General features: G+C 48.1%; 1 protein-coding gene across 1 annotated transcript; it reads right to left on the reverse strand.

Annotated features, from left to right (window-relative positions):
- Nucleotides 1–566: 566 nt before the first annotated feature.
- LOC140388466 (troponin C, slow skeletal and cardiac muscles) lies at nt 567–30,136 on the reverse strand. The gene is made up of 6 exons (XM_072472652.1): nt 30,027–30,136; nt 15,831–15,861; nt 15,593–15,739; nt 12,473–12,587; nt 6,066–6,202; nt 567–4,146 (listed from the first exon to the last, which is right to left on the reverse strand). Exons 1-6 carry the CDS (start codon nt 30,048–30,050, stop codon nt 4,115–4,117), a joined length of 486 nt encoding a protein of 161 aa, XP_072328753.1. The 5' UTR covers nt 30,051–30,136; the 3' UTR covers nt 567–4,114.
- Between the last annotated feature and the right edge of the window lie 27,225 nt (nt 30,137–57,361).

Below are 57,361 nucleotides of genomic sequence, written 5' to 3' on the forward strand. Positions count from 1 at the left end.
TGAGGGTGGTAGGATCCAGGGTCAAACCGGGCTGGGGGCTCGCAATATTTGGGGTTGCTGGGGAGCCGGGAGTGCAGGAGGTGAAAGAGGCCGGTATTCTGGCAGTTGCGTCCCTGGTAGCCCGGCGAAGGATTCTTCTTCAGTGGAAGGATGCGAGGCCGCCAAGCGTGGAATCCTGGATCAACGATATGGCGGGGTTTATTAAATTGGAGAGGGTGAAATTTGCCTTAAGGGGATTGGTGCAAGGGTTTTTCAGGCGGTGGCAACCGTTCTTGGACTTCCTGGCAGAACGGTAGATAATGGTCAGCAGCAGCAACCCAGGGAGGGGGGAGGGGGGTTCTATTTTATTTTTGTTTGTCTATACTGGGGGATCTGAGGGGGTGTATATATTTGCTATGTGTTAATTTGGGGTGTTAATGTATTATTTATGTATAGGGGAGGGGGGCACGGGGTTGTTTTGTTTTGTATTTATTTCTCTTGGGTTCCTTTTACATTTTGTTGTTGATATTTTGTGAAAACTTTTAATAAAAATTATTTTTAAAAAAAGAAAACAAAGTGAAGCACTATTGAATGAACTAATGAAAATGCAAACGTTTAATGATTATTTTTCATTAAATGTAACAATATATCTTGGAAAAAATAGTATACTGTTCAAATGACCTGAAAATCGCTTGCTACCCTTTAAGGGTTGCTTGTGGAACCCTTGGATTCCGAGTAAAACACTGCCGTAGATAAATGTGTAGAATGGGATACAAACTATATTGCTTATTATCTTTCTATTTTGTATAATTTGTAGCAAATCAATATTTTGTTTAGTGTTACTGGCAAATAAGTCATTCAACGTTTTAACTCTCCAAAGACTAAAACATGGTTGAAATTCTGCAGTAAAATAATATCCCTGTAGGAACAGCTATACATTTGAACCCTATCCTTCCTGCCTAAGGCTGACTATATATATCCCAACAATGGCTTAACCGGACTTCAGTTCAGGCCTTCGGTGACTGTGTGGGGTTTGCATGTTCTCTCTGTGTCTGCGTGGATTTCCTCCTCGTGCTCCAGTTTCCTCTAAGTCCAAAGATGTTTATGTTAGGTGTATTCGCCATGCTCAATGCGCAGGGTTAAGGGGATAGGGCATGAAGTGGACCTAGGTAGGGTGCTCTTTTGGAGGGTCGGTGCAGACTTAATGGGCCGAATGGCCTCTTTCTGCACTGTAGGGATTCTATCAGGATAAGATTCTCCAACGTACAGCCCAAACATATTTGAAGAAGCATAATCTCTTCCACATGAAGCACATTTATTCCCAGCAAACATTTTCATAAGTTTAAAGCAAAATGAATTTTACCGCTATACTATTTCCTGTTATTCAAACTTTATCAAGGTCTAATTTGTTTTATCTGTCATTAAAACCTTAAAAACACAATTAATTCAGCATGCAATGGATTGGTTTCTAAAATGGAATATATAGAATCATAGAATTTACAGTGCAGAAGGCCGCCATTCGGCCCCTCGAGTCTGCACGGGCCCTTGGAAAGAGTACCTTACTTAAACCCACACCTCCACCCTATCCCTGTACCCCAGCAACCCCACCTAACCTTTGGACACTAAGGGGCAATTTAGCATAGCCAATCCACCCAACCTGCACATTTGGACTGTGAGAAAGTGCAAACAACAGTCACCCGAGGCCGAATTGAACATGGAACCCTGGAGCTGTGAGGCAGCCATGCTAACCACTATGCCACAAGTTTCATTTTTTTTTAAAAATTCCAATTAAGGGGCAATTTAGCTTAATCCACCTACCCTGCACATCTTTTAGGTTGTGAGGGTGACCCATGTAGACACTGGGAGAATGTGCAAACTCCACACAAACTGCGACTCGTGTCTGGGATCGAACCGGGTCCTCGGTGCCATGCTTTTAAACGTGTAATTACATTTCCAAATAATTCCATCAGAGGCATTGTTTGCTTTCTTGTTCTCTTAGACGTTTACTTTCCAGTACAAATAGTCATTCTACACTTCCTCCCCCATCTTAACCTCTCCAGTTCTGTTTCTGTTGTCTATTCTAACTTCGCTGATTTCTGTCAGGCAACCTTGTGGTTTACTTCATCCACATGTCACTCCTTGTGTGAGTCTAGATTGCATGTCAAAAGGCTATTCAACCATGTCCAAATCACCTATCATCTTTATTGTTGCGCTGCCTCATATTTTGGCTCCAGGCTCCACAATTCTCATTCCTGTGTTTAGGATCTCTCCTTCACAATCACAGTGACTTCCTTGATCTAGCCCCCAAATTTGTTGCTGTTGCTACAGGAATACTGCTGCGTTCATGGCCACTCTTTCCATTCTCTGGTTTCATCAATTTTCAGTCCATTGCAGAAACCTGCCCACTATTCAAAGCTTTCTTACATTGTGACTAATTGCCGAGATGAAAACAAATAGGATAGAAAGCATTCATTTGACATTCTGACGTCCACATAGTCCTAAAGGAAGACCAACATGTATAGAGAGCTGGGATGGGCTTGAAACTTCAAGCAGTTCTAACAGCTTGGACAGAAGAGGAAGTGGAGCTGTAACTTTTGACAAAATCATTTAATTTGCCTCAATACTAACATTTGTGCAGGCATAAATGCTGGAAAATCCACAGTATATGATTAGTCCTAATTCGGGAATCTGAGAAGCAATTTGGATTAATTCAACGATTCACCAGGGTAGCACAGCAGTTAGCACAGTTGCTTCACAGTTCCAGGGTCCCAGGTTCGATTCCCAGCTTGGGTCACTGTCTGTGCGGAGTCTGCACCTTCTCCCCATGTGTACGTGGGGTTTCCTCCGAGTGCTCCGGTTTCCTCCCACACTTCAAAGATTTTGCAGGTTAGGTGGATTGACCATGCTAAATTGCCTTTAGTGCCCAAAAAGGTTAGGTGGGATTACTGGGTTACGGGGATAGAGTTGAGGTGTGGGCTTAAGTAGGGTGCTCTTTCCAAGAGCCGGTGCAGACTAGATAGGCCGAATGGCCTCCTTCTGCACTGTAAATTCTATGCCGGTGTTGGACTGGGGTGGGCACAGTAAGCAGTCTTACAACACCAGGTTAAAGTCCAAGAGATTTATTTGGAATCACTAGCTTTCAGAACGCAGCTCGGAAGGAGCTGCGCTCCAAAAGCTAGAGATTCCAAACAAACCTGTTGGACTTTAACCTGATATTACAAGACTTCTTACCTTATCTGATACAAATTGTACAGTTTGTGCCATATGTGTGGACTTTCATTCAGATACAGTTTATTTTGCTTGTACCTTATTGCTGTAGCATAAAATTCATTACTGTGAGATTTCTTTGTGATATATCGGTACTAAGTGAGCCCAATTATTTAGCGAAGTACCTGATCTGTTTGAGAATACAGGGTTTTTTAATTATCTGGTATAATTTCCTTTGCAGTCTGAAAGTTGGCTAATCTGAGGCTGTTTTATTGATCCTATGAATATTCCTTTCTGCACTTTTATTTAATGCTGGGAACTGAATTGGCATCTCTGTACTCGGTCAAGCCCCTCTCTTATGCTGAAATAGAATAGGTAGTATGTATTAATTTTCAACTATTATAAATGTTTTGTGGCTGTGAGATCAGATAACTGATTATTGATCATTGTCCCCTTTATTAATTATATCCCCAAACTTTAACCAATGAAATCCCAGAGGTCTATGTGAATTAAACCAGTCAATTACAGAACCATTCTGTAATGTTTTTGAGTGATCATTTCATTGAATTCTTGTTGGTTCAAATGTTTGGTTGCTGCAATTATAGAAAAGGAATTAGAATAACCTCTGACCTTGGAGTACTGGCTGAGTGGAGTTAGTTTGTCGAGCACCTACCTAATGCAATATTGGTTAAAATTTTATTGACCTTCAGCAGCTGCATCATTTTCTAATTTTAAAACATTACATTAAATATCTAATTGTATACAGTAATGAAAAAATCCGTAAGTATTTGAATGACAGAGAAATCTTGGACTTGAGAGTAGTTTCAATCAGTTGTTCCAAAGCTAGTTTGTGTACTGCTTGGTAACAGGCGAAAGAAGAGTCACAACAATGTAAGTAACTGGATTCTTGGCATCAGTCTTATAAAATTTACTCAACACCTTTCATGAATTCCAGGAATTCTGTAATAGAACAGATCACATTATAAGAACACAATATTAAAATAAATGTTCTTAAATATTAAAAAAAACTTAAATATCTAACAATATTAATAAGTGAGTTTTCATCAACGTATTTAAAATACACTTTTGAGTAAAGCACTCCTGAAAGGTGGTAAATGTGCATGGTGACACTTGTGACAATATGACAGTACTTAATTACTGTCAACAATTTGGGATGCCAGCAATTTGAGCTCTGACCTGTTGCCCCTATCCTGTTATATATTCAGCTGTTGTTTTACTGTGATCGGCCCACAGATTTATTTGTCTGTCAGAGAAGGCTGACTTGGCAGTAATCTTCTATTGCTAGATCTGTTATGTTTGCGCCGCCTTATTTGCAAAAAGACCCTACTTACTGTTTCCAACAGCCCTCCGCCACCCACAGTCACCTTATGAATGTCATGATGAGCTGCAAAACTCACCATAAAATCTGAGTGCATTGCTATGATCAAAGATGGGCAGGTTAGGTGGGATTGTCCATAGATTGGGTGGGATTAAATGTTCTACACATTGAAATCCACTGTTTTGTGCTTGGCTAACTTGTCAATAATTTAAATCCAAGATGGCTTTGGTAAAGGCATGATGTACACTAGCTTGAACACTATGGAGCGGTATCAAGATTGGCACAGGCCTCTGTCGGCACAGCAAAGCTGATTTCAAGCGATAGTTCTGGTACTGCTCACTTCTAAAACTAACAAGACCAATCACAGTCCACAGCTGTAATACGACAGCATATGTCGGGTATATCGGGTAATTAGTTAGTCCAGTGCGAAGGTCAAAGAAGGGAATGCAATCGGCTTTTTAATAAGATAGAACATTCGATGAAAGATGACTATATTCAAAATTCATACAAAAGGGATTTGTGTCAAGAGAAACAGATGAGAAGCAGGAAGCACGTTATTAAAAGCAGATTGAGAGACCGAAGAGGCAGGTTATGGGATTACATTTAGAAATGAATTAAGAAATAAATAGAATAAATGGATAATTGAGGATTGGCATGAGAAAGTGACAGAAAGAACTGGCCAATATATTGGAGATAGATGGGACAAGGGGATAATGTGGAAGAGAGTAATGGAAGAGCAGTAAGTGGGACAAGAGAAGTGAGGAGGATTATAGTTTATCATGGGATTGTTTTGGGGATTACAGGAAACCAATGAAAGAGAAAAGGGTATAAAATAAGGACAATATTACACATCCATGGATCCACCTACACAGGAGAGAAAGAAGGCAGCACAAATATCATAGATTATCATAGAATTTACAGTGCAGAAGGAGGCCATTCGGCCCATCGAGTCTGCATCGGCTCTTTGAAAGAGCACCCTACCTAAGTCCATGCCTCCACCCTATCCCCATAACCCAGTAACCCCACCCAACACTAAGGGCAATTTTGGACACTAAGGGCAATTTAGCATGGCCAATCCACCTAACCTGCACATCTTTGGACTGTGGGAGGAAACCGGAGCCCCCGGAGGAAACCCACGCACACACGGGGAGAACGTGCAGACTCCACACAGACAGTGACCCAAGCCGGGAATCGAACCTGGGACCCTGGAGCTGTGAAGCAATTGTGCTAACCACCATGCTACCGTGCTGCCCCAAATATCATGGGGTCTGATAAAAGATCATGCAAGGCTGGGGTTCAGCACAGTTTTTTTAATATATTTTAATTTAACCATTGTTGGCATCTGCTAGAAAATCAGAGCCATGGAGTGTCTCGGGATGCCGTGAGAGAACACAAATGAGAGCCAGATAAATGGATCATGCTGCCGCTTCAAAAACTTTGGAACGCTCAAAAGTAATATTTTTGAAAGTTGTTGTTTAAGAATTGCTAAATAAAAAAAGACTCTGTGCTGCAAAGCATATTCAGTGACTATGTAACTTACCGTCATAATCGATTTTTCCATCACTGTTTTTGTCACCATCTCTCATAAGCTCTTCAATGTCATCATCGGTGATACATTCACCTGTTTCTTCCAACATTGTTCTTAATTCAAAGAGGTCAATGTAACCATCAGCATTTCTGTTAAAGTACAGGTAGATGATAAAGTTAAAATGGGGACACAGATGGATTGATCAAGCATTGTACCTCAATAAGATTTGCAACTTTAATGAAGCTGGTCCTATCATATAATTTTACATTAACCTTACCAAATCTTCTAACATGATAAATTACTTCTCAAATCAGCAAAACAATTGCAGCCAGTATGTTAGCCTTCACCATCAATTGTCATATGAGTGTCCCTTTAAGAAAGGTTTTTGTCTTATCACATGGCTTCAGCAATGTCATTGTCTGGGTGGAGCTGGGCTATGGCTCTGTGAGCTGTTTTTTGTTTTTGTTTTCACATTTGGCTGCTGTGGACTCAGAGCAGAGAACAGAAGCGTTTTGGCCTGTCTCCCAATTTTCATTTTAAAGAGTTGTTCCAAAAAAAAACCCATTGATTATAGCTACCTGCTGTTTTGCTAACTTAAAAGATATAGTTTGCTTTCTGGAAGGGGTTAAACCTGCTGATGAGACAGGGTCAGAAACTCAAGAAAAGCCAGTCGTTTTCAAGTGAATGCTGAGTGTTGGGCCATGTCCTTAAAAAGGGGGTTTTGGTTTATGGCATTTGGTTTTTGAATTGGAACAGTTAAGGGAGAATTCATAAAGGGTTATACATAGATTACTGCAGCTGTGTGGGGTCTTTGTGTTTGTAATTGATAAAATTCTTGCTGTTAGGTTATATATAAACGTTAACTAAGTTCTTAGTATAAAGTGCCATGTGAGAGTACCTTTAAGAAATGGGTGTTTATAAATGGGTATGTATATAAATATCTGTAGTGAGAGTACCTTTAAGAAAAGGATGTTTATTACTGCAGTGGTGTCAGAGAGTGGGTGGAGCTGGGCTGTCGGTCAGCTTTTTACTTTTGTTTTAGGCTGTTTGCTGCAGGGTGTGTTTTAGTTTCGTTTTCAGAGCTGGATAGCTGCAGTCACAGCTACAAAGTGTACTGGAGACCCTCTCTGTAATCTAAAGACTGTAAATCGATCCTGGTGATTTAAAACTAATAACAGTAGTGACTTTAACCTGGTGTGCTTCTGGTAAAAGGTGTTTTAAGTCTTATGGATGTTAAAAGGAAAGCTTAAAGGATTACTTAGTGTTGTATTCTTTGGGGGTTGTATTTGAATTAATGGTTGCGCAGATGTTCACTGTATGTTTTAAAAAGGTTAACTGGAGTTCATAGAATAAACATTATTTTGCTTTAAAAGATACTTTTCCGTTTCTGCTGTACCACACCTGTAGAGTGGGCCGTGTGCTCCCCATACCACAATCTAGTAAAAGTCGTGGGTCAGGTGAACTCCATGATACACGTTGGGGCTCTCTAAACCCTGGCCCATAACAAATTGGGGGCTTGAGGGGGATAAAAGTCTACCTATTGGATTGGCTTAGTGAACTTAAAGACAGTGAGGGGTGAGCATATTGTGGTTGCTTTTCAGATGTGGTATTTCAGTTTAAATAGGGAGTGTGTTGTGGACAATGGCTCTTTCAGGGGCTCTGAAGTTTTTGGGGGTGGAGACGTTCACACGCAGTACCTTACGGACAGAGACTAAGCAGACTGTTAGATTTGGCAAAAACATTGCAGTTAACATTACCTGACAAAATGTGAAAAGATGAGGTAATTATGGCGGTGGCTAAGCATTTAAAGTTGCCTGAGATACAGTCTGGCTCATTAGAAATGGCAAACATCCAGTTGCAGATTAAGCAACTTGAACATGAAAAAGAATTTTCATGAAAAAGAATTAAAGCAGCTTGAATATGCAATTAGAGAAAAAGAGAAAGGGAGATACAGATCAGGGGAAAAGAAAAAGAGAAAGAAGAAAGAAACAAAGAAAGAGATAGAGAGGAAAAGGAAAGAGATAGAGAGGAAAGGGAAAAAGAGAGAGAGTTTGAACTTCAGAAAATGGCTATGAAACATAACAGTCAGTTAAATTTGGCAGACGTAAAGGGAAACGTACAGTTGGAGGATAGTGATAAGGATAGTGAGAAAGAGCATCATAGCCGAAGGCTTGGTGGGAATCTATTTAAATATGTCCAAGCATTGCCAATGTTTGATGAGAAGGAGGTAGAAGCCTTTTTCATTTAATTTGAGAAGGTAGCCAAACAAATGAAATGGCCACAGGACATGTGGGTATTACTGATTCAAGCAAAGCTGATAGGTAGGTAGGGCTAGTGAAGTGTTTGCATCGCTACCGGAGGAGGTATCTGGGACGTATGAGGAGGTGAAAAAAATCCATCTTAGATGTATATGAACTGGTGCCTGAAGCTTACAGACAAAGTTTAGAAATTTAAGGAAAGACTTTGGTCAAACATACATGGAGTTTGAAAGGATCAAACGGAGTAATTTTGATAGGTGGATAAGGGCTTTGAAAATAGACCAAATGTATGAACCTCTCAGAGAAATTATACTTTTGGAGGAGTTTAAAAATTCATTTCCTGATGTAGTGAGAATTCATGTGGAAGAGCAGAGGGTTAAAACTGCGAGATTAGCAGCAGAAATGGCAGATGATTATGAATTAGTTCATAAATCAAAGCTTGGTTTCCGACATCAGTTTCAGCCTGTGAGGGATAGAAACTGGGGACATGAGAAATACACAAGTGGTAAAGGTAAAGGTGATCTGATGGGAGATAATAAGGAGAGTGTACCTCAAATTAAAAAAGAAATCCAGGAAAAGAAATGAAAAGTTTGAAATGTTCTCACTGTAATAAACTAGGCCATGTAAAGTCACAGTGTTGGTGGTTGAAGAAAAACACTGGGACGGCTGATGTGGTAAAACAGGATAAGATAGTGGGGCTTGTTAAAGTGGTAAAGGAAAGCCCAAGTGAAGCAAAGGAGGTGCAAAAGATTGTACAGCCTGATCAAGAGGGGATTGATAAGAAGGTGCCAGATCTCTTTAAAGAACTTACTTGTGTGGGTAAAGTTTACAGGAGGAGCAGGTAAACAAGTCACAATTTTAAGAGATACGGGAGCTAGTCAATCTTAAATGGTAAGAAATGAGGAGTTATGTAGTCTGGGAAGAATGTTGCCAGCAAAGGTGGCATGAGTGGATTTGGTCGAACATTTGTGCAAAGGTTTTGTAGCGTGACTGCTCCACTGATGGACTTGCTGAAGAAAGGTCGAAAATTTCAGTGGACAGCGGACTTTCAACAGGCATTTGATGGCCTGAAAGCTGTGATAACCAATGCTCCGGTGTTGGAGAATTACAAGGGACTCTGCTATCAGATTGAACTAAAGTATCTGTCTTTAAAGAGAAATGCATAGAGAAATGGACGGATCGTGCCAAGAACTTCTTGTTCAAAGAGACTGTCAATCGAGAAGGATTCCAGTTGGAGGAAGAAGAAAAAAAATGGACTATATTATTATACCCGTTTGCGGGTGTTGTTTTTTTTTAAAACAAAAAAGTATATTTACTGTGTGCATTTCTTAAAGGATAGTGAAAAGGTGAAAAATGAAACCATCTTGAAGTTGATGGGTTTTTTTTCTTGGGGGGAGGTGTCATGTGAGAGTACCTTTAAAAAATGGGTGTTTATTACTGCAATGATGTCAGAGAGTGGGTGGAGCTGGGCTGTCTGTCAGCTTTTTACTTTCGTTTTAGGCTGTTTGCTGCAGGGTGTGTTTTAGTTTCGTTTACAGAGCTGGATAGCTGCAGTCACAGCCAGAAGGTGGATTAGAGTCTCTCTCTGTAATCTAAAGACTGTAAACCGATCCTGGTGATGTAAAACTAATAACAGTAGTGACTTTAACCTGATGTGCTTCTGGTAAAAGGTGTTTTAAGTCTTATGGATGTTAAAAGGAAAGCTTAAAGGATTACTTAGTGTTGTATTCTTTGGGGGTTGTATTTGAATTAATGGTTGCCAAGATGTTCACTGTATGTTTTAAAAAGGTTAACTTGAGTTCATAGAATAAACATTGTTTTGCTTTAAAAAATACTTTTCCATTTCTGCTGTACCACACCTGTAGAGTGGGCCGTGTGCTCCCCAAACCACAATCTAGTAAAAGTTGTGGGTCAGGTGAACTCCATGATACTCTTTGGGGTTCTCTAAACCCTGGCCCATAACAAATGCTAATTTTGATTAAAGTGTCTAGGAAGACTGTTGAATAATACCTGAAGGGAGGCTCTTGTGCTCATCCTAGCCAAATTCAACATAAAAAGTTATAGGTCAGGTGAACTCCATAATACACTTTGGAGTTTTTAAACCCTGGCCCATAACGCAATAAGGAAATTAAAACTTCAATTAAATCAATTTGAGCCTCTTTCATTGCATATCCTTTTGTCACTTGCAACTTTTGGTAAAGGGATAGAATATTTAAATTCCATTGCCTTTGATAAGTTCCTGGGCTGAGCATTATTCCCACACTCTTTTGATTTTACTCATTAAATTGTGAAATGGATTCAATGACAATATTCAGGTCATCATACTTATTGCCCCCATTGAGGGTGTTGTGGATTAACATTGAGTTTGTTACAAATACGTTTGATAGATTTAATAGGGTTGTTCTCTTTAATGCAGTAAATAAGGGCAAACTCTTTCCAGTGGCAGAAGGATCAATGACTAAAGGGCACAGATTTAAAGTAATTAGCAAAGGGCCCATTTTTGTATGTGGCAAAGTTATGATCAAGGATGCACGAACTGGAAGAATAGCTGAAGCAGATTGAGTAATAACTTTCAAAATTGTCTTCTGTGGTTCGGAGAAAAATCTTCTCATAACAGTTTTCTGGATTATCTCATTTATCTCAGAGCAAACTAGGCTCCAGGCAATAATAACACTTTCAAGTAAATGCAGAAATGCTTATGAAGCATTATTTCACATTTATTGTTGGAATTGATGAGAAGACTTTGGCAATCACTCCTTGGGAAGGCTCTTAAGATATTTTGTAGCAATAGCTTTGAACAAAATATATTTCCTCACAACTGATGGTTGAAATTATGGTCCATTCACGCTGCACATTTTATATCTCATTCTTGATTGAGTATTCCAGTATCTGAAGCATTCCCGATTGCTAATTCTGTCTTCCTATAATAATAATAATCTTTATTGTCACAAGTAGGCTTACATTAACACTGCAATGAAGTTACTGTGAAAAGCTCCTACTCGCCACATTCCGGTGCCTGTTCGGGTACACTGAGGGAGAATTCAGAATGTCCAAATTACCTAACAGCATGTCTTTCAGGACTTGTGGGAGGAAACCGGAGTACCCGGAGGAAATCCAAACAGACACAGGGAGAACGTGCAGACTCCGCACAGACAGTGACCCAAGTCGGGAATCAAACCTGGGATCCTGGAGCTGTGAAACAACAGTGCTACCCACTGTGCGACCATGCTGCCCTATCTAACAGATAGGTCTGGATTTGTTTGGCACCAATCATTCATTAAACTTGCACTTGACCATTACATTTTTAATGGGTTTTTGCACTGGATATTCTATTTGCTCTCTGCCAAGGGACTCTACAGGGTACCTGGGGACCTGTGTGAACAGAGGAAGCATCTATGCAACTCCTTAACCAATCAGATTGAAGAACATTAATGGACAGGACAGTGTCAAAACCAGGAAATATCAATCAGACTATCTAATTCAATATCTAATGCAGATAAAGAAAGCAAAATAAAGGAGGGGCAAATAAATATTGGTTTGAAAAAGGGGGAGTTAAAACAATGAAACGAAACAGTTAAAAATAATTATTCATTTAAAAAGATTTCCAGCACTAATTAAAATCTGAAGGAATGAGAGTACACACTTGTAAAATTTAATTTTCAGAGCAATTGTTTGGAAGTAATTCAGACTTACTACCCAGTTCAAATTTAAGTTACACTGGAATGGGCGAGGCTATTTTTTTTTAAGCGAGTGTAGTGCGTATATATTGGGTAAGTGCAAAAACTTTACGTTGTTACACATATTGAAATGGTGAATTTCTCATGTGCAGCTTTGAGAGGAGCACATCATCTTCAACTGCGACATTCTGATCTACACATATAGCTGCACATGTGCTGTCTCTTGGGCGTTCTCGTCTGATTTGCATGTAAATAATTGTGAACAATGTTAAATTCACTGCTATTTCTACTGCAAAAAAGGGCCAATCTGCTGTTTAATATTCAGAACAATTAAGATTCACAAATTGCTTTCTGCTGACATAAAAGTGGATGCAAATGAATTTGGTGACAAATTTGATAATTGTATATCAGTTGGGTTATCATATGTAGATGTATAAGAATGCATATGTAAGTTATAAGTATATTTCAAACAACATGTACTTACTTATCAAACACGCGAAACAATTCTGCCAGCTCTTCTTCGGATTTTCCTTTGCTATCGTCTTTCATACATCTCACCATCATGACCAAGAATTCATCAAAGTCAACAGTTCCACTACCTAAATGAAAACCGGGATTCGGAAATATTTAGATTGATCACATGTTAAAGAAATGATACAAAATCATAAAAATAATATTCTATTGCTTAGCTTATCATTCGAAAAGTGGAGCCTATAATTAAATATGGAACAGTAGCACTGTTATTTTCTAACTTAATGCACGTCTCTCATGTCTTTCTTCATTGTCTTTATTACCTAGCATACACTTAATAATGAAAGCATTTACACTTTTTTAAAGAATTCAACTGAGTGAGGTCTTCAAGATTCTGATAAAATAGAGAACTTCCCAATACTTCCAGTTTTCACTTGGTAACAACTTCAGACAGTAATAGACTGTTGATAATAAGATACCATAGTGTATAAAATTGTTACATTTATGTTTTATGTTTAATATTTCAGGTCCAAGGCATTGCTTTTGAATTTCTTGATAGAGGTTCTTGGAGATACACTGAATATGTTCGAGTACATAATGGATACATTAGGGCGGCACGGTGGCATAGTGATTAACACTGCTGCCTCACAGCTCCAGGGACCTGGGTTCAATTCCACCCTTGGGTGACTGTCAGTGTGGAGTTTGCACATTCTCCCTGGGTCTGCATGGGTTTTCTCCAGGTGCTCTGGTTACCATCCATAGGCTAAAGATGTGCAGGTTAGGTGGATCGGCCATGCTAAATTTCCCCTTAGTGTCCAAAAGCTTAGTTGGGGTTACGGGGATAGGGCAGGGGAGTGGGCTTAATTAAGTAGGGTGCTCTTTTCAAGGGCCGGTGCAAACTCGTGAGCCAAATGGCTTCCTTCTGCAATGTAGGAATTCTATGATTACTGTGCAAAAATAAATTTCCAACAGTACAATGCACTGCATATGAAAGCTTATTAAAGTAATAATTTGGTTAAGTAATTTCCTCAATAAGACATATTAGTAAATAGTTTTTTATCACTACTGATAATAGTTTGTAACTGTACAAATAAATTACTTGGAAGGAATGGTCGACCACACAGGTCTAAAATGTTAAATCAGGTTTTTAAATAGGCTATAGTTATGCTGACACACTCCTTATATTATTGAATTACTCTGGCTATCAATGTTTCTATGTGCATCAAGCCACAATGGGATGCGGTATGCCTGTGATGCTCCTTGGTCATATAGCTCGCTGACCGTCAGGTTAGGTTCACTTAGACAAAATGGCAAGTGAATGCAGGCACCTGCAGAATTTTCATGCACCTATAATTCACGGCCTTTGGGGGTGAGGGAAGAAGAATGCTATTGCAGAGAGAACCCTGGGAATAGGCGGCCAATATTTATTTTTAATGTGTGGGGTAGGTGCATTATTGAGTAAATTTCATACTTCTCCTTTATGACACCTTGCCTTGTAAATTTATATGGTAACTGAAAATAAGAGACCAATCAATTAAACAATGGTGAATGGCACATTGTAACATTCAATTATCACTGAGAATTTGCAAGACTATGGCTCTCATGATAGTCACTGAACAACGTCTGGAATAATTGAATGCAAGCTCCATAACACTAGCACAGGTCTTGCAATCCAATATCAAAAAATAGAACTTTACGAATTTAGTCATGGTGGCCCTGGAAGGTTTGTGCATGTCTACTGGCTTTTTAGTGTGAAATGATTGCTATTCTTTCTAATGATATTCATTATAACATTGACTGCAATTTATTGAAACCCTTTACTGTCTCAGTGGAAATCTAACCCTTGCTGACCATGTGGTTCATTGGAATAAATTATATCTGCTGCTGTGACAGCTCTTTGAATTTGATACTTTATTCCTCACTTTTAGATATTGGCCAGAAATCTCCAAAGAAAGAGGACAAGCTATTTGCATACAAAGACATCATAAAAACACAATTCTTACTGATTTGACCATGATAAAATTAAAGTTGTAAAAAGATTATAGACTTAAACCATTGAGACGTTCAGTTGACTATGTTAAAACCTGTGCTGCAAGATTTTCCTTCGACTAATGAAGCAACAATAGCATACTTGTCAATTATCCAATCCATTCATATATGTTACCGTATCCACACATCCTTTATCTCTAGTGTTTCATATGGTGATATTATGTGGAGGCAAAACATGTTGATGCTACAAAACTTGTGTCAAAGCTTTTTTTTTAAAATGAAACACATTCAAACCTCAGCATACTGTGGACATATCTCTCTTTTGAAATGAAGGACTAGGAAATAGTTTCTAATAACTGCATATGGTTCCTCAATGGTGTGTATCTTTCTCTAGGACAGTTTTTTAAACTCAGATGTACGTGATCTCAGACAGCCATTTTACAATAGAAAAGTCCAGGAAATGTGTGTAGGCTTTTATGGTGGGACAAAAGGAACTTGGATTCCATATTTTCCCCACCATTCTTCTTTCCTAACCTCCCCATGTCATTCACCAAATCTGATGGAAATGTCTATGATAGAAATGATCCTGAGGAAGGAGCAGTGCTCCGAAAGCTAGTGATTCGAAACAAACCTGTTGGACTTCAACCTGGTGTTGTAAGACTTCTTACTGTGCTCACCCCAGTCCAACGCCGGCATCTCCACATGATGGGAATGTGGACAGGGGACTTGATTCCACACCAGTACTACAGCAGTTCTGAATGAGTTTTAATATTTTTGAGAGTATTTGAGGCATCATTCGCCATTTTATTTTTCAACTATGTTCTATGTAAGTCCTCGTGGTGACAAATGCTGAGTTGAGAACATTTCTAAATTAAGTGTTCAACCTGCGTGACATCATTCAGGGTTGTTGGCATTAGTGCATTATGGTTATAATTCCTACAGGAAAAGAAGTTCCAGTATAATTCATGAAAAATGTAATTAAGTCCGTAGTGTTCAAAGGTTACGGTCATGCATTAGGATCAGGGGATTTGAATGTAACCTAATACTTAAATCTACCAATGGCTCCATAACATACACATCAAGTAGCTCATTATTATAACAGAGTGAGAAATAATGTCAGGAGAGACTAAAATATGATTTGTACCATCTTCATCCACTTCATCAATCATCTCCTGCAACTCTTCTGGCGTTGGGTTCTGACCCAACATGCGCATTACTTTGCCCAGCTCCTTGGTGCTGATGCATCCATCTTCAGCATCCTGTACGAAAATATCAAAAGCTGCCCTGAACTCTGAAAAAACAAGGAGCATTTCATTACTAGGAGGTTTAGTGCATTTTAAGCGTGGTTTTTAATTTTCTTGTTGTGTTTAATAACTCCTCACCATTCTTCTGCTCCTCGGTCAGCTGCTCAACCTGTGGAACAAAACCATAATGATTGAGACGAGCAGTACCGCTGTGGAAGCGAGTCTTGGTAAATACTTCGCCCAACACTAAAGAGACCATAATGATGGAGTTCTGCGAACATGAGGCACAGGATGCTACTTAAAAGTGAACATGAAAATTGAAGGCTACAGGTTGTGTGAGAAAGATTCACTATATTGCTGCACACAAATGGGCTAACTCTAAGAAGTGTAGAATATCATAGATGCTCACTGTGGCTAAATATGTTTTTAAATTATGTTCTTTTATCACTGCTCACGTCTTAGCTGCTTTTATGATGGCCTCAGACTCTAAGACATAGGGCACGATTCTCCGGCCTCGTTACGCTCTCGCTTTGAGCAAAACGAGGCCGGTGAATAGCGGGAGAGGCAGAAAACGAGAACCGCGCCAAATAGTTTGCAATGCAACCGGCCCACCAACTCCCCGAGGTGAAATTGGGATCTCGTTATAGCATGGCAAGAAACCAGTTATCACCACTTAAGCGCCATTTCCATACAATTAATGGGAGCCATCCCTTATCTAACGGCCTCCCGTGATTCATCGGCCTCCCCAGCAAGTGGTCGCGGTGCTGCTGCCGATTAGTACTCCTGTTGAGAAACGTGAACCTGGTGGAAGCTCTACTGCGGGGAGCCGAGGAGGTGAGTAGCCAACACAGGCAAAGAGCCTGGGGGCACTGGGCTTGCCACCCCATTGCTTGGCGGGTGGGGGGGGGGGGGGGGGGGGGGGTGCCGCCATGGGATGGAGGCTCTGGGAGTGGAGTGGGGGGGGGGGGGGGGGGCAACTGCGCGGGCCACCACCATGCCAATCCCTGGAGCATGTGTATCCGTTCCGGGGGCAGACTTGGTCTCTGCCCGTCTGCCCCACTGACCACCCATAACCCCACCGACTGCCAAGGCCTCTGGCCGTGCGGCGGTAGTCTATTGCTAATAGGGAATTGGCAATCGTGGTTAAGTGAGCAGTTCACACAACCCATGTGGATTTCCGTGGGTGGGTGGGATATGTAGCACATAAGAGTCATTGCCTAGCATCCCAATCAGACCGCGATGCCTGTACACTGTGCCTCAACACTGCGGGGGGCAACACCACACACACAGTACCATAATCTGAACACCCAGGGGATGGGCCACAGCTCCAGGGACATGTATATAGCCGGAAGGTGGGTAAGTGCTATGGGAGGGCACCAGCGCCTGTCCAGGTGATGTTATGAGTGGGCGACCGGGGTACAGGGTCTGGGGTCCAGTGAGTGGAGCCCACTGCGGCCAGGAGTGCATGGGCAGGGCATTCTTTGTGGGAAGGGGGGGGGGGGGTCAGTGGGGGAATGGAGGGTCCCAGAGTGGGAACCACTGCTGTTTGTCAATCTAACACCCTCTCCCAATTCCTTACAGATATTGAACTCTATGGCAGGAATATTGGACTCAGAACTTGCTCAAGTGGTGCTGCTGCTAAGCCAGGCGGAGACAGTGGTGGCATCAGTGTCTGCAGATGCCCTTGTGCCGGACCCCGCCCCACACCCTGAGGAACCGGCCACCCATTAAGCCAGGGAGGGACCCAGAGGGGGTGTCCCAAGATGGCCCAGGGTGTACAGGCATCGCTGGTCATTCGAACAGATGATGGACAGCATGTGCCACAGGAGGCTCCACCTCAACAAGGAGACGGTGCGGCACCTGTGCCATATCCTCACGGATGTGGTACCACATGGAGGAGGAGGACACTCGCTCTCTGTGACCATTAGTCATTGCAGCACTGAACTTTTATGTCTCAAGGATCCTTCCAGGACTCGAGCGGAGACCTGTGTGATATCTTGCAGGCCACAGCCCACAGGTGCATCCGACAGATCATGAAAGCCCTGTTTCCCTGGGCAGAAAACTACATCAACTTTGACATTGACCAAACACAACAGGATGGCCGGGCAGCAGGATTCTCTGCCATCGCCGGGATGCCACAGGTCCAGAGGGTAGTGGATGGTGTGCATGTTGCCTTGCGTTCACCAGGTCATCTGGGGGTGCCCTATGTTAACAGAAAGGGGTTCCACTCCCTGAACAGACAGCTTGTATGCGACCAACACATGAAGATAATGCACGTGTGTGCACACTTCCCGGGCATGGTCTATGACTGCTACATCCTGGGGCAGTCGGTCATCCCCGACCTCTGAGGACCATCCCAGGATAGGCGGCTGGCTCTTGGGATAACGGGTATCCACTGAGGACCTGGCCAATGATGCCAGTATGGAAACCAGAGACCCGGTACAACGAGGCCCATGCAGCCACCTGGGCTTTGATTGAGCGGTGCATCGGACTCCTCAAGATGCGTTTCCAATGCCTCAACCGCTCCCGTGGTGCACTCCAGTACTCCCCCCGGAGGGCTGCCCACTTTATGATGGTCTGCTATCTCCTCCACAACCTCGCACAGCAGCGGGGCGACAAGGTAGAGGTTTGTGACGAGGAACATGTGGCCACCTCCAAGGAGGAGGACGAGGATGATGCGGCGGTGCTGGACAAGCAGGGGCTGGAGGAAGAGGCCAGGGAGGAAACGGAGGTCCAGTCGGAGGGTGCAGGACAGGCAGCTTCAGCGACAGGCGGCTGCAGCGAGGGTCCGGCAAGCCCGGAGGGCCAGGGAGGCCCTCATACTCGCCCGATTCACATAGCACAAGCTCTGCAGCGCCTCGGCCCTCTCCCGATGGTTTTGCGAGAGCTTATCCTGAGGAGATACAGAGAGGGCATCATTAGCCACATGCATGGTTCACAGTGGTGGGAGGGGTGTGTGTGAAGAAAGGTTTGGGGGGGGGGGGTTGAAAGGAGGGTTGCGGGACACATGGATAGTTGGGGGGGGGGTTGATGTTCACGTGGGGACGGAAAGGTCTCGGGAGGGTAGGGGTGGGAGGACGTTGGTATCTACTCACCCCTGCTGCCCGGTGTAGGTCATTGACCTTATTACGGCACTGGAGGCCAGTCCTCCTGGTCATGTCCCAGAGCTTACAGTCACTGGCACCTCATCCCAGGCAGCACTGGCTGCCATGTGGCTCTTCCTCTGGTACCCCTGGGGTAATAAGACATCACTCCTGACCTCCACACAGTCTAGGAGCCTCCCCAGGTCCGTATTGCTGAATCTTGGGGACGGTCGTCTCGCCACCATTATTGCGAACTGACTGGAGTTGGCTCAGCAAGTGCTGTATAAGTAGCTGTTTGACCTTGTTAGCGGGGGGCTGGCGAGCATGGTGCGGGCGAATCGGCTAGCGAACCTTCATTTGTGGCGAGGTGCCCGTGGGGCCTTGTTAAGTGGACCAATTAACGTTGAATAACATTGCCGGCCTCACCAGGTTGAGTGCCGGGAAGTTCACGGCAGTTCCTGCTCGCTACCACACTTGGAAATCTTTCCAGAGAATCGTGACCTCAGTGAAACAATTTACAGGCACTAATTGTTGAATAATCTACACAAACTCATCAAAAACTCTGCTGCCGTATCCTAACTCACAGTGCTTCACCCATCACCTCAGTGTTCGCTAACAATGGCCAAGATCGAACGGCCACGTTGCGCTTGAAAAGCACTGCGCCACGGGGCAACGTGGCCGATAGAAGCGGGGGGTCTAATGTGATCTCCCGAGACGTTGCGATGTAAATCCCGCCCATCGTGGGTGCGATCACTTTTTGGCAAATCGGCATATTAGAGCAAGACAGCTACCCTCACTTTAATGTGCAGTTTCCCGCGGCATCCTTTTGGCAGGGTGCTACGCTCGCACTGCTGGTGCCTCCTGAGCACCCTGGCAGTTTCACCTGGGTGCCAGCCTGACACTGCCAGGGTACCAGGTTGGCGCTGTCAAGGTGCCAATTTTCACACAGCAACGATCGGGCTCAAGGCACAGCTTAGTGGACTGATGAAAATGGAGGATGCTCAAGACGCCAGAATAGGTGGAGTGTTGATATCTTGGGTTATTGGATTGGAGGGGATTGGAGAGATAGGGAGGGAAGACCATGGAGGGACTTGAAAAAGAGAATGGTAATTTTAAATTTGAGGCATTTCTTAACTGGAAGAAAATGTTGGTCAGTGAGGGTCGAGGTGATGGATGACAGGATTTGGTGTGAGCTGGACGAAGAACAGAAGAGTTTTGAATGACTTCAATTTCACAGAACCGTAGCTGGCCAAGAGTTGCAATAATTCATTCTAGATGTCGCAAAGGCAGTGAAGGCTTCAGCAACAAATGAGCTGAGGTAGGGCGAGGTTGGGCAATGTTACAGAGACGGAAATAGGTGGCCTGGTGATGGTGATGTTGTTGGAAGCTCTCCTTGAGGCAAAAATGACACCAAGGTTGCAAACTGTCTCTCTCAGCCTCAAACAATTGCCTGAGCAAGGGATAGAGTGGTGGCGAGGGAACAGAATTTGTCCTGGGGATTAATGACAATGGTGTTGGCCTTCTCAATGTTTAATTGGACAAATGTGACAATGTAGAAGTGGTTGAGCGAGGTGGTGATGAGGTACTGTCAGTATACATGTGGAAACTGAAGTTGTATTATCAGATGATGTTCTTGAGGGGCAGCATATAGATAAAATATAGGAGCGAGCCAAGGATTGATCCAGGGGGACACCAAATGAAATGTAGGAGTAGGAAGAGAAATGCTTGGATAGATTAGCGTGGAACCAGACAAATGCGGTTCCACCCAGCTGGTTGATGGCAGTGCAGCATTGGAAGAGGATGATGGAATCATAGAATCCCTACAGTGCAGAAGGAGGCCATTCAGCCCATCGAATCTGCACCAGCACTTGGAAAGTGCGCCTATTTAAGCCCATGCCTCCAACCGATCCCTATAACCCAGTTACCCTACCTAACCTTTTGGACACTAAGGGACAATTTAGTATAGCCAATCCACCTAACTTGCACATCTTTGGAAGATGGGAGGAAACCGGAGCACCGGACCCGGGAAACCCACACAATCATGGGGAGAAAGCGCAAACTCCGCACGGTCACCCAAGGCCGGAATTGAATCAGGTTCCCTGGGGCTGTGAGGAAGCAGTGCTAACCACTGTACCACCATGCCGCCCCAATGTGGCCAACCATGTAAAGATGTGTCCAATCATGTCAAAGATGGTCAAAAAGGAGAACAAATACAATGAATCCTCCTTTATGCTAAATGTGCTCAATTTAACAATTGATAATAAAGAAAGATGGCTTCTTAGGAGGAACTTTTTCACCCAAAGGGTTGTGAATCTATGAAATTCCTTGCCCAGTGAAGCAGTTGAGGCTCCTTCATTAAATGTTTTTAAGATAAAGATAGATAGTTTTTTGAAGAATAAAGGGATTAAGGGTGATGCACGATCAATGACCATTAAAGCGAGGTTGCAGTCCAACTGAAGGGTTTACTAAGCTAGATGTTTCCCCCAGCAGCTCAGGTACAGAAAGAAGGCTGCTGGGGCGGCAAGGGCTCTTATACCCCACCTTGCAGGGTGGAGCTACCATACAGCTTGACCAACAGGAAACATACAATATCTACCAATGGTGTTCCAGCATTACCAGGTACCGTAATACCTCTACACAGACTACCACATCCACACCCTGTTAAAAAACAGTCCGGCGGGAGTGGTGGGTTGATATTACAACATGGTAGAAATTATAGTTATGGAGGTACCGTAATACCTCCGTACAGCGTTTTGTCACTATTTACAGATTCATAATTAATCATATACACTTTAAAATGAAGCAATCAGTCGATTGGGGGCCCTGGTCATCCTCTGTGATTGTTGAAGCTTCGGTGGTGACGCCGGTGGAGGTTCGGGCGTCTGTGACTCCGGGAGCGTGGCCCCGATCTCTGTGGCATCTTCAACACCCCTAGACGGTGCTGGTGGGGAAAACGGTTGACCTGGGAAGGGAGCATCTGCGGGGTGCGTCGGTGGGTGGGGGGGCCTAGACGGGGCCGGCGGAAGGACCGATCCTCCTGTAAGATGCATCGGTGGAAGGGAGGGTGGGACTGGTGGCTGGGGTGTGCGTGGGGATCCGGCGGACGGCAGGTCTCGTAGGGAGATCGTATCTTGTCGGTCATGGGGGTTAGCGTGGAGAAGATGGACCCTCTCGACCAACGGAGCAGGATGGGTCCGGGAGTTGCCAGCCAGGTCGGGAGCGAGGCCCCAGAGGAGGATTTCCTGGGGAAGACAAGGAGACGTTTGTGAGGTGTTTGGTTGGTCGTGGTACAAAGCAGTGACCGGATGGAGTAGAGGGCATCCGGAAGGTCTTCCTGCCAGCGGGAGACTGGGAGATTCCTGGACCGTAGGGCCAGAAGGACGGTCTTCCAGCCCGTTCCGTTCTCCCTCTCTATCTGTCCGTTACCCCGGGGGTTGTAACTGGTTGTCCTGCTCGAGGCGATGCCCTTGCTGAGCAGGAATTGATGCAGTTCGTCGCTCATAAAGGAGGACCCACTATCACTATGTATGTAAGCGGGGAACCCGAACAGTGCAAAGATGCTATGGAGGGCCTTGATGGCGGTGGCTGCGGTCATGTCAGGGGGGGGGGGGGGGGGGGGGGTATAGGGCCACCGAATTTGAAAGTTAGACTTTGGAGATTACACTGGAAGTCTAAACCTAGGAGTGTGGCCGCGCAGAGGTGGGGAAGGACGTAGAGCTGGTAATTTTTAAACTCCCTTCCCTGGACCGTGAGGTTTGCTACACAAAACCCCTTTATCTCTACTGAGTGGAAACCGGAGGCCAGGGAGATTTTTTGATTAACGGGGTGGACGAGGAGAGAACAGCACCTTACCGTGTCCGTGCTCCCAGAGTCGATTAAGCAGGACGCCTCGTGGCCGCTGATTAGTACTGTTGTTGTAGTAGTTGAGAGTGTTCGAGGTCGGGACTGGTCCAGAGTCAGAGGCTAATCGCAGCAGTGGAGTGTTCTCTTCGGGCGGTGTGTGGTCAGTCGAGCAGGGGTCCTGGGAATCCATCCAAGATGGCGGCTCCCATTGGTCACACATGGCTGGGGGTGCACAAAATGGCGGCGCCCATCCATCGAACGTGGCTTCCGCGGGACAAGATGGCTGCACCCGGGGGCCGCACGTGGCCCTGGAGGAGGAAGATGGCGGCGCCCGCTGGCCGCACGGGGACTGTGGAGAGGTTTGTGGTGGCGGTCCGCATTCGCCACCGGAGACCGCGGCGACCGCACGGGCCTGGCATACCACCACGTACTGGCCCTCTTTACCGCATCCCTTGCAGGTGGATGAACGGGCCAGGCAGCGCTGCCGGGGATGCTTGGCCCGCCCGCAAAAGTAGCAGCGGGGCCCCCCGGGGTTGCCAGGCCACCTTGCAGCACAAGCTTGTGGGGGGATGGGGGATGTCTCGGGGTTGGCTGCGGAGGGGTTCCATGCTGCCCAGGGGGATGTTGCGCGGTCGGGAACGTAAGCGCGGGCGTTTCGGGAGGCCACGTCCAGGGAGCCTGCAAGGGCCCGTGCCTCCCTGAGACCTAGGGTGTCTTTTTCCAGCAATCGCTGGCAGATTTGGGAGGACAGCATAACTGAAAGCGTCCCGGATCAAGAGTTCTGTGGGGTCGCTCGCCGAAACTTGCGGGCAGCTGCAGTTTCTCCCCAACACGGTAGCATTGTGGATAGCACAATTGCTTCACAGCTCCTGGGTCCCAGGTTCGATTCCAGCTTGGGTCACTGTCTGTGCGGAGTCTGCACATCCTCCCCGTGTGTGCGTGGGTTTCCTCCGGGTGCTCCGGTTTCCTCCCACAGTCCAAAGATGTGCAGGTTAGGTGGATTGGCCTTGCTAAATTGCCCTTAGTGTCCAAAATTGCCCTTAGTGTTGGGTGGGGTTACTGGGTTATGGGGATAGGGTGGAGGTGTTGACCTTGGGTAGGGTGCTCTTTCCAAGAGCCGGTGCAGACTTGATGGGCCGAATGGCCTCCTTCTGCACTGTAAATTCTATGATAATCTATGAAACACCAGGAGCGCACGGTAGAATTCTTCCAGCGATTCCCCAGGGATTTGTCGCCTCGTTGCTAGCAGATGTTGGGCGTAGACCTGGTTTACCGGGCAAATATAACGTCCTTTTAGCAGCTCCATTGCTGCATCAAAGTCGTCCGCGTCCTCGATGAGGGTGTAAATTTCCAGGCACACCCTCGAGTGCAGGACTTGCATTTTCTGTTCTCCCATGGGTGTGTTTTTGGCAGTTCTGAGATATCCTTTAAAACACGCCGGCCAGTGCTTGAAGGTTGCCGCTGAGTTTGCCGCGTGGGGGCTGAGTTGCAGACACTCCGGCTTGATTCGGAGCTCCATCCTTTTTAAATCTAGCTTATTAAATTGATGCACGATCAATGACCACTAAAGCGAGGTTGTAGTCCAACTGAAGGCTTTAATAAGCTCGATGTTTCCCCCAGCAGCTCAGGTACAGAAAGCAAGCTGCTGGGGCGGCATGGGCTCTTATACCCCGCCTTGCAGAGCGGAGCTACCATACAGCTTGACCAATAGGAAACATACAATATCTACCAATGGTGTTCCAGCATTACCAGGTACCGTAATACCTCTACACAGACTACCACAAAGGGTTATGGTGTTCGGGCCGGAAAGTGGAGCTGAGTCCAAAAAAGATCAGCCATGATCTCATTGAATGGCGGAGCAGGCTCGAGAGGTCAGATGGCCTACTCCTGTCCCTAGTTCTTACGTTCTTAAGACATTTTATTTTCTATGTGTTGTTCTGCTTAATTTAGGAAAGATCAAATAAATATTTAAAAATCTTCTTGCAAGGCATAGCAAACTTTTGTAAAGAGTTACAACAACATTTCTCCTGCCATTTTGCAATGTGCTAGAATTTGACACGGGAATAAGAAATGCTCTCATACACAGCACAGTGCCATCTAGTGAATAAACAAAACAGGAACATTAGCGTGTGCACAAGTAAGTGGCTTTTCTGTGGTGGATTTCAAGTTTAAATTGTTTAAAAAAGACATTTACATCTGGTTGTTAGTGCAAAAATATGTGAAAGAATTAATATTAGCAATTATTCCTCAACACCTACTTGCTTTCTTGGTTCTGACTTCCTGCCCTTGTTTTAGGTGCTGCTGGTATTTTACAGGAAGAGACAGACAGGCTATAAAGAGCAAGGGTAAGAAGAGCCACAGCATTGGAAAGGCAGCAGCAGAACAATATGGTGGTGACCTCACACAAGAAACATGCTGGGAGAATCAGAATCAGGGACAGAAATAGCACTGAGAGACAGTAGCAGTGTTTCTGGAGTTTGGGAGTGAAATTCAGGATGAAAGAAAAAAAGGGTGCGATTCAGCGAATCGCGCCCCTGACTTGGTGTCGGGACAAGGCCGTTGAATCTCATGAGAGGGCTCTTGGGAAATTTGCGACGCTTGTAATGTCACGCGAGACAACGTGATCTGGATCTCGCCCTCACTGGCCATGATTCAGATCAGCATATTTAAATTAGTCATACGGCTCATTTAAAGATACGTTCGCCAGTTTCTCCCGGTGCCCAGGACTCAACAGCTTGCGCCAGGGAGAGCTCATCAGGACGCCATTTACTACTGGTCCACACAAACATAGACCAGGCGTAAGGGCACTTCGAGAGGTCTCCCAGGCCAGTGGAGACCCCCTGGTGGTCTGGACAGGGCAGGGTTGCACCCTGGCTCTCCCTCTGGGACCAAGGCACCTTGATACGGCCAGCCTGGCACCCTGGTAGTGCCACCCAGATGACACTGCCATAGGGTGTCTGGGTGCCAGGTTGACACAGCCAGGGATCGAACCCAGGGTGCCCTTACCAGGTAAACGGGGTGGGGTGGGGGGGGCGGGTTAGAGGGGTGAGAAAGTGTTTCCAGATCCTCCCCAATGTTGGGGGGGGGGGGGGGGGGGAGTGGTGGGGAGATCCAAAAATGGGGGGACCTGCAAGTGTGGAGGGGGGGGGGTCGGAAAATTGGGGCAGCCTTCTAAAATGACGCCCCCATCTGCAACAAATCTTTCTCGCCAGCAGGAAATCCCCCTAACTGCGGCCTTGGCAGAGAGAATCCCCCGGGGCCAAAGAAAAGGCGAAGTGCCGCAGAATAATGAGACGTTTCTTGGTGCTGTAGATGCAGAGAAACACGCTGCTAAATACGCCGTTCAGGGGACTTTAACACAGGTCCACTGAATGGTGCCAAAGTCTTGCATTTGTTTGGCACTTTTCACGGCGTTAGATTGCTCCAAAGCACTTTGGAGCCAATGAAGTACTTTGAAAATTAGGTTACTTTGTAATGTGGGTAGATTCAAGAATTAGCATAAGAGCATGGTGTCAATTGCTTTTGCTGGTAATCTGTTCACCCATTCACTAATACATGACCATACAGCTTGGGTATTCATGATACTGAAGCCGTGACCTTAATTCCACAGCCAATTCCCCCAAGCTGAAGGGGGCACAGAAGCAGCCCTCTCTCCCTCCAGTGCTAAACATATATGTTATCCAATTCCTCCAAGTTTCCCTCCAAGTTATACACCATCCTGACTTGCCATTCCTTTTTTTTTCATCATCCCTGGAAAACTCTCCCTATCAGTACTATGGCAGTACCATTGCATAGATTGAGTGCTTTTGGAAGGGTATTCACCACCATCCTCCCAAGGGCAATTACGGGTGGGCAACAAATGCTTGCCTTGCCTGTGATGGTCACATCTCATGAATGAATGAATCTTAAAAAAGGGAACTAGGTTTGTATTTATTATTAGGTGCTGGGGCTGGTTTAGCACAGTGGGCTAAACAGCTGGCTTGTAATGCAGAATAAGGCAGCAGCGCGGGTTCAATTCCCGTACCGGCCTCCCCGAACAGGCGCCGGAATGTGGCACCTAGGGGCTTTTCACAGTAACTTCATCGAAGCCGACTTGTGACAATAAGTGATTATTATTATAGGCTACCAGAACCTGGATGCATCCTTTCCATGCACACCACATGGAAATGGCCACAAAGATCATGAAGGATTAATTGCCTCTCCCTATCCTTATCTTTTAAGTGATGATGTGGAGATGCTGCCGTTGGATTGGGGTGAGCACAGTAAGAAGTCTTACAACACCAGGTTAAAGTCCAACAGGTTTATTTTGAATCACTAACTTTCGGAACACTGCTCCTTCCTCAGGTGAGCAATGCTCCGAAAGCTAGTGATTCGAAACAATTCTGTTGGATTTTAACCTGGTGTTGTAAGACTTCTTACTATCTTTTAAGTGACACTTAGGAATTATCCCTTACCCCGCTCCTCCAAGAACAAATTTGCTCAGTCCATTATTTTATAAATATTGAAAAAGTAAAGATTTACAATCTTTTATTTTACTTTATTTGTTGCTCTGGCTCCAATCATGTATACAGCCAATTACTCATCATGTGCCTTTTTGGGAGGAAATTAACACCCAGATAGCAAATATTGATATTACTTGCATGCACATGGTAAGCTTCTGTGAATGGAATGCGACATGCTTGTTTAAAGACAGACCAACCCAAACATGAATGAAAAACAACACTGAAAATACTTCAATCTGAGTTTACTTCATATTCTGATAGAGTTCAGACAGCAACGGCTACTGCAGAGTGCACCAGATGGTAATGGGAGTGTGGGCAAGATAAGATCAGCTGGTTTTTAAAATCTCTTTGTTCTCTTACATTCCCATTTATCTCTCCAACCAACACACACCTCTCTCTCTCTCAATGGGTACTGTTGATGTTAAATATCAGCTAGCCAGAAACATACCAGAAATTTAAGCATGTGCGAACTATGATTTTCTATCCACCATATCAAATGGTTGTGCCATCATGTGGTTAGAGTTCTTATACATTGGGTAAGGTATCCAGCTGGAAATATGAGGTTAGAAAGTGGTCTCATTTATCTTATTCTTTTTATTCTTCTCATTTTCCAGTTCTTTCGCTCTTGTTTCTTTTTCCATCACTCTGGCTCACTGGCAAACATTTGTGATTCTTTCAGTAAATTTATGAATTGTCCCAGTTTTTCTTTATACTCTTGAATTTCTAAATCTGCACCTTGCTTTCATAGAATCCATAGATTCCCTAACAGTGCAGGAGGCCCATCGGGTCTGCACCGACCCTCTGAAAGAGCACCCCCAGCCCACTCCCCTGCAGCCCCGTCACTCCGCCTAACCTTTGGACCTTAAGGGACAATGTAGCATGGCCAATCCACCTAACCTGCACATCTTTGGACTGTGGGAGGAAACAGAGCACCCAGAGGAAACCCACGCAGACACGGGGAGAACGCGCAGACTCCACACAGTCACCTGGCTTTATTCCATCTTCTATTCAAGCCTTGGGTTAGCTCAGAAATTAAAGTCCGTTGCGGCTCTTATTGTACAGTCTCAACTGTTAGATAGCTTCTGAACTATCCGATGTGAGCAGAAATGTTACTCTTACTTCAACTATCCCAACTGGTCCTGAGACATCAAAGAATCCAAACTGTACTTTACCAGTGCCGACGCAGTGTATCTTTAAACTGCATCTCTGACAAACAGTGTATATTCACTAATAGAAAATAAAAGCAGAAAATGCTGGAAAGCTCAGTGGGTCTGGAAGCATCTGTGGTGAGATTGTATTGCCAGGCCTGCTGAGATTCTCCAGCATTTTCTGTTTTCAGTTCAGATTTAAAACACCCTCGTTTATTTGCTTTTATTTGAGTGTCTATTCACTGTTAAGTGGAGGCCTGGTTGCCACACGAATGGTGAAAAATTAAGCAATAAAATAGTTCCAGCAAATTGCAGAAGTGTACTGGAAGAAAGTACGCTGCAGAATGTAGGGACCCCTGGGCTGACTTCCACTTGCAATTCGCAAATTGTTGTGAAACCCTAAACATATTACTGAGCTTGGACCAACTATTCTATCTAGTTGCAGCTGCTGGGGAAGTGGTGATGGGGGTTAAATGATGGATGGTCCTCCCACAAACTGTACATTCAGAATTCTCCCTAAACTTTTCTTATTGAAACAGCTGTGATGAAAAGGGGGCAGCTGTTGTCATTATTTTCGTTGTCACCTCGAAGTAGGATGGTTTGGACATGAATAGGTAAGGAACACAAAAAGCTCTTTTATAGTCCTGTTCCCTATGGCCTTGGTAACATGACTCCTTGTTATTTTTAACAATATATACAGGACAAGACAACTGCTGAGAAGAGCTAAGAGAAATACCACAGATAGTTTTGCCTTTTTTGTTCCTAAGTGTTTGATTGACACAGACATATATCCTTGAAATCTTTATCTGAGCTTTTGGGTCCCTCATGCTTTTGGTGGGAGCTTATCGCCAAGATAACAGCCTCCACAATACCCAGAATTAACTCGGAGGAACAACACATTCGCATTCCCTGAAGACTGAGTGTAAAGATTGCCAGCAAAGCTGTGTTCAAAATAATAAATAATAATAGATTCTCGTTAATTATAATGCAAATTTGCAAATGATAAATTGCACCCAAAACACTGTAACTCGGACCAACATTTTGAATCCCGGCCTCTGACACATTTCTTTAAACATGGTGCTGCAAGTCAACTTTTATCAAGTGGTAAAATAAACCAATCTCAACATGTTTAAATCCGGGAGCATGGCAATCATTTGAATGTTGGCTAGCATGCTCACACCGATGGTAGATCCATCTGCAGGTGGTTTTACACTCATTGGGAGAAAGTGGGACAATGAAAAAAAAATAAGCAAAAAAAAAAAATCTGAATTGGGAATCATTAAGACATTTCATGGCTCACTTGTAAAAACCCAAAGGGCAGGCCAACCCAAACATGAATGATTTGCAAAAAACAGCACTGAAAATACCTCAACCTGAGTTTAATTCATATTCTGTTAGAGTTCACACTGTAACCTCAAGACATGCTTCATCTCCTTATCAATTGTATTTTATCCACGAAGGAAGGCTAACTTTATTTTTTTATTTGCTTGAATATAACCTTTAAAATGGTATTTTATTGTGGTGTGATTATTATTATACTGTACATTTGTACTTTCTGTTTCTATACACATAAAGACCAGCCAGATCTACAAATACATCTAAATTCTGCCTTAAGGTATGTCGAAGGCAATGAATTAGACGTGTGCGTGTTTTCCACGGCGTCCCTGCATTTGATTTGCACGTTTCAGAACCAAGAACAATTGAAAAACTTAGATGTAAACTACGAAAAACCCACCCTCGTTCAGGGAATGTACTCACCGCCGCTTTGTAAATATCTTCCATGGTTGCGGAAGGGCGCAGCACTGTGGGCAGACAGGGAGTGACTGGTCCTTCGGCATCTTTTATAGGAGGTCACAGCTCCACCAATACGTTAACCATACGCTAGGCTTTCCATTCAAACCGAGCAGCACTAAATCACTGACAATGTGCCTGATAAGAACTGAGTGCTGCAGTGGGGGAGGGGTGCAGGGCAGCAGAGCTATCGTCTGGACATAATTAAACTGGCATCTTGGCCTTTCACCCCCTCTTGTCCATGGATATGTCACTGGGGATAACACAAGGTCTCTCAGCCTTGAAAGTCATGTTAAATAGTTACTGATGACTCAGGACATTTTACTGAGAGGAGCCAGCCTCTGGTCTAATATTCAGCTGGGGAAAGAATTCAATCTGAAGAGGTGAGCAGTGGGATTCTCCGTTTCAGAAACGAAATATTGGTGCCAGGACTGAATAGGTGAACTTAAATAGGTGGCGGTCCCAGAGCAATTCATGAGCCGTTAATGGGCTAGCGCCACGTGGAACATGATTGATTCCAATGGAAAACGGTGTCCGATTCAATGGAGTCGGGATCGCCACTCGAGAGGCTGACACACACATCCCAGCCAACAAGATGGCAGCACGGAGAGCGGCACCCCGGTTTGCAGATGCCAAGCTGGAGACTCTGCTGGACGTCATGGAGGAGGGGTGGGCCACCCTGTCCCCCAGGGTGGGAAGGAGGCTGCCACCTGCTGCCGTGCACCAGGCCTGGGCACAGGTGCAGAGGCCGCGAACGCTGTGGGCCCCACCTCAACGACCGGACAGCAGTGCTGGAAAAAGTTGCACTACCTCCTCAGGGTGGCCAGGGTGGATAGGCAGCACCGTGCCCTTGACACCAACCCCAGACCCGTAATGTCTCCCTCCCCACCCAAAGGGCGACTGCACGTCACCCGCCGGCAGTGTGTCACTCTCCACCCTGCACCACATGCCAGCACCCATACCGGCTGCCATAGCTGGGTGCCCTGGCCACGATGGCACCAGCTGCCCACACCTTGTGCTGCCCACATCTGAGTGTCTCACACTGTACATTGTCTGTGTGTTCCCCCTCCCGGGAGGAGGAGGCCCACAACCACTGTGAGAGAGAGACCGGATGGGGACCACTGGACCTGTGGCCTGTCAACGCAGTGGAGCGGTGGGCACTGGATCTGGTTGGTGGGCCCAGTGAGAGGCCAGTTGCCGATGGGGAGATTGGCACCGGGTGGCCAAGTGAGACCCAACTGCGGTGCAGTTTTCCATGTGTGGTACGACCCCCAATCAACCCCTCCCCCACTACCCGCTCACCAGCCCTCACTTCCACCCACCACCCCAACCCACAAACCAATCATGCATCATGTCTTGTGTCTTGCAGGATCACCTGCTGACGAGACGGGCCCTTCTAGTGCCACCACACCTGACCCCAACACCAAGCAGATTCCAGCGATGAGGAGCTGACGGATAGCGAGGAGACCCGCTGTGGTAGTCACCACTGATGTATATATTGTATAAATAGGATGTTGATGTTGGTGCTTTACGGTAAGGCCCCTGTCCTACAGGTACGCGGGTAGATCCCTGCCTGCTGGCTCCGCCCAGTAGGCGGAGTATAAATATGTGAGCTCCCAGTACAGCAGCCATTTCGTCAGCTGCTGTAGGAGGCCACACATCTCAGTGTAATAAAACCTCGATTACATCCTACTCTCGTCTTTGTGTAATTGATCGTGCATCATCCTCCAAACGCCAGCCCAAGACACCCCGGAGCACCAATCCGGGGATGACACTGACTTCCCATCACAACTGTCTCCTACACCCTCCACCATCTCAGAGACACTCACCTCAGTTACGCATGTTAGTGAAGAGGTTCCCAGGGCACTATCTAGTGTGCACCACACACATGCTGCAGTACATCAGGTGGAGGTAGGAACCCCCGAGGGGTTGGACGGTTGGATTGCTGCCCGACCCAGGGACTAGCTGCCACCCAGGTGGGTTTCAGCCTTCTGGAAATCAGGTCCATTGATAATGGAAATGCAGATAAAAAGCCAGGAACTACACGAGGGGCTGTCAGCAACCATCCAGTGCCTGCAGGTGAAGTTGGAGGAGTCCAACCGCCTGCAGGGGAAGGAGGCAGTGCCGACAATGTGTGCTACCCAGGCCTACACTGAACTGGTGGCCTCCATGATGGAGGCCTTGAGGGCGAAGGTTTCATCCATGCGTCAAGATGTCCAAGGTCTGGGGCACTCTGTGTGGGCAGTGGTTGAGTGAAAGGACAGGGCTTCCCTGTCACAGGCAGATATGTACCAGGCCACCTGGGCATTGCAGCATCGCTCCAGATCTTGGCCCAGTCACAACAGGTTATGGCCGAGTGTGTCGTCAGCATTGCCCAGGTGCTGGCTGACCGGAACCAGTCCCAGAGGGAGGTGGCACAGTCACTGAGGGAGGTGGCCCAGTCCCTGTGCCCCATGGTCACGATTGTCGAGACCCTAGTCAAGACGAGAGTGGATCTTCAGGACTGGTGGCGCCAAATGGCGGGGTGCTCCAGGAGCTCCCTCTGGTCGCACCCCCATCCCACGCAGTAGCCCGGGCATCCCGAGGGAGGATGAGGCGATTGGGTCTGTGCCAGTGACTCGCACAGGAGAGGTGCCAGAACATCACAGCACCTCGGACTCCCCAACTTCTATCCCTGGGCATCTGATGGGTGGCAGGCAAAATTGGGTGGCACAAGGCCACCTGAGTGACAGCCGGGCCCATCCAGGCCTGGTCGCTCCAGAGGACTGCCGCCAAAGGGATCCCAGATCACAGGGCGGCAATCGCAACAAGCTGTCTCCACCCCTGATGTATCGCATGAGAATCGACCTAGATGGACTGTTACGACCTGTAAGGCCAGAAAGTTAGACACCAGTTAAGTTGGCAGGGATACGGACTTCCAGTGGCGTGGGCGAGCAGGGCAGCCTCCCACCGGTGGCCGCGATTCGCGGCGATTTCAGGGAAATCCCCGAATCTTCACGTACCCCCCCAACTATCGTCGGCCTTTGGGACCGTCACGAGCAGCCAACGGGGCCGGTTTAAAAACCGGCGAACAACCCCGCGCGGGTGACGGGCGGCGGGGACTGAGGCGCTGGGCCCAGTGCGGCGTCGAGGTCAGAGCAGTGGGGGCGGAGCTACGAGGAGGCTGAGGCGGCAGGCCCGAGGCCAGGGCACTATGTAGGGAGGGTGCTCCACGTCAGATGGCTCCCATCGAGGAGGAAAAAGAAGGTTGAAGCCTGGTCCCAGGGGAGCTCTGGGTGAATGCAGAGGAGAAAGAAAGAAGGTTTAAGGACGTTTGGTAAAAGTTTTTTTTCTCTCCCCCTTTTTTTTTCAAAAAAAGAATAAGTCAGATTGATGAAGGACAGTAGGGTGAAGGGGGAAAGAGGAGAAAAGAAAGAAGATAAAAATCAATAAGCCGCTAAAGGATGCGAAGAGCAGCGTCGAAGAAAGGAGGAAACGCGGGTTCGCCGCTGAAGGAGAAGACGAGCTAAATTGTTGACAGGATGGCGGAAGCCGAACTGCAAGGCGGGGCCACACTACTTAGAACATAGAACATAGAACATTACAGCGCAGTACAGGCACTTCGGCCCTCGATGTTGCGCCGACCTGTGAAACCACTCTAAAGCCCATCTACACTATTCCCTTATCGTCCATATGTCTATCCAATGACCATTTGAATGCCCTTAGTGTTGGCGAGTCCACTACTGTTGCAGGCAGGGCATTCCACGCCCTTACTACTCTCTGAGTAAAGAACCTACCTCTGACATCTGTCCAATATCTATCTCCCCTCAATTTAAAGCTATGTCCCCTCGTGCTAGACATCACCATCCGAGGAAAAAGGCTCTCGCTGTCCACCCTATCCAATCCTCTGATCATCTTGTATACCTCAATTAAGTCACCTCTTAACCTTCTTCTCTCTAACGAAAACAGCCTCAAGTTCCTCAGCCTTTCCTCATAAGATCTTCCCTCCATACCAGGCAACATTCTGGTAAATCTCCTCTGCACCCTTTCCAATGCTTCCACATCCTTCCTATAATGCGGCGACCAGAATTGCACGCAATACTCCAAATGCGGCCGCACCAGAGTTTTGTTCAGCTGCAACATGACCTCATGGCTCCGAAACTCAATCCCTCTACTAATAAAAGATAACTCACCGTACTCCTTCTTAACAACCCTCTCAACTTTCAGGGATCTATGTACATGGACACCGAGATCTCTCTGCTCATCCACACTGCCAAGAATCTTACCATTAGTCCAATACTCTGTCTTCCTGTTATTCCTTCCAAAATGAATCACCTCACATTTTTCTGCATTAAACTCCATTTGCCACCTCTCAGCCCAGCGCTGCAGCTTATCTATGTCCGTCTGTAACTTGTAACATCCTTCCGCACCGTCCACAACTCCACCGACTTTAGTGTCATCTGCAAATTTACTCACCCATCCTTCTACGCCCTCCTCCAGGTCATTTATAAAAATGACAAACAGCAATGGTCCCAAAACAGATCCTTGTGGTACACCACTAGTAACTGGACTCCAGCCTGAACATTTCCCATCAACCACCAACCTTTGTCTTCTTCCAGCTAGCCAATTTCTGATCCAAACTGCTAAATCACCCTGAATCCCATGCCTCTGTATTTTCTGCAGTAGCCTATCATGGGGAACGTTATCAAACGCTTTACTGAAATCCATATACACCACATCAACTGTTTTACCCTCATCCACCTGTTTGGTCACCTTCTCAAAGAACTCAATAAGGTTTGTGAGGCACGACCTACCTTTCACAAAACCGTGTTGACTATCTCTAATCAAATTATTCCTTTCCAGATGATTATACATCCTATCTCTTATAAACCTTTCCAAGATTTTGCCCACAACAGAAGTAAGGCTCCCTGGTCTATAGTTACCGGGGTTGTCTCTACTCCCCTTCTTGAACAAGGGGACAACATTTGCTATCCTCCAGTCTTCTGGCACTATTCCTGTAGACAAAGATGACTTAAAGATCAAAGCCGAAGGCTCAGCAATCTCCTCCCTAGCTTCCCAGAGAATCCTAGGATAAATCCCATCCGGCCCAGGGGACTTATCTATTTTCACACTTTCCAGAATTGCTAACACCTCCTCCTTATGAACCTCAAGCCCTTCTAGTCTAGTAGCCTGAATCTCAGTATTCTCCTCGACAACATTGTCTTTTTCCTGTGTGAATACTGATGAAAAATATTCATTTAGCACCTCTCCTATCTCCTCGGACTCCAAGCACAACTTCCCACTACTGTCCTTGACTGGCCCTACTCTTACCCTAGTCATTCTTTTATTCCTGACATACCTATAGAAAGCTTTAGGGTTATCCTTGATCCTACCTGCCAAAGACATGCCCCCTCCTGGATCTTCTTAGCTCTCTCTTTAGGTCCATCCGAGCTAACTTGTAACTCTCGGGCGCCCTAACTGAACCTTCATGTCTCGTCTTTACATAAGCCTCCTTCTTCCTCTTGACAAGTGCTTCGACTGCTTTAGTAAACCACGGTTCCCTCGCTCGACCACTTCCTCCCTGCCTGACAGGTACATACTTATCAAGGATATGCAGTAGCTGTTCCTTGAACAAGCTCCACATTTCCATTGTGCCCATCCCCTGCAGTTTTTCTCTCCATCCGATGCATCCTAAGTCTTGCCTCATCGCATCATAATTGCCTTTCCCCCAGATATAACTCTTGCCCTGCGGTATATACCTATCCCTTTCCATAACTAAAGTAAACGTAATCGAATTGTGGTCACTATCACCAAAGTGCTCACCTATCTCCAAATCTAACACCTGTCCTGGTTCATTACCAAGTACCAAATCCAATATGGCCTCACCTCTCGTTGGCCTATCTACATACTGTGTCAGGAAACCCTCCTGCACACATTGGACAAAAACAGACCCATCTAAAGTACTTGAACTATAGCGTTTCCAGTCAATATTTGGAAAGTTAAAGTCCCCCATAACTACCCTGTTGCTTTCGCTCCTATACAGAATCATCTTTGCAATCCTTTCCTCGACAGCTCTGGAACTTTTCGGAGGCCTATAGAAAACCCCTAACAGGGTGACCTCTCCTTTCCTGTTTCTAACCTCAGCCCATACTACCTCAGTAGACGTGTCCTCATCAAACGTCCTTTCTGCCACCGAAATACTGTCCTTGACTAACAATGCCACCCCTCCCCCTCTTTTACCACCTTCCCTGAGCTTACTGAAATATCTAAACCCCGGCACCTGCAGCAACCAATCCTGTCCCTGCTCTATTCATGTCTCCGAAATGGCCACAACGTCGAAGTCCCAGGTACCAACCCATGCCGCAAGTTCAACCACCTTATTCCAGATGCTCCTGGCATTGAAGAAGACACACTTTAAACCACCTTCCTGCCTGCCGGTACACTCCTGCAACTTTGAAACCTTACTCATGGCCTCACTACTCTCAACCTCCTGTATACTGGAGCTACAATTCAGGTTGCCAAGCCCCTGCTGAACTAGTTTAAACCCTCCCGAAGAGCATTAGCAAATTTCCCCCCCAGGATATTGGTACCCCTCTGGTCCAGTTGTAGACCATCCCATTTGTAGAGGTCCCACCGACCCCAGAATGAGCCCCAATTATCCAGAAATCTGAAACCCTCCCTCCTGCACCATCCCTGTAGCCACGTGTTCAACCCCTCTCTCCCCCTATTCCTCATCTCGCTATCACGTGGCACGGGTAACAACCCAGAGATAATAACTCTGTTTTACCTAGATCTGAGTTTCCACCCCAGCACCCTGAATTCCTGCCTTATATCCCTATCCCTTTTCCTACCTATGTCGTTGGTACCTATGTGGACCACGACTTGGGGCTGCTCCCCCTCCCCCTTAAGGATCCCGAAAACACGATCCGAGACATCACGCACCCTGGCACCTGGGAGGCAACACACCAACCGCGAGTTTCTCTCGTTCCCACAGAATCTCCTATCTACCCCCCTAACTATGGAGTCTCCAATGACTAATGCTCTACTCCTCTCCCCCCTTCCCTTCTGAGCAACAGGGACAGACTCTTTGCCAGAGACCTGTACCCCATGGCTTACCCCTCCACTTACGGTGGAGAAGATGACCGAGGTGATGGCAGTGGGGCTGGAAAAACATTTGCGAGGCACATGGAGGCCTTGAGGAAGGAGACGGCGGTCGCGTTGAAGTCATTGGAGGAGGCAATTGGCCCGGTGAGAGTGGCGGTGGCAAAGGCATCGGCCGAGGTGAGAGAGCAGGGCGAGAAGTTGAAGGAAGTGGAGGAGGCCGTGTCACGACACAGCGACCAGGTCACATCGATGGGGGACGAGCTGCGGAGGGTGGTGGAGGTTAAAAGAGGACTCCGAGCAAGGCTGGAAGACTTGGAAAATCGCTCAAGGCGGCACAATTTGAGAATTGTGGGCTTGCCTGAAGGGGCAGAAGGCCCAAGGCCAACGCAATACTTCGCTAAGAAGTTGGCGGAGCTGATTGGGCGGAGGGGGGGGGGGGGGGGGGGCGTTGCAGGGGGGAGGGGGGAGCCCCACCCTGTACGAGCTAGACCGAGCTCATCGGTCATTAAGGCAGAAGCCCAAAGTGAACGAGCCGCCAAGGGCAGTAATTATCTGCTTCCATAAGTTTTGCATGAAGGAGAAGGTATTAAGCTGGGCGAAGCAGGAGCGTGAGGTGCTGTGGGATGGTCCTGCGGTTCGGATCTACCAGGACTTGACGGTGGAGTTGGCAAAAAGACGAGGGGCGTTTGGGCGAGTGAAGGCGGCTTTGTACAAGAAGGGGGTGCGATTTGGTGTGGTGTACCCGGCGAAGTTGAGAGTAACATATACCGCCAAAGACTTTTATTTTGAGACAGCGGAGACGGTTGAGGCGTTTGTGAGGGCAGAAGGCTTGGGAGACGTGAAGAGCGTAACTGGAAGAGAGGCTGTGGACTGTGTTTGAGCAGCTGGAAAATGTACAAATGTTACAACTTTCTTTTTACTGATTTGTATTGCAATTTACTTCTCTTTGCATTGTTACAGAGTTCAAGTTAATGATGTTCTGTGTTGCGACGGTTAAATGTTATGTTAGTGAATTGTAGGGGTTGGATTGTTGGGTTTGTTTTGGTGTTTCTTTCTCTGGGACTGGGTGGAAGGGGGCGAGAGGTCTTGGCGGGGGGAGCCACCCGCGCTAGCTAACTAAAGTCAGTTAGTGAACGGGGGTGAGGTGAGACGAGGATTGCGGATGTTGGAGCCTGGATAGCAGGCTTCAATGGGCCTACGAGGCGAGCAAGAGTGGGGGGAAGGGATGGATGTTGGGGGATGTTTTTGTAGGGGGGGTTCTTGGGAGAGGGGGAAGGGGTTTGATGTTAACAATGGACAGGGGTGGGTCAGACTTATGGGGCAGGGCCCGGTGGTATGGTGATGGTGGATAAGAAAGGTGGGGGGGGGGGTGAGAGACCCCCAGTAAGGATAGTCAGGTGGAACGTGAGAGGGCTAGGAGGTCCGTTCACAAGGTCAAGGGTGCTTGCGCATCTTAAAAGTTTGAAAGCCGATGTAGCAATGCTGCAGGAGATTCACTTGAGGGTGAAGGACCAGGTGAGACTTAAAAAGGGCTGGGTTAACCAAGTGTTTCACTCCGGATTTGATGGAAGGGCTCGAGGGGTAGCGGTGTTGGTCAGCAAAAGGGTACGCTTCCAGATGGAGAAGGTGGTGGTAGATCAGTGGGGTAGGGGCGCTGGAGGGGAGATTAGTGGCGCTGTTAAGTGTATACGGTCCCAATTGGGACGATGTGGGATTCACGAGGAAGGTGTTTGGGGCCATTCCCGACTTGGACACGCATGAGTTGATTGTGGGAGGGGACTGGAACTTGGTGCAGGAGCCAAGGTTGGACAGATCACGGCCGCGTTCGCTGGTCCCATCAGGGGCGGTGAAGGCGCTGGCTGGGCTAATGGTGGAAATGGGAGAGGTGGACCCTTGGAGCTTCCTACACCCAAGGGAACGGAAGTACTCATTTTTCTCAGCGGTCCATAAGGTATACTCGCGGATCGACTTTTTTGTGGTGGGAAAGGCGTTGCTGGCTGGAGTCAAGGGGTCGGAATACTTTGCAATTGCAGTGTCAGATCACGCTCCACATTGGGTGGATATGGTGCTGGAGAAGGGGGCAGCGCAGAGACCGGGGTGGAAACTGGATGTGGGGCTTTTGGGGAACCAAGTGTTCTGTGAGAAAATTGAAAAGGTAATTAAGGAATATGTAGGTTTCAACTGTACGGGTGAGGTGTCGAAGGCAGTTTTCTGGGAGGCTCTAAAGGCGGTGGTGAGGGGTGAGATAATTTTGTTTAAGGCCAGGGTGGACAAGGAGGAGAGGTTGGTGCGGCAGAGGGTAATAGATGAGCTGTTGGAGGTAGATAGGAGGTATGCAGAAAATGGGGACCCAGCGAAGCTGGAAAAGAGGAAGGAACTACAGGCGAGCTTTGACCGACTGTCCACCAGGAAGGCGGTGCGCCAACTGAGACGAGCAAGGGGTGCAGTTCATGAACATGGAGATGTTCATAAACTGGGCAGGGGTGGGGGGGGGCTGTCATTCCGAAGGGCAGGGACTCACTTTAGGTATCTGGGGATGCAGGTTGCCCGGGAGTGGGGGAGGCGTCGCAGGTACAACATCACTAGTTTGGTGGGGAGAGTGAAAGCCGATCTGGCAAGGTGGGATGGCCTTCCTCTGTCACTGGCGGGTCAGGTACAGGCGGTTAAAATGAATGTGTTGCTGCGATTTCTGTTTATTTTTCAATGCCTACCGATTTTCCTGCCAAAGTCTTTTTTCAGGGAGATTGAGGGAAGGATTACCTCATTCATATGGGGAGGGAAGGTGGCCAGAGTGAGAAAGGTGCTGCTACAGAGGGTAAGGCAGACAGGGGGTTTGGGTCTCCATGTTCTGTTAGCAGGTCACCTCCGGAGGGAGGCAGCGGCAGGGGAAATTCTTCAGGTGAGGGATAGGGCAGGGAAGTTGGTGGTGGCTCCAGTGCTGATTAACAAGGTTTTTGTGGAGTTTTATGAGGTTGTACAAGTCAGAGCCACCCAGGGGAGACCGTGAGATGCAGGAATTTCTAGATGGGTTGGAGTACCCGAGGCTAGGGGAGGGGGACAGGGCTACATTAGAAGGAGCAGGCGATAAAGGATGCGATTGGGAGGATGCAGTCGGGGAAGGTGGCAGGGCCGGATGGGTTTCCGGTGGAATATTATAAAATATTTAAGGATAGGTTGGCACCCCTGATGGTAGGGATGTTTGAGGAGGCAATATGGAAGGGGGTGTTGCCGCAAATCTTGGGGCAGGCATCGATTTCACTGTTGCTTAAAAAACATAAGGATCCGACAGAGTGTGGGTCGTATCGGCCCATATCACTTCTGAATGTGGACGCAAAAGTGTTGGCGAAGGTACTGATGGGTAGGCTGGAGGAGAGCCTTCCAAAGGTAATAGGGGAGGATCAGACGGGGTTCGTGAAAGGGAGGCAGCTGTTTTCGAACATTAGGAGGGTTTTGAACGTTGTTATGGCACCGGCGGAAAGAAAGGAAACAGAGGTAGTTGTGGCATTGGACTCCGAGAAGGCATTTGATCGGGTAGAATGGGGGTACCTGATGGCAGTGCTGGAGCGGTTTGGGTTTGGACCAAGGTTTGTGAACTGGGTAAAGCTATTATATAAGGAACCAAAGGCGAGTGTCCGCACAAACAACATCAGCTCGAGATACTTTTCTCTCCACCGTGGGACGAGACAGGGATGCCCTATGTCCCCCCGGCTGTTTGCACTTGTGATTGAGCCGTTGGCCATCGCATTGAGAAGTTCGGGAGCATGGAAAGGAATAGTGCGGGGGGTGGGGTAGAGCATAGGATGTCCTTATATGCCGACGACTTGCTGCTGTATGTGTCGGAACCGAGTGCGTCGATAGGAGGACTATTGGAGCTACTGCGGGTATTTGGGTCTTTCTCGGGGTACAAACTAAATCTAGACAAGAGTGAGTATTTTGTAGTGTCTCGGCCGGGGGTGGGGGCAGGGGTGGGGGGGCTGCCATTCCGAAGGGCAGGGACTCACTTTAGGTATCTGGGGGTGCAGGCTGCCCGGGAGTGGGGGAGGCTTCGCAGGTACAACATCACTAGTTTGGTGGGGAGAGTGAAAGCCGATCTGGCCAGGTGGGATGGCCTTCCTCGGTTACTGGCGGGTCGGGTACAGGCGGTTAAAATGAATGTATTGCCGTGATTTCTGTTTATTTTTCAATGCCTACCGATTTTCCTGCCAAAGTCTTTTGTCAGGGAGATTGAGGGAAGGATTACCTCGTTCATATGGGGAGGGAAGGTGGCCAGAGTGAGAAATGTGCTGCTACAGAGGGGAAGGCAGGCAGGGGGTTTGGGTCTCCCGAACCTGCTGTACTACTACTGGGCGGCGAATGTGGAGAAAGTGCGGAGCTGGGTCAGAGGGGTTGATTCCCAGTGGGTCAGACTGGAGGAGAGTTTGTGCAGGGGGTCGGGGCTGAAAGCACTTGCAACAGTGCTGCTCCCGATAGCTCCGGGGAAATACTCAGGGAGTCCGGTAATAATAGCTTCATTGAAAATCTGGAGGCAGTTTCACCAACACTTCGGGTTGGGTTTAGGGTCAAGGGAAATGCCGATTCGGGGGAACCACAGATTTGAGCCAGGGAGGTGGGATGGAAGTTTTCGGAAATGGAAGGAGGGGGGGATTAAGACGCTAAAAGATTTGTTTCTTCGGGGTCGGTTTGCAGGATTGAGGGAGCTGGAAGCGAAGTATTGTCTGGAGCAGAGAGAAGTGTTTAGCTACATGCAGGTTCGGGATTTTGCCAGGAAGGAGATACAGAGCTTCCCAGAGGAACCGGCCTCCACATTGCTGGAGGAGGTGCTGACGACAAGGGGACTGGAGAAGGGGGCAGTGTCAGCGGTGTACGGAGCTAATTTGGAAGAGGATAAGGCACCACTGGAAGGGATCAAAGCAAAGTGGGAGGAAGAGCTGGGAGAGGTTATAGAGGAGGGGGTCTGGTGTGAGGTGCTCCGGAGAGTGAATGCCTCCACCTCATGTGCGAGGTTGGGGCTGATACAGCTGAAGGTGGTATATAGAGCGCACCTCACGAGGGCGAGAATGAGCCGATTTTTTGAAGGAGTAGAGGATGTGTGTGAGCGTTGCAGGGGGGGCCCCCGCGAATCACATTCACATGTTTTGGTCCTGTCCAAAGCTAGGGGAGTACTGGAAGGAGGTGTTTAGGGTAGTTTCCAAGGTGGTGCGTGTGAAACTGGACCCGGGTCCCCGGGAGGCCATATTCGGGGTGTCAGACCAGTTAGGGTTGGAAACGGGTGCGGAGGCAGATATCATAGCCTTCGCCTCGTTGATCGCCCGAAAGCGGATCCTGCTGAGATGGAGAGCAGCATCTCCACCCAGTGCCCTGGCGGGGGGACCTGTTGGAATACTTGACCCTTGAGAAGGTTAAGTTCGAACTGAGGGGAAGCTCGGAGGGGTTCTACAAGTCATGGGCACTATTTATTATGCACTTTCAAGAACTGGATAACATCGAACATTAGTTGGGGGGGCGGGTGGGGGGGGTGGGGTGGGGGGGGGAGGGGGGCTGTGTAGATTAAGGGTGACTATGGGTAATCCCTGATGACTTTTTGTCATTTGTTTATGTTAACATGCGGGCTGATGTTTGGGGGTTGGTGGGAGGATGGGATCGTTGTTATTGTTATGGGGATTGACATATCTGTTGCTGATTATTGTTTATTGTTGATGGGAGTAAATGCGGGAGAAAATGTGAAAAAGGAGGAGAATAAAAATATATATATTTTAAAAGTTGGCAGGGATGCAGCACATAGGATAGTGTTAGGGGCTAGGGCACAGACTTATTCAAAAATGTTCACCTTTTCACAATAAATACCTGTGCACAAAGGTTTCATTCTGCTTCGGTACTCTGTCAGAACGTTGTGAGGGGTGAGCTAGACAGGGTTGAAGGGGTCTCTTGGGGGTGGGGGGGAGATATTGGCAGGCGTTGGAGGTGAGCATGGGCCAGGGCCCCCAGTTCAGCCAACGCTCACGCCCCTGGTATCCGGTCTCACCCCCATCCCTCGCCACCCCTAATCCTCCGCCCTCCCGCACACCGTCCCTACCCCTGCCACTCTGAGGGTTCGGTGGGACCATGTGGTGGAATAGTCAGCTCGCATGCAGGGATCACCCAGGTAGAAAGTGGTACTGTGGACAGGAGTCAGACATTGTGGAATGATGCGGAGCAGCGGAGCTCATTGCCGAGTGGGCGACATCATCCTCCATCCCATGAAGCTGACCCTGTTTTTGCCAACCCAGGGCCCGCACCCCATAGTGAGGCAGGTAGGAATCACGGGGGTTGCAGAGGGCTGGTGAAGGACGGGTGGTCATGGACCTGGGGTATGGGGGGCTGGGCTGGGATGTCCATGCCATTGGCCAGGACCCCTAGTTGGTGAACCTGAAGGCAATTAGAGTGTCCCATGCGGCCTCCTGTGCCCGCCTGAACCCCATGCCCTGCCCATCCTGGCCCTCCTCTGCATCCTTGTCGTTGGACGAGGCCTGGCACTCATCCCCTTCCTCCAGCACTTCGCCCCTCTGCTGAGCGATGTTGTGGAGGATGCAGCACGCGACCACAATGTGGAAGATTCTCCTAACGCTCTCCTGGAGCGCCTCTCCGGAGTGGTCCAGGCACGCAAACTGCATCTTCAGGATGTGGAAGCACCGCTCCATCATGCCCCTGGTTGCAGCACACGGGTCGTTATAGTGGGTCTCCACGTCAGTCTGTGGCTTCCGGATAGGCATTCTCAGCCATGACCGCAGCGCAAAACCCTTGTACCGTAGGAGCCAACCCCTCATCTGGGAGTGCGCCTTGAAGGTTTCGGGAACTGTCGATTGTGCCAGGATGAAGACATCGTGCACGCTCCCGGGTATCAGGCGCTGATGTGCACGATATGCAGCTCATGGTCACACATCAGCTGCTTGTTCATCGAGTGGAACCCCTTTCTGTGATGTAAAGGTTCAGGGCAACTGTCGACTGTCACCATGATGGACACCGGGAGAAGGTGTCCTCCCCCATATCCCCGTGGTATTAAGTTGAACATTATGTTGATCTATGAAAGACACAGTTTATTTTTGTGTCGTTCTTTAGCTGAAAGTGGCAGTTCCTTTATTATTGAAATGTGTGATGTTATGGTTAATATCAATTGATTATTTCTGTAATGGAAACATTTAGTATTATCTCTAATCGGCTACCTTTCGGCTTATGATTTGTATCAGCTGGTTTGGGCTTTGCATTATTGTAATTAGTGCGGCATAATTCAAATGTGAAATCTCTCCAATCAAATTCCAATAAGTGGTCGGTGCAAAGTCACTTCAAGAATATTGCCTTCCATTGCTTCAGCACTGCTTTCATCAATTTGAAACGTTTCCAGGTGCAGTTGATCATCTCGGGACTTTGTAAACCATTTTAATCTTTTCTAATGTTAGCAGAGATCTGTTGTCAGCAGAGAGGCCTATACCCTGTATTCCCATTCCTCGGATATTGGCCTCTCCTTCGCCTGGCTGTGTTTTCAGCTGCTGAGATTCCACTCTCTGGAATTCCCTTCCTTGATCCCTTTGTCTTTCCACCTCCCTTGCCTCATTAAGACAATTCTTCAAACCCACCTTAGTAGCTTGGAGTCCATTTTTTTCTAATAAGCCAAAACCCTTTTCTATGTTAATGCTGATGATAAATGTCAGTTGTTGTTATTATGTGTTTTTAAACTTGTGGTGATTACAACACAATTCTTCAACGAGAAGGTGGATTACCCAACTCTCTGACGACATCATCCCAGGGGGAAAAATCCTGTCACCCCATATAAATAATGGACGATTGGGTGAATTCTGGCAGTGTCATCATTTCAGCAAATGTTGTCTTGTCAACCACACTTGTAATTTTATTGTCCCTTGATCATTCCCTAGAATCTGTTGTCCTTTGTGTAATTTGTATGTACAGTATCTCCATTTTTATTTCACAGACCTTCATCAGATATTTCACTGATGCTATTACAAATCAAGGATAGTAGCTCAGGAGACTTTTTTCCAACATGTTATGGGATAAAATGGAGGGAGGCAAGTTTGCCCAATGTACACTAGGAGAATCCAATCTTGGCTGGGCAGATGGAGAGGTGAAAGGTGAGATGCAGGTGCTTTCACAAGATGAGGACAAAGTAGTCAACATTCCAAGCTAATCTTGCATACTTTTGTACTGCCAGTTTAAAATTAATATTGATAAAGTCTCAAAGGAAGGCTTCACTTTGAGTTGGAAAATCTACGGTAAAAAGGGCTAACAGATAAATGGTCTGGATTCTCAGATAGTGGTCGATTCCACTATTCGGAACTGAATAGCGTGCAGTCTCAACCCCACCCTCCTGAACAGCACTTAGGAGGAAGTGTAGAAGCAGTCAGTGCTGACAGCCACACCAGTAGGATGATGTACCGTCAACTACCACGAGACACGAATGGTGGAACAATCGAGGCTTTATTGAACAAGGTGTTGTGCCTCCTGTAGCTGGAACCAGAATGGCTGCAGCGCAGGAGAGCACACACTTTTATACACCGCCTGCTGGGCGGAGCCAGCAGGCAGGGATTTACCATTGTACCTCTAATATACAGGCAGTGCCGTAATACATACAATATACCACTGGTGGTGTTCACCACATTCACACCCTGTTAAAAAAGAGTCCAGCAGGGGTGGTGGAAACATTACAAATTAAGTCTGTCGAGGGCCTTGACCCTCCTCCGCGATCGCCTCAGTCCTGGTGGTGATGTGGGCGCCGACTTGGTCACCTGCGACTCCGGGAGCGTGTTGTCCTCGTCTTTGTCACCCCTGAGTAAATCCAGTGGGAGGACAGATCCTGCTGGGGTGGGGGCTGCGGTGAGGTTCGCTGGAGGGAGGGTGAGTGGCGCAGGGGTGAATGAGGCAACCGGGGGGGGGCAGGTTGGGGGTCGTGGGTGGGGACCCAGCGGGTGCCAGGTCCCGGAGGGAGACTGTGTCTAGGCACCCCTCGGGGTGAGCCACGTAGGCGTACTGCGGGTTTGCATGTAGGTGGTGGATTTTTTCGACCACGGGGTCCGATTTATGGCTCCGCACATGCTTCCAGAGGAGGACGGGTCCAGGGACTGTCAGCCATGTTGGGAGCGAGACGCCGGAGGTGGACTTCCTTGGGAAGGCAAACACACGTTCGTGAGGGGTCTCGTTAGTCGCGGTGCAGAGGAGCGATCGGATGGAGTGGAGCGCGACGAGGAGGACCACCTGCCAGCGGGAGACCGGGAGATTTTTAGACCACAGGGCCAGCAGGATGGCCTTCCAGGCCGTCCCGTTCTCCCTCTCCACCTGCCCGTTTCCCCGGGGGTTGTAGCTGGTCGTCCTGCTTGAGGCGATGCCATTGCTGAGCAGGAACTGACGCAACTCGTCACTCATGAAAGAGGATCCCCGATCGCTGTGGATATAGATGGGGAAACTGAACAGAGTGAAGATGCTGTGCAGGGCTTTGATTACTGTGGTGATCCACTGTAATAGGAGATGTAAGGTAGGACCTGCACTACAGGTTCGCCGGTAGCTCCTGCCGGCTGGCTCCGTCCACGGAGAACTGTATAAATATGCATGACCTCCAGTGCCTTGCCATTTCGCCAGCTGCAGCAGGAGGCCACGCATCTGACTGTAATAAAGCCACAGTTGTACCCAACTTTAGTCTTCGTGCAATTGATCGTACATCAATTTATTACAGTCAGAATGGTGGCCGCCAATATTGACCCCACCAGACCACCCCCCCCCTCCCCTTTTCCGCACAAGAGGACGAAGAGGACTTCGGCACGCTCCCGGAGTTCCCCGATGACTGGCCAGCATCAGCACCGCCACCACCGCCATCGGTGCCACCTCCACCACCACAAGCACCGACTTCGCCGCCCCCGTTACGCCGCTCCCAACGAAGCACCAAAGCTCCGGACCGGCTGAACCTTTGACGGACTCCGGACCGTCAACATGGACTTTTCTTTCCCTACCACTGTACATAATTGCACTAATTGTATATAGTTTCACCTCACCCCCGCCGGACTCATTTTTAACAGGGGGTGAATGTGGTGAACCACTGTAATAGGAGATGTAAGGTAGGACCTGCACTCCAGGTTCGCCGGCAGCGCTTGCTGGCTGGCTCCGCCCATGGAGAACTGTATAAATATGCATGACCTCCAGTGCCCTGCCATTTTGCCAGCTGCAGCAGGAGGCCACGAATCTGACTGTAATAAAGCCACAGCTGTACCCAACTTTAGTCTTTGTGCAATTGATCGTGCATCAATTAGCGTGGCAGAAGTCATATCGGGGCATGGGATGACGAAGGACAACCGGGAGTACTCGTCAATCAGGTTCAGGAAGGACGCGTTGCGGTCGGTGGAGGGGAGGGGCCCTTTGAAGTCCACGCTGACGTTCAAAGGGGAGGGAGGCCTTCACCAGGTGCGCTCTATCTGGCCGGTAGAAGTGTGGCTTGCACTCTGCGCAGACCTGGCAGTCTCTGGTGACGGTCCTGACCTCCTCAATGGAGTAGGGCAGGGTGCGGGCCTTGACAAAATGGAAGAACCGGGTGACCCCAGGGTGGCAGAGGTCATAGTGGAGAGCCCGGAGTCGGTCCACTTGTGCGCTGGCACATGTACCGCGGGATAGAGCATCAGGGGGCTCGTTGAGCTTCCCCGGGCGATACAAGATCTCATAATTATAGGTGGAGAGCTCGATCCTCCACCTCAAGAACTTGTCATTTTTGATCTTGCCCCGCTCTGTATTATTAAACATAAAGGCAACCGACCGTTGGTCAGTGAGGAGAGTGAATCTCCTGCCAGCCAGGTAATGCCTCCAATGTCGCACAGCTTCCACAATGGCATGGGCCTCCTTTACGACAGAGGAGTGCTGAATTTCGGAGGCATGGAGGGTGCGGGAGAAGAAGGCCACGGTTCTGCCCGCCTGGTTGAGGGTAGCGGCCAGAGCTACGTCCGATGCATCGCTCTCCACCTGAAAGGGGAGGGACTCGTCGGCCGCGTGCATCGTGGCCTTGGCAATATCTGCCTTGATGCGGTTGAAGGCCTGGTGGGCCTCAGCCGTCAGGGGAAAAACTGTGGACTGAATGAGTGGGTGGGCCTTGTCCGCATAATTAGGGACCCACTGGGCGTAATAGGAGAAAAACCCCACGCATTGTTTCAGTGCCTTGGGGCAGTGGGGGAGGGGGAGTTCCAGGAGGGGGCACATGCGGTCGGGGTCAGGCCCTAGGACTCCATTTTCCACTACATAGCCAAGGATGGTGAAGCGGTTGGTGCGGAACATGCATTTCTCCTTATTGTATGTGAGGTTAAGGAGTTTGGCGGTAACAAGGGATTTTTGGAGGTTTGCGTCGTGGTCCTGTTGATCGTGGCCGCAGATGGTGACGTTATCTAGGAACGGGAAGGTGGCCCGCAGTCCGTACCAGTCAACCATTCGGTCAATCTCTCGCTGGAAGGCCGAGACCCCATTAGTGACGCCGAAGGGAACCCTAAGGAAGTGGTAGAGGTGGCCATCTGCTTCGAACGCAGTGTATTGGTGGTCCTCCGGGCAGATGGGGAGCTGGTGGTAGGAGGGTCATCGCTTCGGAGTAGGTTGGCGCATCCCAGATGAGGGGGAAAATGTCAGGGCTCACCCGTGAATAGAGGGCTTGGAGCTTCTGCGAGCCCGAGGGTTCTTCAGCAGCTTCTCTGAGGTAGCCTTCGAAGCAGCCTAGCCAGTGGGCGAAGGTGGACGTGGCGTTGGCTGCTTGAGGGCTCAGCTGCAGACGATCAGGCTTGATGAGGAGATGCATCATTCAAAAATCTTGGTCAATAAATTGATGTACCGTCAATTACCACGAGACGAGAATGGTGGAACAATCGAGGCTTTTTTGAACAAGATGTTGTGCCTCCTGTAGCTGGAACCAGAATGGCTGCAGCGCAGGAGAGCATACACTTTTATACGCCGCCTGCTGGGCGGAGCAGGGATTTACCATTGTACCTCTAGTATACGGGCAGTACCGTAATACATATAATATACCACTAGTGGTGTTCACCACAGAGGAGACAACCCGTGATCCTGAGGAGTGGGTTTCATTGTTGAGGTTTCTGCACTGAGAGGGGCAGTGTACCAGGAAGGGTTCCAAAGGCCACGGTGCAGGGGTCCTCTAGTTGGGGTGAGCTTCCTCTGTTGTGGGGCAGCGCGTCTGATGAGTGCACTGAGGAGTGGAAAAACCTGGTGGACCAGTGGTTGAGCATGGCCATGTCCATCCGCTTGAGACTGCTGGGGTATGAGGACTCCAGAGGGTTGGGCTGGGTGGGCTTCCGCATCTCTGGGCATTTATAGGACACAGTGTGCAGCCAGCAGTGTGAACAGCCAGGAGCCTGTAAGTAGCACCAGAGATTGAATCACATACGCAATGGTGGTTTGAGCCAGGCCATCCCAATCCCGAGGGAGACCACCCCGAGTCCAAGTCATTCCCTGCTACCTCCCCCAGCCCAGACAGCCACCCCCCAGCAAACCTGACAACTTTTGGCATTTTATTTTAGCCTCTCGCTTCTCTTCAACAGCCGTGACGTCCAGGCCCCGCTTGTAAATACTTGCACCAATTTGGGCCCGCATGACTTCCGTCTGAAAGGGGTGGAGCATTGCGCAGGTGTGGAGCATTGCACAGGGGTGGAGCATTGTACAGGGGTGGAGCATTGCACAGGGGTGGAGCATTGCACAGGGGTGGAGCATTGTACAGGGGTGGAGCATTGTACAGGGGTGGAGCATTGCACAGGGGTGGAGCATTGCACAGGGGTGGAGCATTGTACAGGGGTGGAGCATTGCACAGGGGTGGAGCATGCAATGACCAACCTGCAAATTAGTTTTAAATCCACGCAAATTATGGTTTTACATAGATCTGTCTGCGCGGGATGCAAACTTCACTAATGCCACGAGTGGGGGGCTGGAGCATGGCACTGGAATTGGCACTGGGCGCAGATTTTCCATTGTGCGCTATTCTCCACCCAATCGCAAATCTCACTTACAAGGTGGGAAGCAGAGAATTCAGCTTATTATGTTATTGGTGAAAATATGACCCATATTCCGACCTTTACAATGATGTTGCAGGATCTAAAATGTTCCATCATTTACACAACATCTACTTCTCAAAATATATCTCACCACTTTTTACAATGTCTAAAACGGAACCAAGAAGAAACAACTAAAATGTACGAGAAAAGGAGTTTAATCCAAAACCCAGAAACAAATCAGAAAATGAGTATCTTCCCAATGTAAAATTAACTAATTTTGTTCATCATTGAGGGACAAAATAACTGGGTTTTTGCACTTATAAAGTGGTAGGAGAGACAGCCACACAGACCTTGCGGAAATAATGTCCTGTCTTAACATTTAAAAAAATATATTTTAGTAATTTACGGAATACGGTGTCACTGGCGAGGCCAGCATTTATTGCCCATCCCTAATTGCCCTTGAGCAGGTGGTGGTTGGTGCCTTCTTGAATTACTGCACTTCCTGTGGTGTAGGTACATCCAGGATGCTGCTAGGGAGGGAGTTCCAGGACTTTTATCCACAGACTGTGAAGGGGCGACGGTATATTTCCAGGTCAGGGTGAGTGGTATGGAGGTGAACATCTGGGTGGTGGTGTTCCCAGCGCGTCAGTGATGGTGTGAGTGGATTTGAAGGTGGTGGAAAGGGTGCCATTGAAGTGTCTGCATTTTCCTGGATGGTGTGAAGCTTCTTGAGTATTGTTGGAGCTGTACTCATCCAGGCAGGTGATGAGGGAACCCACACGAATGATAAGCCTACCGACCTCGCTGTTACCAATCCATTAGTCACAGTTGCATCTTCCCATGACATTAATGGTAGGAGTGCGTACCACAATCTGCAGGTTCCCCTCCAAGCCATACACCATCCTGACTTGGAACGAGATTGCAGCTCCTTCAGTGTCGCTGGGTCAAAACCCTGGAACTCCATTCCTAACAGCACTGTGGAGGCACTGACACCACATGTACTGCAGCAGTTCAAGAAGGCAGCTCATCATCACCTTCTCAAGTGCGGTTAGGGATGGGCAATAAAAACACTGGCCTAACCAGCATCGTCAACACACTGTGTAAGTAGGTTTTAAAACTTCCGTTGAAAAAAATGTAGATTAAAAGATAGATAAACCTGTATATAGCTAGTGCCTTTTACATCTCTAAGAAATATCTCCTATTACTTTGAATTACATCAACTATTATTGTGTAACGGTCATAAGTCATAAGCCATTTTGTGTGTACCAAGGCCCCACATTTAGCAATGAGATGAAGGGCATCACTACCAAGCTTCATTCTGTTCATTCAGACCCTAGTCCTTTCTGCAGGGAGAGTGGAGTGGTACCTGACGTCCACTCCTCCATCTCACCTCTGGGGCGAAATTCTCCGACCCCCCGCCGGGTCGGAGAATCGCCGGGGGCTGGCGTGAATCCCGCCCCCGCCGGTTGCCGAATTCTCCACCACCGGATATTCGGCGGGGGCGGGAATCGCGCCGCGCCGGTTGGCGGGCCCCTCTCCGCGATTCTCCGGCCCGGATGGGCCGAAGCCCCGCCGCTAAAATGCCTGTCCCGCCGGCGTAGATTAAACCACCTACCTTACCGGCGGGACAAGGCGGCGCGGGCGGGCTCAGGGGTCCTGGGGGTGCCCCCACGGTGGCCTGGCCCATGATCGGGGCCCACCGATCCGCGGGCGGGCCTGTGCCGTGGGGGCACTCTTTCCCTTCCGCCTTCGCCACAGTCTCCACCATGGCGGAGGCGGAAGAGACTTCCTCCACTGCGCATGCGCGGGAATGCCGTCAGCGGCCGCTGACGCTCCCGCGCATGCGCCGCCCGGAGATGTCATTTCCGCGCCAGCTGGCGGGGCACCAAAGGCCTTTTCCGCCAGCTGGCGGGGCGGAAATTCGTCCGGCGCGGGCCTAGCCCCTTAACTTTGGGGCTCGGCCTCCAAAGATGCGGAGCATTCCGCACCTTTGGGGCGGCGCGATGCCCGACTGATTTGCGCCGTTTTGGGCGCCAGTCGGCGGACATCGCGCTGTTTCCGGAGAATTTCACCCCTCATCTTTGTAGTGATCTGCATACCTGTATGTATACAAGGGGTTAATGTATAGACATAACAGCTAAGTGATCACTAGAGGGCAGCACTGGAAAGGGGTATAAAAGAAAGACTCAATCCGAGTTCTCGCCTCTTCGTGTGTATAGTGACTCGTGACACGAGGTAGAGAGAGATAGCTCATAGTACAGGTGTAGTTAATCATAGCTTATTCTTATTCAATCTTGTTTATTTAATGTCTAGTATAAGTATTGGAGAGAGAAGAACAAACTCACAGTTTATTGGTTTAAGTTACTCAATGAATTATTTGCTTGAATTGGAAGACTATGAGTGTTTATCAACATCGAGTTTAAGATCATCTTGGTAAGAAGCAAATGAATAACATATATTACACAAGGTAATATAACAACCTCCTCATGCATCAGTTCATTGTAAAGACCCTGTAACATCCTGGTAAGCAAATTTAGCACAAACTATCATTCGTGTTTTGTTTTAAACTTTATCTGATTTTCAAAAACAATGGGCGAGATTCGCCACTCCCGCGCCGGTTGGGAAAATCACCTGGGCCGCCAAAATTTCCCGGGACGTCGGTCCGACGCCCTCCCGCAATTCTCCCAAGCGGTGGGAATGACCCGGTCGAGTTCCGCGGGCCGCAGGCCGGAGCATCTCCGGAGACACCCAAAATGGCGATTCTCCGGCACCCCCGCTATTCACTGGCCCGGAAGGGCCGAGCGGCCAGGCCAAAACGGCGGGTTCCCCCCGGCGGCGACCACACCTGGTCGCTGCCATCGGGAACAGCGCGCGCACGCTGGGGGGGGCGGCCTGCGGGGGGGAAAGGGGGGATCCTGCACCGGGGGGTACCTCAAATGTGGGGTGGCCTGCGATAGGTGCCCACCGATCGTCGGGCCGTCCTCTCTGAAGGAGGACCTCCTTCCTTCCGCGGCCCCTCAAGATCCGTCCCCCATCTTCTTGCGGGGCGGACTTAGAGAGGACGGCAACCACGCGCATGCGCGGATGACGCCAGTTATGCGGCGCCGGCCGCGTCATCTATGCGGTGCCGCCTTTACGTGGGCGACAAGGCCTGGCGCGTGTAGATGACGCGGCCCCGATCCTAGCCCATTGTCAGGGCCTGAATCGGTCAGGATCGGGGCCGTTTCGCGCCGTCGTGAACCTCGACGGCGTTCACGATGGCACGGCCACTTTGGCGCGGGAGTGGAGAATCCCGCCCATTGTGTGAGCACAAACCAAATCAAATCACGGGCGGGATTCTCCGACCCCCCGCTGGGTTGGAGAATCTCCGGGGGGGGGGGTGGCGCGAATCCTGCCCCGCCGCTCCGACGCCAGCTGCCGTATTCTCCGCCGCCATTTTTTGAGCGGGGGCGGGGATCACTCCACGCCAGTCGGGGGCCGTTGCCAGCGGCCCCCGGCAATTCTCCAATCTCCGGTGGGCCGAGCAGTTACATATGGTCCCACACAGCGGGACCTGGCAGGTAAGTCAGCGGGGGCTGTCTTCGGGGGGGCACGGGGGATCCGACCCTGGGGGTGGGGGGCCCCCACGGTGGCCTGGCCTGCGATTGGGGCCCACGGATCTGCGGGCATGCCTGTTTGCTTCTTCCCTCCGCGCCGGCCCCTGTAGGGCTCCGCCATGGCAGGTGCGGAGAAGAGAACTTCTTAGGGCTCCGCCAAAATACGCCGGCTGGTCTGCGCATGCACGGAACCACGCCAGCAATTCTGCGCATGCGTGAGATCTTTCTGGCCCTTCGGCGCATGCGTGAACTCGCGCCAACCCTTCGCCGTTGGCTGGAGCGGCGCCAACCCCTCCGGCGTCCACCTAGCCCCCGAAAGTGCGGAGAATTCTGCACTTTAGGGGGCTGTTTACACCAAAGTGGTTGGTGCCGGTTCTCCCGCTGGCGTGGGGTCCCCAGAAGGGAGAATCCCGGCCCACATATCTAACCATGACATAAAATGCTGAATAGCATTTGGCTAAGAACATTCTCTATCACAACCTGGTGTTGAATTGCAGCATTGCCGGCAAACATATAGATAAAGACCGAATGGGCCAGAAATGACTTCCAAAATAATGGTGAGGCTAATGGTGTTCAACAAGAGAAAGTGAGCCAGAAACATAAAAACAGACGGTGAGGGTTTTCATAAATATTTTTAAAAGGAGTTAACAAAGTGAGCGTTGGCCCTTTAGAAAGTCAGTCTGGAGAATTGATAATGGAAAACAAGGAGATGGCAGATAAATTGAACAAATATTTTGCACCGGTCTTCTCTATTGAGGATGCAAGTAACATCTCAGGGGCAGCTCTAAACTAGGAAATGGAAGGGAGGAACGCTGGAAAATTACAGTCACCAGAGAAGTGGTAGTTGGAGCTGTGGGTTGACAAGGGAGTAGATCCTGATGGACTTCATCGTCGGGTCTTAAAATAAACATCTAGTGAGCTTTTCTAAAACTCCCTAGTTTCGGGGAAGGTCCCATTAGATGGAAGTTAGAAAATATTACTACATAATAATAATCTTTTCTTGTCACAAGTATGAAGTTACTGTGAAAAGCCCCTACTTGCCAAATTCCGGTGCTTGTTCGGATAAGCTGGAACGGGAATTGAACCCACGCTCCTGGCCTTGTTCTGCATTACAAGCCAGCTGTCTTACCCCACTGAGCTACACCAGCCCATACATACTCAAAAGGGGAGGGAGACAGAAAGCAGGATCCCATAGGCCAGTTAACTTGACATCTGTTGAAGGGAAAATGTTGGAAGGTATTAATAAAGAAATTATAGCAGGGTACTCGGATAAATTTTCACTCTTGCTATTGGGAATGGAGTTCCAGGGTTTTGACGAAAGATCTGGGGCGGGATTCTCCGATTCTCCGGTGACCAGGGAATTGGTGCTAATGGCACCGGCACGGTCGGCGTGGCACCGGTTGGGGGCTGCTCAACGCGGCCCCCCCCCCGGTGATTCTCCGAGCTCGACGGTCCGAATGCCTACCGAGTTTGGCCGAGTCCCGCTGGCATCGTTCGTGGTCCTACCCGACGGGACCTTGCCGTTCTGGCTGCGGGGGCCATCCTGGTGGGGGGGGGGGGGGGAAGGGAGGAACCGACACCGGGGGGGGCCTCCATGTTGGCCAGGCCTGTGAACGGGGCCAACCGATCGGCGGGCGGGCTAATTGTGAGGGGGGGGGGCCCTATGTTCGCCCGCGCGGGGCCCCTGTAGAGCTCCGCCATATTGCCCGGGGGCCGGTGCGGAGACAGCAAACCCGCGCCATCCGCGGCGTGCATGCGCGGATCCGCGCCGGCTGTGATGGCTCCCGTATCGGCAGCTGGAGCTGCGTGAAGCGTTCCAGTGCCATGCTGGCCCCCTGTGCGGCGCAGGATCGCTGCTCCTAGGGGCCAGATGACGCCATCATAAAACGCTCTGGCGTTTACGACGGCATCAAAACTCAGCCCCATTATCGGAGAATCTTCTGATTGGTTACTGGTTCTCCAAGTCTAATATATGCCTAAATCAGCCACGAGTTTTAAATAATGTGTGTGTTATTCCTTGTGTCTGAATAAAGCTCGTAGTCTTACAGTTGAAGTAGATGATTTATTTTGAGTTTGTTCTCTCTCCAGCGCTTATACTATGTTACATCTGAGCTGCCTGTCTGTGTCCTGCTCACCAGCTGCCGTTCCTGTGAAGAGTCCCTGACTTCCTGTTTGTCTGTCTTTGTACATCTCCCGTGCTCCCTCTAGTGATTGCTTAGTTGTATTGCATTTACATTGACCCCTTGTATATATACACAGATATGCAGATCATTAGATCCCCCCTTTTTCTTTTACATATTTTCTGTACAGGGTTAAAGAAAATTGTACAAAACAGTTAGATTACTTATAATATGTATATCTTTACAAGTGGTGATGATATTGGTTATTATACAAAGCCAATTAATATTTATGAGTCCAATCTTAATAAAACCATTTATGAGTCCAAACTTTATGAATTTGTTCGGTTGAGTTTTCTTTCTGTTGCTGACGTGGTGATATTGATATTGTAACTTCTTTGTGAATGTCGTCAGTGTTCTTGTGTTTTAAGTAACCAATAAGTCATCACAAGGTGTTCGAATGGTCGAACCACTGATGTTGACTGACCTGGACTTTTTTCTGTGCTTGTGGTATCGATTTAGTGTGTCAACTGCCTTGAAAGCTGGTGTGCTTGTTTGTTCCAGAGCAAATGTGAATTCGTGAGATTCGTTGTCATGCCATAGTATGTTTGTTTTCTTGTCATTGTTTTGGAGTGTGCCGTTGCATTGTCCTTCATGTGCAGAGTTGTGCCATGTTGTACAGGTCATTTCATTGTTGTTGTTTCTGTCATTTCTGTCTTTGTTGTTTTTGTTGTCATTCTTGTTGTTGTTGTCGTGCTTGTTGTCATTGTTGTTCTTGCCGTGCTTGCTGTTGTCTTTGTTATGCTTCTTGTTGTTGTTGTTCTTGTAGTTGTGCTTGTAGTTTTTGTTGTTGTTCTTGTGCTTCTTGTTGTTTTTGTTGTTGCTCTTGTTTCTGTTGTGCTTCTTGTGGTTTTTATTGTTCTTGTTGCGCTCAATGACTGCTCCATGTGGATAATTTGAGTCATTCTCCAAGTTATTAGTGTCAGTGTCCTTTGTGGTACCTGCTGTTTCATTGAGCGTTTATTTTTGAGGTTTGTGAGAATGATTTGATGTTGCATTGATCTTGGTGACATCAGTCATTTGTGGTGGATTTGATTCCTCTTCTTTGCTTTCTTGGTGCTCCTCTTCTGGAGTCATTTCTGGTTCATTTTCTTCATCTGTGATCTCTTTGTGCTCCGCTTCCGGAGTTATTTCTGGTTCATTTTAATCACCTTTGGTTTCTTGGTGCTCCTCTTTTGGAGTCAAATTCTTCACAATTTCATTTTCTTGTGGGTCTTGGTGCTCCTCTTCTGGAGTCAAAACCTTCAAGATTTAATTTTCTTGTGGGTAGTTTAGAGTGGATGAGGTTTCAATTGACGTGGTCTCTCTGGATTCATGAGTAGCCCTACTCTGATTGTTGAGTACTTCTGTACAGACAAGCTGAGATCTGTCAGTCTCGCTGTGATCCTGCAAATCATGTCTGTCGATTGTGATCACATTGTCACTGTTTTCGCATACAG

This window comes from Scyliorhinus torazame, chromosome 13 (assembly GCF_047496885.1).
Source record: "Scyliorhinus torazame isolate Kashiwa2021f chromosome 13, sScyTor2.1, whole genome shotgun sequence".
Lineage (NCBI taxonomy): Eukaryota > Metazoa > Chordata > Chondrichthyes > Carcharhiniformes > Scyliorhinidae > Scyliorhinus > Scyliorhinus torazame.

Coding starts and splice junctions, on each gene's coding strand:
- LOC140388466 (XM_072472652.1), bottom strand. CDS start 30,050: ATGGAAGATATTTACAAAGCGGCG. Junction 15,862..30,026: donor AAGATATTTACAAAGCGGCG/GTGAGTACATTC, acceptor TTTGTTCCACAG/GTTGAGCAGCTGACCGAGGA. Junction 6,203..12,472: donor TTGTTTCGCGTGTTTGATAA/GTAAGTACATGT, acceptor GTACTTTAACAG/AAATGCTGATGGTTACATTG.